Genomic DNA, 68977 nt, shown 5'->3' on the forward strand with positions numbered 1-68977 from the left:
CCTACCATTATGAAATTTAAGGCAAAGCTAACCAAATTGATTTGAAAGCCTTAAAACATTGAACTATATTCATTAATTCAGAGCATTAAAAGTAGATGATTCAATTGAATTGGGGAGAGGGTGAGGGGTTGGGTGGTCAGTGGTGACTTCATAGCATTGCCAAATACAACTGCCTGTACTACATTGCTTTTCTTTGTGTAGGCTATGTTTTTCTCCTTTAACAAGAGCCCCTACCTATATATAAGCAGTACCTATTCTTTGATACACATGCCAAGACAGTCTCCAATAAAGAGATAGCTGGGTATTATTCTCCTTTCTGCATCCATGGCAAACTCAGTGGTTCTTGCTTCATGGATGGTTTTAGGGCTTGTCATGGCAACCTCAACTACTCAAGTTGAAGCTGCCAGGGCATTTTTTGTATTTGGTGATTCTCTGGTTGACAATGGCAACAACAATTACCTAGCAACCACTGCTAGAGCAGATTCACCTCCATATGGCATTGATACTCCTAGTCGTCGCCCCACAGGCCGCTTCTCAAATGGCAAAAACATTCCTGATTTTATCAGTTGGGATTTCTGTTTTTCTTTCCATGTTTATTTTGTTTGTTGTGCTTTCAATGTTGTCTATGTCATGCTAATTGAATTGACTTAATGTGTGTGTGTGTGTGTATCAGGTGATGCACTTGGCTCAGAGCCAACATTGCCATACTTTAGTCCAGAACTGAGGGGAGATAGGCTACTTGTTGGTGCCAATTTTGCTTCTGCTGGTATTGGAATCCTCAATGACACTGGCATCCAATTTGTAAGTCCTGAAATTTCTTTCTCAATCATATAAAATCTACATAGTTCCATGGAAACGGACACAGTCCAAGCCCCATTTTGCCTAATTCTTTCCTTTTTTTTTCAAATGATACATTGGCAGATAAACATTATAAGAATGTTCAGGCAATTACAATACTTTGAAGAATACCAGACCCGGTTGGCTGACCTTGTAGGATATGACGAAGCACAGCGTATTGTGAGCGATGCTCTTGTCCTAATCACTGTGGGTGGCAATGATTTTGTGAACAACTACTTCTTGGTGCCCTTCTCTGCAAGATCTCGCCAATTCAATCTACCAGATTATGTTAGATATCTCATCTCTGAGTACAGAAAAATTCTAATGGTAAATTTCTTCCCCTTGGTTTTAAATTTGTGTCACATTGACTTACATGCATAAAAAAATGCATTTCAAAACTGTCACAATTTATATTGCAGAGACTACATGATCTGGGAGCTCGGAGGGTTCTGGTGACCGGGACCGGCCCGTTGGGTTGTGTTCCAGCGGAATTAGCCTTGAGGAGCCTTAGTGGTCAGTGTGACCCTGTGCTGCAACGAGCTGCAGCCTTGTATAATCCACAGCTGGTTGAAATGATAAATGAACTCAATAACGAGTATGGTGCAAATATCTTCATTGCTGCTAATACACAGCAACAAACCAATGATTTCGTTAGTAACCCTGGAGCCTATGGTAAGTAAATCCATAATTCAACATTTGATCACTCTTTATTTTTGTCACATCAAAAGGAAACCAACAATTAAGAGTAATGAATGAGGCATTAATTAGATATGAGATTGAGGAGAATTGATAGAAGGCAGAGAGACACTGCAGAATGGAGGCCAAGGATGAACAACAAAAAAGTATGATATTTTGTTGACCTAATTAAGAAAAGTACCCAAAGTTTATTTATTAGGGCAACCTACCCCACGTACAATCACTGTGAAATTATAATGAAAGCTACCAAAGATTTTGGATTTTGCTCCAAAATTTTCCCTCTCAAAAAGAAAAACACTTAATGAGGTTGGAGTAAGATCATGACTTGACTCTATTTCTCTTTAAGAGACCCTTTGCAATCCTTTATTTTTGGTACTCATTTTAGGTATATCATAATTAATTCTCAACAAATATCATGAATCCTGTAATTTCATAAACAAGCAGAATGATTCTTCTGGTGAAGATGATAAAAACCAGCAATGGAGATGAACTAAAAATCATATCAAATCAATGTTTTTAACATGATATGTTGAATGCTATACTTTTTCTGTGCAGGATTTACTACGTCAAAGATAGCTTGTTGTGGCCAAGGACCCTACAATGGTCTGGGATTATGCACTGTGTTATCAAATTTGTGCTCGAATAGAGACGAGTATGCTTTCTGGGATCCATTCCATCCATCAGAAAGGGCTAATGGGATTATTGTTGACATGATCTTGAGTGGTTCAACAAATTACATGAGCCCCATGAATCTCAGCACCCTCTTGGCTTTGGACTCCAACACCAGGACTTAGTTGCATTCTAACAAGGACAAGAACACCTTGTGTTATACCATTGTTGTTTCCTTGCCATGCATTTGATTACAATGTTGTTCCTGTGATTGGAATTAATTTCTTGATAATTTGTAATGTAATGTTTCAAACTGTTTTATTATTAATCAGTAGTTTCCTATTATTCATTTTTCATTATCTCTACACATTCAAAACCTCGAATCATATTATTTAAAAAAAAAGAAAATGAAAAAAAAATGATATTGTATCTTTAAAATCTGAAATTCCAATCATTGTTCTTTGCATTTGTCAACCATTCAAATCATATTAGTTAATAAACCTCACATGCAAGCTCACTGGAGTAAGGTAGGAAATTAATGTAAGTTGCTGTTCAGCATTTATTACAACAAAATTTTGTTATAAATGACTTATGAATTGTCTGAATAACAATAAGCTGGCATTTTTGTTTTTGGCCAATAGTAACTAACTAGCTTAAGAGTCAATATCGAAATTATTTTATTTACCAAACCAACTTATCATTTTCAAGTTTGATTTTATTTTAAATTTCAGATTTTCCCAAAATCTATTGAAAACTTTTTTTATGAATGCGATATATAGATGATGTGGAGATCCATATCCAATTTATGATATATTACCCATTTTAATTTAAAATTTTTACGGTTTTATTTTATAAAAAACATCTAATAAATATAAATTTTAATCTTTATATATGTCATAATAAATTTTTATAATATTTTGATATAAGAATGGAACATTACATGCAGAGAACTATATTACAAAACTTCAAACTTACTAGAAAATGAAAAATAAATAGACCTTATCGACCGACGCGGCATCTCATTACTTTGGTTACTAACATTAAGGATGAACATAGGCTAATCCGTAGGATGTTAATTGGCATTTCATATTTAATAATGTTTTTGGTCAATGTTCAAATCACATGCTATTTTCTTATATGCCGGGTTGGTAAAGCCACAAGAGACGTAAGGGATCCATCTTTGGCCCATTGTGAAATTAAATTCTTGCCATCTACCCTCTATCTGTTATGATCTTTTGCTTTTTGTTTGGTTTCTCATCTAATGGGTCAATCTTGATACTTTCATTTTCATAGTAAATATCACACCTTACTTGGTTAAGGAGAAAATTTTTTTTTGTCTGCAAAATGGATGCAAAGAAATATGTTCCAAACTCGAAAATTAATTAAATTAGTTACAATTATTTTTAGTTCAAGTTACGATAAATCCCATGGTGCCTTGTGTTCTTTATTTCAATAAAGATAGGGATAAAACTATAGCGTTTTGTTGTGCTTTTGCAATACCCAAGTTAATGTTCATTCTTTTATTTTTTTTTTATTTGAAGAAAAGAGTTCAAATTCAAAATTTAAAGAGGAACTCGAAATAAATGCATTTTTCACTAAATCAATTCATGAGTGCATTTAGTTCAAGCTTTAGTGATGCATTAAACTTCTAGATCCTCATACCTAAGCTCTTCCATTTGAACTCATGGAGGCCCACTCTTGACTCTTGACCAATCCTTCACTAGAGAAAATATTTTGGAATCAACACTAAATAGATGGCCTCTTGAATAGCCTCTTTACTTGCAATTTTAATTTGTTAGGTAAAAGCTCAATAATGACTATCTACTTCAACCTCTAACACCGTAGAATGTATTTTCCACCTCATCTGTTGGTGAATAGACTTGAAAATTCCACGTCCTGATCCATTGTGATTGGCTGTCATCAATGTTCATCATTGATGCCCATGCATATATATATATATGTATATATGTAGGAGAAAATGCCATAGGTTTTGATTTAGCAATTTAATTAAAAAGGTTTAATTAATTTTAAGGGCATCAGCTACCATTTACTTTTTTCTAAACATGTGCAAATATTAATTAATTTGCCTGGTAAAATTAACACATGTACAAAATCTCTCTTGATTGATTGGATGTCATTATTTATTGCGTTTTGATCTTTGCAATGACTGTGGGCGGTCCAACGGAAATAATTCTTTGGGGGTTTGGGGTATTAAGTTCAATTCAACTGCAAAAGCCATTTACACGTATCACATGGAAGCAAAGCTAAAAGTATTAAGGGCGTTACTACGAGATCTGTTAAAAGAGTGTTAAATTTTTAATTTTGTCATAATTTAATTTTTGATAATCTCAAATATAAAAAATGTTTTGCTTTTTCCTTCTCCATTGAATGAGTATATCCATATGGGAAAGAGTACTTAATTAATTGAACCAGAAGGTTCATTTGCTTTTGTCATGATCCTAACCATGAAAGCGAAAAATTATTCTGAACAACCAAAATTGTTTTGAAGTATGATTATTGGTCTACCTTGGTTACCTGCACCAACATATTGTATCTTATCAATTCAATTTTCTAGGCTAAACCAATCTGGTTTTGATTCCTAAGTAGAAGTTCGGAAACAAACAACTTCTGGTGTTGATATGATTGAATGATGATAAGAGAGAGAAATGTATTCATTGAGTTTGATGTTATGGCATATTATAGTTGGACTGTTGGAGTCATAAATGACTTACAGGGAACTTTACTGTCACCCAAATGCTTGATGATGGAACAGGCAATTGTCACGTGCAAAAGCAGTCACAAAGAGTCAGAAAGAAAAGAAAAGAAAAATTTTTCTATAATAGCTATAAGATAACTTTCTTAATATGAAAGTAATTCACGTACTGATCATGTCTGTTGCAGATTATTTTCTTTGCTAATCAAAGTTGACATTAATATTGAATTGGCAATCGCAGAATGCAGATTGATCTAGCATGGTGGCAAGTTTTTATCACCATGTTCTGGTATGGTTGCAAAGATATCAATGTCTATCCTAGGAACGATATTAGTATCTTAAACCATACGATAGTCTTTCATGACAATGCCCAATGGCACCCAGTGTTGAAGAAGATACTAGGACTTGTGGTGTTGTCTCGAGATTCAGCAACTTCATACAGCCAGGTAAGTGAAAATTAGGGGTTGCCGGGGTTTAAAGGGTAGGTGTTATGTTTGGCCAAAAATAGAAATTCTTGGATAGTTTTAGGCCTTTGTATTTGCTCTAGAAGCTGTTTTTATCCAAGCTGAAGCTTGAGAATTCTTTGTATTTGGTGATTCACTTTATGGTGGAAACAACAACTACCTTGTGACAACTGCTTGTGCGGGTTCTCCCCCTTATGGGTTTGATTACCCAACTGACAGATCAACAGGCAGTTTCTCTAATGGCCTTATCATCCCAGACTCATTAGTTAGGTTCCAACTTGAGTTATTAACTTTCCAACGTTGTTTGGTTGTCTTTGAACATGTATAAGTATTTAAGTCATTTCTGTACTTGTCTGATCAGGCCAGCAAATTGGTTTATCACAACACCAATTGCCATACATGAGTCCAGGGCTCAGAGGACAAAAGCTGCTTAATGGTGCCAACTTTGCTTAGCAGGGTTGGAATCCTTAATGACACTGGAATTCAATTAGTAAGTTTGCCGCCCTTGTTACTGAGGGTCCATTTGCCACAGCTAATAAATAGGAAGAATCTTTGGTGCTTTTTCTCCTACTGCATACATATTCTTATAAGCAGCAATAATTAATATTCATCGGCAAAATTTGAATTTCTATCCAAATTGCCTTTGGCTTGATATCTTTCAATTCTCATTTTAACTTTTCTTTTGTTTCATATAAATTTCCCTGTAATCCTGCAAAAACTTTGACTATATGAACTACTGTATAGAAGCTTGTATTCTAATTTGAGCTGTAACATAGAATTTCCAATTTGGAGGTAAATATAATAAGAATGTTCAGACAATTTGATTACTTTGAAAAATAAAGCAAAGATTGAGTGCCCTCATTGGAGCTGAGCAAACGTGCAGACTTGTAAACTAGGCACTTTGAAGGATTTAGAGCAGAAAACAAGAGAAACTAATCTGTTACTTGAAGTAAATTGGCTCATATGATCATGAGCTTCATTTCATTAATTTATAGGCTTCAAAAATACAAAAGTAGTTGGCCTAACAGCATGGGTCACCATGCACAGACCTATCATTTTACCTAGACTAATCTGCTGTCAGAAAGTTCCAGCAGAAATGCCATACTTAGTTGCTTCAACCACTAACACACTAACATGCTTCAACCACTAACACACTAACACTCCTCCTTGGTATTTCTGCTGGAAACACCAAGACTTTTCCTTAATGTTTCAAACCTTGCCTTTGGTAAGGCTTTGGTCAGAGTATCTGTAATTTGATCTTCTGACTTGCAATGCACCAGTTTCACTTCATTCTCAGCTTCAACTTCTCTAATAAAGTGATACTTGATCTTAATATGCTTAGTTCTTCCATGAAATACATGGTTCTTGACCATTGCAACTGCTGACTGATTATCATAAAAAATTTCTGTTGGATCATCTTACTTTTGACTCAAATCCAACAGAATTTTCCTTAGCCAAATTGCTTGATTAACAGCAGCTGCAACAGCTATATACTCTGCTTCTGCTGTTGATTGAGCCATTGTTCCTTGTTTCTTTGAATTCCAGCTGAACACATTTAATCCAATGAAAAACACATAGCATGAAGTGCTTTTCATGTCTTCATGAGAGCCAGCCCAGTCACTGTCTGTGAATCCTACCAATCTTGAACTGTCATTCTTCTTGAACCAAATTCCAAGTTCATTGGTTCCTTTGACATATCTCAACACTCTTTTTGCAGCCTTAAAATGCAACTCACTAGGATTTTGCATGAACCTAGAGAGTAAATTTACAGCATACATGATGTCTGGCCTTGTTGCTGTCAAATACAATAAGCAACCAACCAAGCTTCTATAAATAGAGCCATCAACTTTGTTAGCTCCATTTTCCTTAACAAGTTTCTCATTTTGAGCCAAAGGAGTGATGACTGGTTTGTAATTTTCCATCCCAAACTTATTCAGGATTTCATTTGCATATTTTCTTTGACAAATGAAGATTCCTTGTTGGTCTTGATGAATCTCCATTCCAAGAAAATAAGACATTTCTCCCATGTCTGTCATCTCAAAAATTTCTTGCATTTGGAGCTTAAAATCTTCCATAAGAGTTGATTTACTACCTGTCACCAGAAGATCATCAACATATAAAGAAACAATCAACAGATCATTACTGTTAAAAACTTTAATGTACAATGTTGCTTCACTGAGGCTTTTCTTGAATCTTAACTTCAGTAAATGATCATCAATTCTGGAATTCCACACTCTGGGAGCTTGTTTTAATCCATACAAAGCCTTCTTGAGTAGATAGACTTTGCCTTCATGTCCCTTGGCAACAAAACCATCAGGTTGTTCAATGTAGACCATTCAAGAAGGTAGATTTGACATCAAGTTGGTATATTTTCCAACTTTGCTGAGTTGCTAAGGCTAATAGCAGCCTTATAGTGTCCAACCTTGCAACTAGAGCAAATGTCTCTGAAAAATCAACACCAAGCTGTTGGGAGTAGCCTTTAGCTACCAATCTAGCTTTAAGTTTGTTGATGGAACCATCAGCATTCAACTTTGTTCTGAAAATCCATTTGACACCAATGATGTTTTTGTTACTTGGTCTGTCAACCAGCATCCATGTTTGATTTTTTTCAATCATTTGAATCTCCTCTTTCATGGCATTTCTCCACTCTGAAAATTTGACAGCTTCTTCAAAGCTTGCAGGTTCAAGAATGGCAACATTTAATCTTTGATAAATATCTGTGAGTGGTCTGATTCCTCTCACTGGTTCATGATCAATGATTTCATTTTCAAACATATAATCTTCTTGATTTTGGAAGCTTATCATGTTTGCAGCAATTTGCTTGACTGATTCTCCCTTTGATTTTTTCCAATTTCAGGCAGCTTGCTCATTAAATCTCACATTTTTACTTACAATCATCTTGCCTGTAAGTGGGTTGTAAGTCTTATAGCCTTTGGTGATGTTGCTATAGCCCAGAAAAATACATATTTCTGCTTTTTGATCAAGCTTGTCCCTTTTGATATCAGGAACGAACACATAACAGATGCTGCCAAAAATTCTGAGGTGGTGCACTGATGGTTTGCTTCCATTCCAGGCTTCAAAAAGAGTGTTTCCCTTCAAAGCTTTTATGGGCAGCCTGTTGAGCAAGTAGACAGAGGTATTGACTGCCTCTGCCCAAAATTTCTTTGGAAGATTCTTCTCAAACAGTATGCATCTTGCCATCTCCATGATTGTTCTATTCTTCCTTTCACTGACTCCATTTTGTTGTGGAGTGTAAGTTGTTGTCAGTTGGTGTTCAATTCCTGCAACTTCACAAAACTCATTAAATCTGTCAGATGTGTATTCAGTACCATTGTCTGACCTTATGATCTTGATTTTGCAGCCACTTTGATTCTCAATCCAAGCCTTGAACTTCCAAAATACATTTGCAACTTCAGACTTTTGTTTCATGAAGTAAATCCAACACATTCTAGTAAAATCATTTATAAAAGCAATGAAATATCTACTGCCATTCAAGGACAAGGTTCTCATAGGACCACAAACATCAGTATGAACAAGTTGTAATTTTTCAGTTGCCTTCCATGCATTGTTAATTGCAAATGGCAACTTACTTTGTTTTCCTAGTTGACAGACTTCACACACTCCAGCACTGACTTCAACAGTAGGCATGTTTAATACAAGATCATTTTTATGCATGAAATTCAATGCATTGTAGTTGAAATGTCCCATCCTTTTATGCCATAAAGAAGATTCATCATGTGAAGTAACATATGCAGAGGAGTTTGCTTCATGCCAATTCAAGGAAAAACATTTTCCTTTCATATTAACAGTAAAGAATTCATGGCCAGTGGGATCATGAATTATGCATGCCTTGTCTTTGAAGACTAAAAAGTAGTTATTTTCTAGCAACTGTCTTACACTCAACAGGTTTTGATCTATTTTGGGCATAAATAACACATCTGAAATGAGTTTGGTACCTGTTGGTGTCTCAACTGCCACTACTCCTTTTCCTTTGACTTCTATGAAATTACCATTACCTATTCTGACTTTAGAGGTGCAGGTCTTGTCTAGTTCTTTGAATATGTTGATATCAGATGCCATATGGTGTGTGCAGCCACTGTCAATGAGCCATGCACTGGAGGAGGTTCTGGTTCCATAGCAAGTTGTAACAAAAACTTGCTCTTCTAGCTGTTGTTGATTGTCAGTAACTCTGGCTTGTTAATCTGGCTGCTGCTGTTTTTTGTTTTTACATACCTTCTCCATGTGACCAAGCTGCTTACAGTACCTACATTGTATGTTAGGTCTGTACCAACAATATTTCTCCAAGTGAGTAGTCTTTTTACAGTGAGAGCATGTTGGAAATTTTCTTTTCTTTTCACTGTTTCTAGAACCTTGGTTTCTTTGATCTCCTTGTTTTCTGCCTTTGCTTTCTGTTTGCATCTTGTCTTTCTCCTTGGCTGTAAAAGCACCTCCTGTTGAATCCTCTTGTCTGATAGCCCTTATTTGCTCTTGAGCTTGTAGAGCATTGAACAATTTTGCTGGAGTTATCTTGGTCAGGTCCTTAGAGTCTTCAAAGGATGAGATTTTTGACTCAAACCTCTCTGGTAAGCTGACAAGAACCTTCTCTATAATTCTTTTATCTGACAGCTCCTCACCAAGTAATCTAATCTTGTTTACTATCTTCATGAGTCTGTCATTGTACTCCTTTAAATTTTCAGACTCCTTCATCTTTAAGACTTCAAACTCTCTTCTAAGATTCAACACTTGCATTTGTCTTGTCTTGTCACTGCCTTGAAACTCTTCCTTGAGCACATCCCAAGCTTGTTTTGCAGTTTCACAAGTCATGATTCTAATGAATATGTCATCAGAAACTGAAGACTCAATACAGCTTTTAGCCTTGTACCTCTTTGCCTTTTCTTCACTATAATTTTTCATTTGAGTTACTGTTGGATTTGCAGGAAGTTGTGGTGGTTCCTTCTCATTTTCCACCACTTCCCACAAATCAAAAACACTCAAATAAGTCTTCATTTTGACAGCCCATATCTGGTAGTTTTCACCAGAAAAAATAGGAGGTGGAGGTAAGGAGCAATTGCTTGAGGCTATTTAAGGTTGACAAAGGCTGGCTGGAAAGTGTTTGATGGCTTTTCACTCAATTTTTGGGACTCACAGATCCTCTAAGAACTTAAGGAATGCTCTGATACCAATTGAAGGATTTAGAGCAGAAAACAAGAGAAACTAATTTGTTACTTGAAGTAAATTGGCTCATATGATCATGAGCTTCATTTCATTAATTTATAGGCTTCAAAAATACAAAAGTAGTTGGCCTAACAGCATGGGTCACCATGCACAGACCCATCATTTTACCTAGACTAATCTGCTGTCAGAAAGTTCCAGCAGAAATGCCATACTTAGTTGCTTCAACCACTAACACACTAACACACTTGTTCTCATCACTGTTGGTGGCAATGATTTTGTGAACAATTACTACTTGGTGCCTACTCAGCAAGGTCTCTTCAATATAATTTGCCAGATTATGTGAAGTTTCTCAACTCAGATTATCGGAAACTTTTTATTGTGATTCCATTTCCCATCTTTACTTTCCAACAGTTTTTTCCCCTCAAATATGCAAGTGATGCAATGTCAGATGACTGCGAGCACGCCATGTTCTTGTGACAGGCACTAGACCATTAGGTTGTGTTCCAGCAGAATTAGCCATGAGGGAACAAATGGTTGATGTTCAGCTGAACTGCAATGAGCTGCGTCTTTGAATAACCCACAACTAGTTCAGATGGTAAATGGACTAAACAGAAAGGTTGCCAGTGATGTCTTCATCCCTGAAAATATACAACAAATGTGCAGGATTTTGTTAGTGACCCTCAAGCATATATTATGTCAGCTTTCCTACCATTCCATGCAACTATGTAATGATTTCTAGCTGGTAATGATCATGAAGCAGTTGCATTTTGGATTTTGACATGCATATGTTATGATTTGGCAGGGTTTACTACATTACAAATGGCATGCTGTGGGCAAGGACCGTATAACGGTATGTACAATGCTCTCCAACTTGTGCCCAACAGAGAGATATACGCATTCTGGTATGCATTTCCATCCCCCAGAGAAGGCAAACAAATTGATTGCAACAAATCATGATCGGCTCTACCAAATTCATGTATCCAATGAACCACAGCATCATTATAGCTTTAGATTCCACATCCTGATTGACATTTTTCGTTGACAACTTTCCAACTGATCTAATGCCAATGGATTTTGTTTAATTTCTGTGTCAATTTCTATTTGGTCTTGATATTTCAATGTGAAGTTCAAATTTTATCCGTAACTTTTGAAGAGTAAGCAATGCCAGACAGATTATTCATAAAACAAGTGACTCAAACGGAGAGGCATCTCATTCGAAATTTCAGAGAGTTGAACTAAGAAACAATTGCAGGAAAGCGAATGTACAAGATTACAGCGATATGCATCCACAAAATTGAGGATATTGATCAGAGAATTACTTCTAGATTCTAACTCTTGAGAAGATAATTTATGTACTTAAAACAACAATGTTTCCTTGGATATAAATGTTTGATAAAGCTATCCAAAACAGCAGAGCCATTTAAGCGTTCTAGCCTTCATTTGAGAAGGAAAAAGAAAGGACAAAAAAAACTGAAAGTTATCTCAGTGCCTTTTAAACAAAGCTTTATTTTAAGAAAGAATATGACTTCCTGCTATTTGTATATCTGTAATATGCCACTGGCACTGGTTAAAATGATGACCTTCAATGATATGCTTAATACACCAATTACATGGTTTATTTCCATTATTGATCTACACAAAAAGTCTGAAGTATCATATAAATTCATATCTTCCCTAGCCCGCTGTGACTGAGATCCAGTAGCCAGGACAGACAGATCATTATCATGAAAAATGCAACACTATCAATAAATTTCCTGATAAAGGTGCAATTCCATTTTCACATCTCTTGGCGGTGATTTAAAAGGAAGAGCAAAAGTTGGTATGAGTATACAACTACCAAAACAGCTTGCTTTTTGCTTTGTAGCTTCTCTTTAATTCAATGGTTGCTGAAATTCCAGCTCTATAAAGCAACCCCATTATTTTCATATTCCCACAGAATTCTTCTTTTGTTTCTTGTGATAATGCTAATGGCTTCTTCATCAACATTTTCTGATTTTTTGATGGTCTTGGTTTTCATATTGGCCTTGGGGAGTATTGTTCCCATAGCTGAGGCTCGAGGTCGAGCATTCTTTGTTTTTGGTGATTCACTTGTTGACAGTGGCAACAACAACTACCTTGCAACAACTGCTCGTGCAGATTCACCCCCTTATGGAATTGATTATCCAACTCGAAGACCCACCGGGCGTTTCTCTAATGGCCTTAACATCCCAGACCTGATTGGTTAAGTTTCTAATAATAGTCATAGTCATGTTATTGTCCTTGTTCTTTTTTAATTTTGTTATATTCTTGTCTACAGAAAATGAGGCAATAAAATGTATTTATTTAAGTCAATTGAATTAATGCTTGCCAGGTGAGCAAATTGGCTTATCAGAATCTCCATTGCCATATTTGAGCCCAGAGTTTAATGGGAGAAAGCTGCTTGTTGGTGCCAACTTTGCTTCAGCTGGCGTGGGAATCCTTAATGACACTGGAGTTCAATTTGTAAGTTAGCAGCTAATCAGCCTCATTTCTTTCCACCATAAAAGTTTATTTAAGAGATAATAACATGAATGGCTATGGACTGTAGTGAAACATTTAATGTAGAATCTGAATTTTAAAAATCTATAATGTGATATTTGAAATATAAATCTCTTAATAAATGTTGCATTTGGAGGGTTGTTAGTCAATTATGTGTCATCATTTGAAGTTAACAATGTTAGATATAAATATCATATTAATTAGCAGATCATTCATTATTTAAAAATTATATTAGAGATTTTTAAAGTTTAAATATCAGGTTAAACATTTTATTACAGTTTAAAGGTCATTTGTGATATTAATCTTTTATTTAAAAGTAGAAGATCATGCTATGCTTGCTTGAATAGATAGCCGTTTTTTAACAAGAAATGCTGCTATAAGCCAATACGACAATATGTCAATAACCCAAAATGTGTCACAATTACAGGTAAATATATTGAGAATGTATAGACAGTTGGAGTTGTTTCAAGAATATAAGCGAAGACTGTCTGCTCTCATTGGATCGAGGCAAGCTCATCAACTTGTAAACCAAGCACTCGTCCTCATTACTGTTGGTGGTAACGATTTTGTCAACAACTACTACTTGGTGTCCTACTCTGCAAGATCTCGCCAATACAACTTGCCTGATTATGTTAAGTTTCTCATTTCGAAATATCGAAGCCTCTTGATGGTAGTTTCTTTTTCCTTTTTTATTTTCGGTACAAATTGTCTTGCCCTGATCTGCATCTTTACCATGCACTGGCAGTCACATGAAAGTTGGCAACATTTTAAAGATGGTGGATATTATAACTTCCTTGTGTGAATAAGGGACAAAATTGAGGCTGAAACCTTAACTCAATTGGTTAATGTAGCAATCCTTAAGAGATGACATTTAGAAGTTTATGGTTCGAATTCTAACATCTGCAATCCCTTCCTTTATCCCCAGGCTGTAGCTTCTTTGTAAAAAAAAAATTGAGGTTGCACAAAGCACATGTTTCATGTTTGGCTTTGCAAGCAAGCAAACATCACTCATTTTCTGCTTGGACTTTTTTCTTTTTTATACTTAAACTTGTTAGGATTTGAATCCTAATTACTTGAACTAAGAATCGAACACTACCCATAACCACACGGTTGTGGGCTGCTTTAACTTTATTATTAGCTCTTTTTGGTTCTTCACTTATTTAACTACAAACCCTGAGTATTCTTCATCATTATTATTGCAGAAGCTATACAAGCAGGGAGCACGCAGGGTTCTAGTGACAGGCACTGGACCAATGGGCTGTGTTCCAGCAGAACTGGCTATGCGGGGCACCAATGGCGGATGCTCAGAAGAACTGCAACGCGCTGCATCCTTTTACAACCCACAACTTGTTCAGATGTTAAATGGACTCAACAGGAAAATTGGCAGAGATGTCTTCGTTAGTGCAAACACTCAAAAAATGCACAATGATTTCATTAGCGACCCTCGAGCCTTTGGTACTTCCCTGCCTTCCAAAATCTAAAACGCTACAAAATTATGTCTTTTCTAACTTGGATCTTTGTCATGTTTTGAACAGGATTTACAACATCACAGATAGCCTGTTGTGGGCAAGGACCTTACAATGGACTTGGTCTATGCACTCGATTGTCCAATTTGTGTCCCAACAGAGCTCTCTATGCATTTTGGGATCCATTCCATCCATCAGAGAAGGCTAACAGATTGATTGTGGAACAGATAATGACTGGCTCTAATGAGTACATGAACCCCATGAATCTCAGCACCATCATGGCCTTGGATTCTAGGATCTGACATGAACTTTTTTTTTAACTCTTTTGGTTCTTCTGCAATAACCTGTTTCTTCAACTGTTTGCTTTGTCGTGAATGTAATGGAATTCAGTGGATTCTAATGTTGGAATTGGACATGCCTTTGTAATGAATTGATGAGTAGTTGGCATCAATGCCTTTAACCTTTATCATAATTCATATCTAAAATAAAAATATAAAAAAAGTTTCTACTTTTTGCTTGGTTTAATGGAAATAATACAGCTTCTTTCCCTTTAAACCCGTTTTCATTGCTAAAAGCAAGACTGAACTACCAACCAAATTGTAGTTAAAATTATGGGATAATGGCGGTATTTTGATTCAAAGAAAAAAAAAAATTCAATCTTAAACACACAAAATTATTCAACATTTAAAATAAGAATCACATCATGAAAATCTTTTTTTTTTTGTTGCCAACGCATCATCAAACTTTAATATTTTGATTGAAGTTTATTAAGGTTTTATCTATCTACCAAACGCTAAAATTGATCCAAAATGGGTCCAAAGATTTATGAATAAAATGAAATGAAGATAATTGATTATATTTATTATAAAAGATTTTAATAAAAAAGAATTATAATTAAATTGATAAAAATAAAAAAATATGAATGATCTTCTTTTTACCTATTCATCTCTTAAAATTAGCATTCAAGTAAGCAAAAAACTAGCAGTGAGGTAATCAAATTAAGCTATGTATCTTCTTTTTACCTATTTACATGTTATTGCTTTAAGTTGAGTAAAATTTTCATGACTTCTTATAGCTAACCTTTTCTATGTTTGAAAGAAGCAGAAGGTTGAAAAATTGTGCTTGGAAAAGGTGCATCGAGTTCATTGAGCATGAATAAGGTTGATGGAGCTGAAGATATGGTTGACAACAGCAACAACTTCACTGTGCTAGTTGCTGATGATGATCCTCTCATCCAAAAACTCCATGAAATGCACCTCAAAAAATTTGGACTAAAGGTTCAAGTCGTTGAAAATGGAAAAAAGGCTGTTGATCTTTGCCATTTTGGAGCTACTTTCAATCTCATTCTAATTGACAAGGAAATGCCTGTCATGGATGGTGCTGAGGTGTGTATATAGTTTTCAAAAATCAATTTGCTTGGACTCTAACAAAAGTTACAAGCACATAATGAGATAAAAATTTCAAAGTTGGGGTTTACTCTTTATGATAATACAAGTAATGAGTCCTTCTGATCCTTGCTTTGTTGAATCGAAAGGGCTTAAACATTTCGAAAAAAATATTAATACCAGAGATTTGAATCTAAAATTTATTAACGGATAAGTTTAATTGAACATTTTTTGGTATATGTTACAGGCAACCAAGGAGTTGCAAGCTATGGGAGTGAATAGCTTGATCGTTGGTGTAACTTCCCGTGATTCACCATATGAGAAGCAAGCTTTCATGGAGGCAGGATTGGATTATTGCTTTGAAAAGCCATTGACTGCTGATAAGATCAACTTTCTTCTCCAAGAGCTCAATAAGAACAACTGATCATGATCAGTTTGGTTGAAGTTATTTGACCATGGATTATGTTACTTCTTAAGCCAAAAAAAACTTAAACTTTATGGCCTAAATATGACTACAAATAAAAATGCAAACCTCAATATGCTTTATATAAGCATACGTATATGTGTAGGTTTGCTCATTTAGCCTTTGGTTACTATAGTTTATGTGCTAGTTTCGTTTTCCTAAACTAAATTAATGGATAATGCCCTTTATTTTAGTAATTAATTCGGATATATTTGTCTAAATGATTGGCAAAATTTCCATGATTAATAATTAAAATAATTAAAAGAAATACTAGCCAAAAACTCCTTTTTTTTTTTTTTTCTTTTTAACCTCTTTGGGTGTTTTTTTCCTAAGATTTTTACTTGAATCATCAACCTTTATCCATCATGAATTAAGAATTAATGCAATAACCCAATTTGGAAAGTATTTTTTCTTTAATTTTATTATTTTAGATAAATTAGAAGACTAAATTTTAACCATTGTCTGAGGCATAAATTTGTGCACACTGATTGTAGTTTGGGGATAGGGAATATGGATATCAATAGATTTGAAATATATATTTTTTACAAAAGAATAAGCAATTTGAGAATAAAAAAATTATAGATGCTGAAATTAAAATCTTAAAAATAACTACATAAATTAATTAAATTAAATAATGAATTTGAAATTATTTTTTTTGCCAAAATAAATATACCATCTTAAATAAATTAGATGAAAATAAAATTTTATTTGAGTGTAAAATAAAAAATAAAAAATTATTTAGATACAATTAAAAAATAAAAATTTATTTAAATAAGATAACAAAGTTCAACTTTTTTTGTTACTCTAGTTTTATTTAATTATTTGGCTAAAGTTTCAAAATCAAACGCTTCTTCATAATAATACAAAATGGTTTCACACTCACACACTCAAAGTATCACGTTCCTTCAAGCATATATGCCTTATAAAAAAAAAAAAAATTGCCCTAAGCACCTCGAGGCAAATACGACAAATCATCTCGTATCTTTTAGTTGGATTTAATTATGTTTTTTATGCTGTTTTTACCCTCATATTTGTAATAATCTTTCTTGATTCTTTACCAGAAGATGTCATCCCACTCAAAAGGTTCCATAAGTAAAGCTTTTTTAAAAGTTTTTTAACTTAAAAATTAATGACCCATATGCTCATATTTGTTTCATGTGATGCTCTTCAAGTCATTTTTTCAAGCAATTTATATAATAGACGGTGATAAATTTTTTAAAGAATTTTTTTTTATTGCATATATATGTTTATATTTTTTTAATTTTTATAGTCATGATTTATTAGTTTTATAATTGAGAGTAGTATTTGAGTTCAAAATAAATTCAAAATAGTTTTATTTTTATTGTCATGATTTTCTTTTAATACAAGATTTCTCAGTTTCATACCAATTGAGTTTTTTATAATATTAAAAGATTTAAAAATCTATTAATAAGTTAATTTATTAATTAAAATTTTATTTATTTATATTTTATAATAGAATTACATATTTACATGCAAAGTACCTAAATAAAAGCATAGATATGGAGGAATTTTTGAATTGACGGAAATAATTATTGTTGTTCAGTATATTTTTAAATTATCATTGTAAATATTTTTTTATTATTAATAAAATTTATCTAATTTATAATTGTTTGATAATAAACAAAAAAGAATAAAATTTACATTTAATTATTTTATTTGAAAATTTTAATTTACATTAGTGTTAAAAAGTAAATAAATATATTTGATAAATGAAAATTTTAAAAAATTTACATTAAATTTTTTATTTTTATAATGCAATTGCTAAGATAATCTCCCAAACAGGTCGTCAAATCAAACTAGATACGTGTCAGTAACAAACCGAATCTTCTTTTTTGTTTTCCCCTATCACCAAACGGCCTAATCTCTTCCTTACACGTACAAATCGACGGCTCAGATTTCCCATCTATTCACTATATAAACTCCCCATCAACAGTTCTTAGTGAAATGGGGGAAACAGCCTGAACAAAAAAAAACACTGTAAGAAACTGTGGCGTTTGATCGAGCCGTTTGATCTGATAAATTTCGAAACTTTTTTTTTTTTTTTTTGCGGTTTGATGATTGGATTTTGTTGAGGGAGATCGGAGATGTTGTCGATGCAAAACGGAGTGGGGATCTCTAGGGCTGCTCCGTACGGTACCGGAGTCGTCGATAGATCTAATGATACCTCCAACGGGGAGGCGGTGGCTGCTGGCAAAGCCGCCGTTTATGCGGTAAAGCCGGAGCCGGCTTCTTCGCTCGGTATTGTGCTTCATAAAGGACATGATTCACATGAAGGTTCGTTTCTTCATTGTTTTTCATATCAATGTTCTTTCTAAATTATTGTTGTTTCTTAATTGTTGGATCTTCAATACTCTCTTGTCCAAAGAAAAAAAATTTAATGCTCGAAAATTTTAGACCATTACAGTTGATTTAAAAAAAAAAAACTTTTTTTTTGAAATTTGATCATAAAAAGTTTTTATTGGATTTTAAAAGCTGTATTTTCAGTTAGATCTGCCTTTTTTTTTTTTTTTAAATCATTTTGATACAAATTTTAGACTTTGATTCTTTTATTTATCATCTTTTTTTTTGTATAATTCTTCAAAATTGAAATAAATTACAGATTTTATACCTTTTTGAAGAATTTATTATATATATTTTTTACTGTTCTAAATTGGTTGAATCTTTTATCAGTCTAAATTTTTAGTTGGCTGATGTGGCTGTTGATTTAATGTTGATGCAGTTGATGAAGATATGCACTTGGCTCTAGCTCATCAAATGTATAAATCCGGAAACTACAAAGAAGCATTGGATCATAGCAATGCTGTTTATGATCAAAACCCGCTTCGTACTGATAATCTGCTTCTTTTGGGTGCTATCTATTATCAGGTTAAAAAAAAATTACCTTTTTCATCTTTTATATGGGGACATGATTTTGTAGTTTTCTAATCTTTTTGTGTATGTGTACAGTTGCAAGATTATGATATGTGCATTACCAAAAATGAAGAAGCACTTCAAATTGATCCTCGTTTCGCTGAGTGTTATGGGAACATGGCAAATGCTTGGAAGGTACTTATTTAATCTCTACATTGATTTTTTGAAACTAAATTAAAAATGAATCTTAAAAAAGAAGGTTTTTTGAAGAACTGAAACTGATGGAGGCGTGCTATTTTCCCTAATTTGTAGGAAAAAGGCGATATTGATGTTGCCATTCGTTACTATATGATTGCAATTGAGGTTTGTTTATAGTTATAAAACTTTCTCTTTTGTTAGTAATGGTTTTTGTTCCTCCCTTGCTAGTGGAATCCATTGTTAGTTTGTTGATCTTTGTTTGAAATTGCATTGCTGCAGCTTCGACCAAACTTTGCTGATGCATGGTCAAATTTAGCTAGTGCTTACATGCGAAAAGGAAGATTTAATGAGGCTGCACAGTGTTGCCGTCAGGCGCTGCAATTAAATCCTCTTTTGGTATATTTTGATCTGGTTATATCTTATTATAATCCACTTAAATGTTCTAAACTTCTAAGTCAACAGGAATTTCTGCATTTCAATTTCTGTTTTTTGTTTGTTCCTTTGTTTTCTTAACAACTGAGACACATCATTTAAGGTTTCAGTTAAACTTTTAGGCCTATGTGTAAGATTTTCTGACTTAATCTTTTAATTGCTTTGCAGGTTGATGCTCATAGTAACCTTGGAAATCTAATGAAGGCACAAGGGCTGGTGCAAGAAGTAAGTGTCAATAAATGAAATGTTTATACAGTTTGATAGCTCATCTAGATAACTAGTAGCCAGGGATGTGAATTCTTGGGCTGAACTAAGGTAACTGATGTAATTGGTCACCATTGGTGACTACCATGTTGAACATCTGCAATTAGGATTTTGGTTGGACCTCATTCTATCCATGTTGTGTTGGAAGTGGTCTAATCTTTTGCCTACTGTGAGTTTATGCTCATTGCTGGGTTAACCTGGCCTAGACTCTTATCATCTTGCCTGAACAGAATGAGAGGGGAAAACATCCTTCCCATATTTAAATTTTCGTAGTGTCTTTATCCGGTAAGTTACTGATATAAGTAATTCATGTGTGGAACTGTGTCTATCACAGTTCAATACAGATATCAAGTTGTTATCTACAGGCCAGGGCTCAGATGATGGTTGCTCTTGTTGTAACTTCCATCTGCAAAGACTCGAAATTGTCAGAATCTAACGTTTTGTGCAGGCTTACAGTTGCTACCTTGAGGCTTTACGGATACAGCCAACGTTTGCCATTGCATGGTCAAATCTTGCGGGTCTTTTCATGGATTCGGGTGACTTAAATAGAGCACTTCAGTATTACAAGGTATGCAGAATCTTGTTTCCATCATTGTTTCTTTTGTTGTTTTTGTCTTGTTCAAATGCTGTAATTTTCATTGTCTTGCTTGCAAAAGATATGGCATGACAAATTTTTTTATGTGTTGGTTCTTTTTTAATAATTTTGTATGAGATAATCTACCATTTTCGCCCTACTTGATTTTAGTCGTAAGAACTGTTTTATCATGTAGTTATACTGATTTATAAATTTTAAATCACAGGAAGCTGTTAAACTCAAGCCCACATTTCCTGATGCCTATTTAAATCTTGGGAATATATACAAGGTAAGCCATCTTGCTTTGTGCCCATAAGTTGGGTTGGTGCAAGTGCATGGACCGATCTTCTTGTATTGGACAAAAACAAGATATCTCTTTTGCCTTTTCCAGGCTTTGGGGATGCCTCAGGAGGCTATTGTTTGTTATCAGCGTGCTGTTCAGACTCGGCCAAACAATCCAATAGCTTTGGGTAAGAGCTACCACATCACATGGATCCCGTATATCTTCTCTTTTATTAAGGTTGAAATTTTAAGATTAGTTGCATTTGACTTGATTGGAGGTATATATATATATATATATATATATATATATATATATATATTTCAGCTTTTGCTTTAGTCAAAGGCAGCAAGACTTGTTAGGTTTTTTCTTTGTCACTTTATTTGTTTTGTGCAGTAATTTTACTTTGCATTTTTAATTTCTTAATATCTCTTTCTTATATATTAACCTCAAAGTCACTATGTCTAGTCCTTGCTGTTTTTGGAAGTTGGGGTCCCAGCCTACATGATAAAGTGTGATGTAACTGCTGAGTATTTTTGTGCATAGAGTTATTGTTGAAGTTAGTCATGTTAATTTATGTTAATTTGTTTTGGCCAACGTTAATTTATGTTATTGAAGTACCAGGTTGTATGACTCTATGGTGCAGGGAATCTGGCTAGTACGTACTATGAACGAGGTCAACTGGATCTGGCAATCCTCCATTATAAGCAAGCTATTGCCTCTGACCGAAGATTTTTGGAGGCTTACAACAATTTGGTTGGTTTTCTCAATTTGTGTCAGAGTATAAACATTATAGTTAGTATCTATGCTTTTGCTTTTAAAGTTGTTGCTAGCTTGAATTTGCTTTTAACTATTGACTTGAAGGGAAATGCATTGAAAGATGTGGGCCGTGTTGATGAGGCAATTCAATGCTATAACGTAGGTTCTTTTCTGGTCATCTGGGCTTTATTTTCACTCATTTACTGTTATTGATCTTTTGATGGTGGGTGCAGCAATGTCTCACATTGCAACCTAATCATCCACAAGCTCTTACGAACCTTGGGAACATATATATGGAATGGTACACTATCCACAAATTCTTGACATCTGAATGATCAAAATTCAGTTCACGATGAGTTTCTAGAGAATGGTATTTTTACAAGGTGTTTTGAAACTCACAGGAACATGGTTGCTGCTGCCACTTCGTACTATAAGGCTACATTGGCTGTCACAACAGGGCTGTCTGCTCCATTCAACAACCTTGCTGTAATCTATAAGCAACAGGTTATTCTTTGGTGTTTGATTTTCTGTGTTTCCTTTGATACTAAATGGATGTTAGTAAGTGCGCTTCTTTCTTTCCCTCCGGTATTTAATGAGTATCATAATTCTACTATAGGGAAATTACGTGGAAGCTATTTCTTGTTACAATGAGGTTTTGCGGATTGATCCTTTGGCAGCTGATGGGCTTGTAAATAGGGGTAACACTTACAAGGAGATTGGTAGAGTGAGTGAAGCAATTCAAGATTATATTTGTGCTATTAATATCCGGCCAAATATGGCTGAAGCCCATGCAAATCTGGCTTCTGCTTATAAGGATAGGTAATTTCATTCATTCCCACCATATCCTTTTATTGTTCACATTCCTTGGTAATAGAAACCATTTTTGTTAGGACATTTTGTTAGGGTCACTAGCATCTTTTTACGGGGCACTTAGAAAGCGGGGACTTTTCCTTTGGTATTTTCTTTTTTGCTTTGAGCTTGAGTAAAATCTTTGAGCTCTTTGTCCCTTGCCTTTCGCTAATGATTCCTTTTGAGTTTTGGTTCTTACTCTCTGTTTTGTGAAGATATTTTTCAGACTCGTTTTTGTATTCCCTGCATTGAGGGTCAATAGCGGTGTAATTTGCTTCGATATGAGTATCTCATCTTCCTTGTATAGTTTGATTGCGCTTTTTGAATATTTTAGAAAGTCCTAAGATCTGTTTCTTTGTCTCGTCTTTTGTGATTAACCTTTATAGCTCAAAAAAGAAAAAAAACCAATGGGAGGTTGATGTTTCATCCAAAATATGGAAAAACCAATATGATGCATCCAACTTTTGTCAGTGTAAAGTTTATTTATGACATCTATTTAACATCTGCTCTATTGGGGTGAGGAAACTGCCTTTTGATCTTCTAACAATTTGGTAATATTGAGTTGGGTTTACTTGTAATGCAGTGGACATGTGGAGGCTGCTGTTAAAAGCTATAAGCAGGCATTGCTTCTTCGACAAGAGTTTCCTGAAGCAACTTGTAACCTTCTACATACATTACAGGTATCATGGCTGGAATTTTAATGCACTATGGAATTAGTTTAAGCTAGCTCAAAAAGTAAAATTAGTATCTAGTTAAAAGCTACTTTTACAACCATTAGATATCATTTTATATAGTTGTAGGAAGCATTTTGAATTGAGATAAACTCATCTAATTTTATTTTATATTTCCAGTGTGTGTGCAGCTGGGAGGATCGTGATAAAATGTTTACTGAAGTTGAAGGCATTATCCGAAGGCAGATTAATGTGAGTATTGACATGCTTGTACTTTTTCCGTTTCCTTGTAATATATGTTATTTTTTATTATATCTTTTTTTAAAGACCAGCAACTTCTTCCATAGTATTTCCTTCTTCAATTCACTTAACCTCAATAATTCCTTTATCCCAGATGTCAGTTCTTCCTAGTGTGCAACCTTTCCATGCCATTGCATATCCCATTGATCCGATGCTTGCACTTGATATAAGGTATAAATTTCTTTTCATGGCACCATATGTAATTTACTGTGGTGAACTAGAGTTTTTTCTTAGTATTTCTTCCCTTCTCTTGCAGTTGTAAATATGCTGCTCATTGCTCCATGATTGCATCTCGTTTTGCTCTCCCTTCTTTCAACCATCCTGCTCCAATTCCTATTAAGCGCAATGGTGGAAATGAGAGGCTAAGAGTCGGTTATGTGAGCAGTGACTTCGGCAATCACCCCTTGTCACACCTCATGGGATCAGTGTTTGGCATGCACAACAGGGAGAATGTTGAGGTTGTTTTTTTTTGTTAATCTCATTATGTTAGAACTCTCTGGATGATTAAACATAAAAACATGGTGTTTGCAGGTATATTGCTATGCCTTGAGTCAAAATGATGGCACTGAATGGAGACAGCGTATCCAGTCAGAAGCTGAGCATTTTATAGATGTCTCAGCCATGTCATCAGATGTGATTGCCAAAATGATTAATGAGGATGGAATACAAATCCTTATCAACCTGAATGGTTATACTAAGGTATATCATGTTTAATTTACTCCTCCTTTGAGGAACCTAATTTTAATTTTCAGAGGTTTGCTATATTGAGTTATTTTTTGATATCATAGAGAAAAATCTATTTGAGTTCCATTCTTTTAATTTTTTGGCTTTTGTGGTGCCTATTTTATGTAATGTATGGTGCTGAAAAGTCTGTTCTATATTACACTTCTGAATTGTCAACATTATGACTATGAAATTTTAATATGAAATGCCCTGCTCGATAATACAGGGGGCGAGGAATGAAATTTTTGCCATGCAGTCTGCACCTATACAGGTTTCATACATGGGATTTCCTGGGACTACTGGGGCAAATTACATTGATTACTTGGTCACTGATGAGGTAGAAATCGAGGCCTTACATAACCCTTCAATGATTCATATTTTCTTTGTCTAACATGCTATTTTGTTTTCTTTCAGTTTGTTTCACCTTTGCGCTATTCACGTATTTATTCTGAGAAGCTTGTCCATCTCCCTCATTGCTACTTTGTTAATGATTATAAGCAGGTGAGTTTTTTTTTTTTTTAACAGTGCAATAAAATAGAATCTATTTGTTGTCAGTAAACTCTTATAATGTGCTGTCATTTAGACAATAAAGGCCTGATACTATGGCTATTAATGTTTGCAGAAAAATCGTGATGTGTTGGATCCAACTTGTCAGCTCAAGCGATCTGATTATGGTCTTCCAGAAGATAAATTTATTTTTGCATGCTTCAACCAATTGTATAAAATGGATCCTGAAATCTTTAATACTTGGTAGTATGACGATGATCCCGATTTTTGGTAATTTCCCATATTTTGTCATTTCACTTGTATACTTATTTTATCATTCAGGTGTAATATTCTTAAGCGTGTACCAAGTAGTGCACTTTGGCTCCTCAGATTCCCAGCTGCTGGAGAAATGAGACTGCGAGCATGTAGGTTCTACTAGTTCATATTTCTTATAAGAATGCAACCTTCATGATATTGGGGTTTTTATTGGTTTTGATGGTCTTTATTTCAGATGCTATCGCACAAGGGGTACAGCCTGAACAAATTATTTTCACAGATGTTGCAATGAAACATGAACATATAAGGCGCAGTGCTTTAGCTGATCTATTTCTCGACACGTAACTATTCTCTTCCTTCTCTCTTTCTTTAGCAGCATTATTTTGATTTGGATTTCAGTAATGATGGTTGCATTATTCTTCTTTCTAGGCCTTTATGCAATGCACATACCACTGGAACAGATGTATTATGGGCTGGTTTACCGATTGTGACTCTGCCTCTTGAGAAAATGGCTACAAGGGTTGCTGGATCACTTTGTCTAGCCACTGGTTTGGGGGAGGAGATGATTGTGAACAGGTAAGTGTTTTTAACATTGTCCTTGGAGAATATGGATTTGTACAAGATAATGTTATGAATAATGCTTAAACTATAGTCAAAATTTTAATGTGATACCTAAATTCTACTGTGATATTTGAATTATAAATTTATTAATTAATGTAATATTTGGAGTTTTTTGTCTGTTACTTTTTATCATTTAGAGTTAATCATATTAGAGATGAGTACCATATTAATTAATAAATTCATAATTAAGGTATCATGTTAGAAATTTTTAAAATTCATATATCATATGAAAATGAAATTCAGGACTTTTCATAACATTAACTTATTTGTATAAAATCATATTAAATTCATTTTTGTACGATCTGAGTTGGACATATCCTCTTGGACATATCCTCTTGTATCTAATTATCATTCTATGCCTTTATTTGCCATTTATGTTATTGTAATTTCTTCCTGCTTTACAGTATGAAGGAATATGAGGAAAGGGCCGTCTCTTTGGCATTAAACAGACCGAAACTCCTGGCTCTCACAAATAAACTCAAGGCAGCTCGTTTAACTTGCCCTCTTTTCGACACAGCACGATGGGTAAAGCTTAATTGACGCATCTGTTATTATTTTTGTATTATCTATTGATAAATAAATAAACTGTTTACTTGTAAACCGTGGCAGGTGCGGAATCTGGAGAGGTCATACTTCAAAATGTGGAGTCTTTATTGCTCAGGGCAGCAGCCCCAGCATTTCAAAGTCACTGAAAATGACTTTGATTTCCCTTATGATAGATAGGACCAAACGGGGATTGTAGATAAGATTCAGAGGATATAAGAAAAAAAAAATTTCCTTAGTAAAAAGATTGTTGAGGGTTTATTCAAAATAGAGATGTGTTTCTGATATTTTTATGCAGATGCATAAAAATCTCTGTATTGCCCTAAATTTAAACAAGTGGCAAAGACTAAAGAGTTCTGGCAGAAGAAATGAAATTACTACTACAATTTTTATTTACCTGATCATTCATGTCTCTTGGAAATTTGCAGAAAGATTGTGTCTTGTCCTGATTCTTCAGCACAGAATGAGTTTCAGAGCAAGATTTATCCACGATGCGAAAGAAAGAAAAGGAAAGAAAAACGAATAGAGGTTAAGAATTGTTGGGTGAAAATGACTTCAAATTCTTTAATCCTGAATTGCAATTTGCCAGACAGCAAGAGTATTTTAGTAAACTGTTATATCACCATCAATAACTGACCGTGTGATTCTTTAATTAACTCCCGTCATTATTTAACAAATGAACCTCACCATTTTATCCAATCATCCATAACAAAATACAAAATAATTGTTTGAACCGTTGACCAGAATTGTTGACAGCCTAACAAAATACAAATTACAATAAGAACTTGAATCTCCATTTGTTCAAACTTTCAACACAAAGACAAAAGACACTAGTTCGTTTTTCAGTGTCACTCCCTTCATGATTTAACTTACTAAACACAAGCATAGACAGACTAATTGCTATAGGAAAAAGGGAAACATAAACAATGTGGGGAGTACAAGATTGAAAAATGGAGAATGCATAAAAATTATTCAAAACAAAGAAGATAAAGGAGTACACTTTATTCAAGGAATTTCTTGATCAGTTGTTATCCCATCAGAACTGAGTCTGAAGATATTTCACCACTTCCTTGTCCAGTTTGAAGGCTTTACTAAGAACATCAGGGTTGATAGGTGGTTTAGAGCCAAAGACTGCATTTGCAATAGTGATAACACCTGGATTTTGGCTGCTGAGACCAGCTAAGGCAATGGCATTAGTTTTCCCGACATTGAACTGGAAGTGAATGAGACCAACAGGGAAAACAAACACATCTCCTGTCTTCAGGACCTTGGTGATGAAGCGATTGTCCGGATTGGAGGTCACAAAGCCAACATAAAGTGTACCCTTTGCCACAACTAGGATCTCTGTGCCACGAGGGTGAGTGTGAGGAGGGTTTAGGCCACCATTAGGTGCATAGTCAATTCGAGCCAGCGATATATCAAGAGTGTTAAGTCCTGGTATTTGGTCAACATTGACAGGAGTGACTTTTGATCCCACTGCATTTGATGTGTTTCCTGCTTTTTCGAGCCCTGAAAAGAAGAAGTCATCTGCAGTGGCAAGCTTTGGATCCTTGCACAACTTACCATTTACAAACACTGGATGAAAAGAAAATGATGATGGTTAATACAAATACAAGCAAAAGTTAGTGTACATGGTAAGGTTATCATGACGAACTAAATGCATACCAGCATTCTTGGTGCCATTGACGGCTACACAGAAGTCCTGGAGAGGGCTAGGGTCTGAGGCTGAGGCAAATGTAGAAGCCAAAGCCAAGAGGGAAAAAGTTACAAGGAAATTGTTCACTCCTTTCATTTTGGATCACTTTGCTATATACTTCTAGTACTTCTTTGCTATTTGCTTGGAGGAGAGGTGAGAAATTTTACTTGGCAGACAAGGACTATATATAGATGAAGATCCAGTACAGTAGTACTAATTATCTCATATATTCCAGTTTTGTTTATGCTATATTCCCCAAGAATATTTTTCATCTAGAGGTAGATTACAGGATTGAACCCATATATGAACTTTTCATTTGGATAATACAAAGTATACATAAATTATAGGATCACACTAGATATTGGGATTCCACCGCGTAGCACTTAGCTCATGTTCGATTGGTGATTGTTTTGATACTATTTGTGAAGATTTGCATCAAACCTGTGAAATATTATTCGTTTTAATCCGAAAGTTTTAAGGTTTTATTTTATAAAAAGCACTTTACAAATTTGAGCTTAAACTTCTACGTATATATATCATGGCAAAATTTCAGAGAGGGATGGGGCGTTACAAAAATGAAGCATGACAGCTCTGTTCCAACGGAAAGCAGTAGGTCAGCAGAAGACAAACAGGAACAAGTTAATCCGAAAAAACAAAATTAAACCAGCAAGACAAAGACCATCAAAATAGACAAATGAAGGCTACAGCAAGAATAAATAACAGAAGAGGTCGGAATTTAGCCCCAGTTCTGACAAAAAACTCTTACTATAGGCTTATCAGCAACTTTCAATTAGTAATTTAAATTCTCTTATATCAGGACAGAAAAGCTTCATCTTGAGACACCTATCATTCCTTTGATATTCTTTGTTCAGAACGCTACACGTAATGTAAGTCGAAAAATAATATTTATCAAAGGAAATTTTTTTTTCACTCAAGATTTAATCTATAAATGTTTGGTGAATGGCAGAATCACTTAGAACATTAAACAGTCTTGCTCTGAAACTAAAAGTAATGCTTCTTCTCAAACCACTTGATGACATTCAATCAGCATACACAATATTAGTCTTTTATCATTAGGGTCAGTTGGTGCATCCTATAGTTGATGAAACTAATCAGGTAAGCAAATTGTTGAAAAATGTGGCACCAACTAGCCGGCTAACTTGTATAATGTAATCAAGAGAAAATAATGAAGAGTAGTTGAAAAAATTGGGAGGTGATGATGACATTGAACCATAAGCCAGTCAGAAAACGTATAATAGAAAATAATGTAACAGATTGCAAACATCCAACACTAATGTCCATAGCCGACCAAGTATTCCAAAATTTCTATTTTTATAACACAAATCATGCTAGTAGTCTTCCATTATTCTAGACTTATCATAGTTTTTGTTTTGAGGAAGGATCACCAATTGAATCTGAGCTTAACTTAATTGGTTTATATAGTCACCTTTAAGAAATACCATTCAACAGGTAGGGATCAAATCCCAGCCCCTGCAATCAGTTTGCCTATTATCAGGCTGTAGCCTCTTTTCTACCAAAAAAAAAGAAAAAAGGATTACTAGTTATTGTTTTATACAAATTTGGTTTTGATATTTATTAGGTATCCTACGAAATAAATTTTCAGTCATTTATGGCAGTTTCTATTTCACACAGGTTCCTGTGGCTATTGGTCATATTTGTATTACTATTTTACTAGTAAATTATAATTCAAAATGAAGTTCCTATGTATATTTGAGGAAAAAAACTGGCATTCTCCATATAATTCGAAGACATAATGCTCGCTTGTTCATGATATCAATATTTTGGGTTATAAATCATCGTGATGGAGTTAACTTTGATCAGACTTCAATATTGTTCAGAGCAGAATGTACCATAAAAGTTTGCAGAAGGTTCGCTCAGTTGCTTGGTAGACAATCTACTGAAACAATATATCCAAGAAATGGTTGCTTATCATTTGCAATAGTTATATGGTGACAATCCTAGTAGCAGTTGTTCTGACTAATCCATTGGCCTCAAGGAAGGCCCTGAACTTGACGCTGGGCAAAAAAAACCAAGAGATTGAAGGGTCAAGGCCCATAATTCTTTCAGGTACCTATGAAAATCAGTTGATTGTCTGAAATATGTTCCATGCACTATTTGTAATCCTAGGATTTTTCAGATTCAATTTTATGAAACTAGGATTAATTAAATGTCTCTCTAAATCTTCTTTGAAGCATTGGGTCTTTGACTCTTATGAACAAATTTAGTGTATTCTGGATTCTGGCAAATAAGTTTGGAACTTTCCAAAACTTGCATGAAACATAAAATCAACCAATTATGGAAATCCTCTAATGTTTTGCATAAATTCACATGGCTAATTCCAAGGCCTTAATTAAAGTATCTTCCAGAGGATGCTTTCAATGAGATCTTTATAAAAGTTGAGATTGGGCCTTAATTTGGAACAAGCTGTAATAACTTAAAAAAAATCCAAAATCAACATACAAGGAGGATTAGATCAGCAAAGATACAAAAGCAGCATAAAGTTTTTATGCATTGATTCTGTGTTAACTTTATGGAAAAGAAGTGCTAAAAACAAGTTTATATCTGACGGCCTGCAGTTGGCACAAATTATGAGTAAATCATAATTTGCCAGTCACAAGTTGCCATTTCCTTGAAATTAACATTTATTAAAAAAAAATTTTGAGGCTGCAGGTTACTATTTAGTAAGTTTATAGATATATAGAAAGTGCATAACATATCATCAAATATAAACTCAAAAACAGTTTTGCATAGTCTTCTTCATATATCTTTTTCTTTTTCAAATTCATTATTTTCAATAGTGAAATAATTTAATTTATATCTGGAGTTGCTGCATACAGCCGGCAATTTTGTCAGCCAAAACTCCATTCATTCTTGTAGTTAGCATGGTCTAAGAAGCGTTAATGAGACAAAAACTAAAGCTAGTTTAAGGCTTCTGATTTTATCTCCAATCAATATATTATATGGTCTCAGTTGATAAAGTCTGTTCTCACATGTTCCTTGATGCTCAATCATATATGAGAACATTCTTAATTTCTTACAAGTGCAATTAACCATGCTACAGTGAAAATTTCCTGGTCTTTTGATCGCTTCAGTTAGCGAAAAATGAACGGGGGTACTTTGAATTGAATTGACCTCCGAGAACTGTTCCTTGATATTCAAAATTTTTTTTAGAGTAATGACTTGAATTTTGCCTGGTTAGGCTTTCACACGTGACAGAAAAGTAAACTTGAAGGCTTCTGTTACCTCAAAGACTTTGAATCAAATTTTTGTAAGTGATAACACGGTTTTATTCAATACTAGTTTTTTCATACATAAAATGATCTCAGATCACAAGGAGAGAGGAGACTGGACTATGGAGAGGTCCATTATCAACCAGCCTGTTTATCGTACGATGGTACCATACTAAGTGGAATAATATGATTTGGCTTTTAAGTTACTTGTTAACCTGATCCGAATCGGGACTGAAGATAGGTAACCGCTGTCTTGTCCAACTGGAAGGCCTTCGTGAGAACATTTGGATTGATTGTTGGGTTTGAGCCAAAGACTGAATCAGCAATAGTGACAGCCCCTGCATTTTGGCTGCTGAGACCAGCAAAGGCAACAGCCTTAGTTTCCCCTATATTGAACTGGAAGTGAATCAAACCGATCGGGAAAACAAAAACATCTCCAGGGTTTAGGACTTTAGTGAAGAGACGGTTTTCTGGGTTGGATGTAACAAAGCCAACGTAAAGTGTGCCCTCTACAACAACTAGGATCTCAGTTCCTCGAGGGTGAGTGTGAGGAGTGTTTAGGCCACCATAAGGCGCATAGTCGATTCGAACCAGAGATATGTCAAGAGTGTTAAGTCCTGGTATTTGGTCAACATTGACAGCAGTGACATTTGATCCAACTAGATTTGATGTGTTTCCTGGCTTGTTGAGGCCTGAATAGAAGAAGTCATCTGCTACTGTAAGCTTCGGGTCCTTGCAGAAGTTCCCGTTTACAAACACTGCAGGAAAGAAATGTTAGTTGATATATATCACATCATGCAACAGTAGCGCACCTTCAGCAATGTTATTATATTAAAATATTGCTCCCCTAAGCTGAATGTCCTTCAGCTCAGGCATTATTAGCATCATGATCATGAACAATAAAGTAAAGTTGACGCAGACGAATGCCTACCGCCATCCTTGGTGTCATTGATAGCCACACAAAAGTCGTGGAGAGGACTGGTGTCAAAGGCTGAGGCTAATGAGCAAGCAAAAGCCAAGAGGGCAAAAGCAGCAAGGATAGAGTGCATTCCTTTCATTATAGGACGTACAGGCAATGTTTTATCTGACTTTGCTAGTTGTTTGCTATTGTTTTGAAGAAGAGTGGGAAGCTTTGCAGGACAGACAGCTATTTATAGATGGAAACCAATGACCTGGGTCCCTATTTTCCATAACTAACAGGTAAAGACTTTTCAAGAGCAATCATTTTCAAATACTTTCAGTAAATTTATCCTGGTTTATTACTCATTCTATGTAGCCATATGCTTAAATTGCTGAAAAATGGCCATGAAAGTTGTCATGTCTCTGTCTATGGTGTTTTTGCAGTGTAGGTTGGAATTGAAAGTCAGACAATGAGATTGAAAAGAATCCAATCTTCTGTTGTTTGTCTCCGAATTCTACACTCTTTACTTTATGGTAAAGGTGTAATTGGTTAAGTTTAAATCAATATAGTATTAAGTACGAACTTAAGCTCGATTTTAAATTTAAGTCTTGAAATTTAACTTGAATTTGATTAAATTTTATTTTTTTTAGCTTGAATTTGATACGAAATAAAAATTGAGCTATTCAAACTCACTTGATTAAACTCGATTAGCATGTAAAAATAAGCTTTATTTTTATATTCAACAAAAGTTTAATTAAAATATATTAAAATATAAAATATAAAAGCTCGATTACGCTCGTGAACTACTCAAGCTGGGTGTCATGGTCAGGCTTTGGTCCTACCATGACTGACCCTGGACCAAGCAGCGGTCGAGACCGAGTTGACGGGAAAGCGGTTCTAAGGAATGCGGGCGTGCATTCGGAGCTTGGGAACATGATGCTAACATGTTGTAGGGGCAATGGGAGCCCTGAGCCGTAAGATACGCGGGAAAGTTCGGGACAGTGATCGGACACCCCCAAGCCAAGTAGCCTGGTGGGTGCCATCTGTGGAAGCAGTGTGCGGGCGTTCTGAGCATGGGAATAGGTTAGGGACATTGCGTGTGGATGGTCCATGCCCTAAACCTTGAGATATGCAGGTAAGTATAAGGCATTACACCGATGCCCTAGGACCAGCTAGTCAGACAGGTGTTGTCGGTCGAAGCCATGTGCGGGCACCTTCGAGTGGGTTGGTGGAGCAACGAGCAGAATCAAAGAGCATTGGTGACCAAGAGGAAGGTTACGAGGCCCTGAGTTAGCCGAAGAAAGGCCCTGAGGGGGCTGGGCAGAAAAGTGTCCCTGTTTCAAACATTCTTACGATCACTAGTAGCATATTGAGAAAATCTCTAACGCTCTTTATAGGGGGACGACTGGTGTCAGCTCTCCACCACCCCCTTGGCTAGCGGGCAGACGGGGGCCTGGCTAGTCTGAAGTGAGCTACTCCTAGGCACTCGTGGTGTCTAGGTGGGCGGACATCGTAGGGTCACGAGCGTAGCACGATGTTTCCTCGGGTAAGGTAAACCCGGGGGCGATTGGGGCCGGCGGGCCTCGTATCGCGCCTTTGCGTTGAACCATGGGGTTGGACGGTAGAGACCGTTAGGCCCCTCGGTTTCCCCTCCTCGAGCCGAAAGGATCAGGTGATGGTGTTTACGTAGGAGGGATACTATCGAGCCAAAGGGATGCACAGGCTAGCTAGCGGGCACGCTGCTAGACCTCTGTGGCTAGTCGGACTGGTGGGCTACAGCTAGGGCAGTCCACCCAAGGACCCTTGCGGGACTGGACCACGCGATGGTATTCATGTAGGAGGGATGCCATCGAGCCGAGAGGATGCGCGGGCTAGCAGGCAGGCACGCTGCTAGGCCCCAGTGGCTAGTCGGGCAGCTGGTGTGCTGCAGCTGAGGCAGTCCACCTGAGTTCCCTTGTGGGACTAGCATGATGTTGGGTGTCAATCATGCGTGCGAGTGGCCAATACTGATGCTAGAGGGTGTAAGCCCTAAGAACCGAGTCCCGTGGGACGAGTTGAGCCTAGAGGCTCCGAGCTGGCTGCTGACTAGCGTGAAGGGGATGCTTGCGTAAACTTGATACGGGAGCTTGCGTAAACTTGATACGGGAGCTTGCGTAAACTTGATACGGGAGCTTGCGTATCATATGTGCGGGTGTGGTGTTGGGTTCTCACCATGCCAAGATGTAATAACATCAAGAGAACTGGGGCTATGTGCCCCTACGAGATTCGAGGGTCGGGGCTCAAAGCATTAAGCCTTGCAGCCAGAGCTAGGTGCTCGTGGTCACTGGGAGAATCGTGGGTCGATGCGCGATGAGAGATAGGTTCCTCTTTATAGAGTTCAGAATAAGCCACCCTATGGGGATAAAAGCCAAAAAAAGCTTGTAGGCATGCGGCTTGAAGGGTCAGATTTGGTTGGTCCGCGAAGAAAAATGGACATGGTGAAGGCTGACCTTGACTATGAGTAGTCTTGGTGCCGCACAGTCGCGTGATTTCAGTAGGAGGAACGCGTGGACAGTGACATTTGGTATCAGAGCCTAGGTTGGCTCAGTGGCGAGATAGACACGACCCATGTGTGGGCCTTGTGGCGTAAAACTGAGGTGGTGCTAAGCTCAAATGGAGCTATCGAGACGCAAATATGGGTTATGTGCCGATAGAGGCTCGAAAATGAGCCAGCGATGCGTGCTGCGGGAAATATTGGGCTAATGTAAAATGGCTCTCGAGTAGACTCTTGGATGCCAAGCAAAAGGGCACTAGAGTCTAACTTCACCTTGGAAAAGGTGTTGGCATATGTTGCGGCATGTGATGCCTTTATGGTGGAAGGAACCGTAGTGAGACCGAGATGCGAAAAGGGGCTTACACCATGAAATGGTGTTGCGTAAGGCCACGTGGGTCGAGCGAACCTTATCCTGAAGGGGCAAGAGGTATCGAGTTTCAAGATTAATTACTAATGTGTGCACTTGCTGTATGGTGCAGGTGCCCCAGTGGGGGCGCAAGTCGAAGTATTCGGGTCCAAGCATGGAATTCTTGCACAAAGGAGTGTGGAGTGGCCAAAGATTGAAGCCACAAGTGGGATGGTCAGTGGACCATGTGCTGTGATGGTCAGTGGACCAGGAGTTCTCGTGGTCAGAGGATCACGGGGGCGTATGAATCGGTAAACCGAGTCTGTGTTGGCCGATGAGAAAGGCTTCACATGAGCTGTGGTGGTCGGTGGGCCACAACAGGGTGTAATCGGGCGAGACTAGAAAAAAAGGAAATGGCCAATTGACAAGGCCTTAGGCGTGTAGGTCAGTGGACCTTGAGGATTGAGCGGGTGAATCCCCGAGTCGAGCTAAGCAGTGAACCAGGTGTTTTGTTAGATCAGTGGATCTTTGAGTGTAAGTGGATTTTGGGATGCCCTAGGAACTGGGCCAGAGTCAAAACAATCGAGCAAGAGAACCATCGAAGAGATATGGTTGCACATAATATGGCGCTGAGTTTCGAGTAAAAGTGGAGGAGATCTATCAATTCCCCGTGAGACTGAGCCAAGATAGTGGAGCTTGGGTAATGGAGCATAGTGTTTAAGTCGGGGGCAAAGACCGAGTTAGCGCGCTTTAAGGTGCCGTCTTGGGGGCGGTTGGCCAGAGGGCCACACCTAGAGAGGTGACATTGGAGGGGCCGAGGGGACCCAAGTTGGGAGATGACCTAGGTGCTTGAATGCCACTGTGTTAGGGTCCTCATGTAGGGTGCCGTATGAGTGCGGTTGACCTAAGCACCACGTCCAGAGGGGCGCATCAGTGGGTTGATGCTGCAAGCGTGCAGTTGGTGTGAGGGGTCACGTCCGGTGGGACGCACCAATGAGTGGCAAAACGGGTGGTCATTCATTCTACTAAAGGTCATTGATCGACGAGGGCGCCTCAAGGTCGCAACATGACATGATCAAGAAATGAAGCCATGGTATGGCCCATATGGAACAACCAAGATTAAACGGATCGAGCAGGAATCGAGCTGAGCTGTAGGAGTGCGACAATGTGACCCATCTACATCAACAATGGACGAGTACTGTGGATGGTGCCTCGTGTGACGGGACCTCGACCCAATTCTTGAGGGCACAAGTGAGAGACATATGAGTAAATGTCAACTGTGTGCAACAAGATAGTTGGGTGTGGTCTAGGCGTCGATAAGGGCATCAACATAGTAAGTGGGGGAGAGTGTCATGGTCAGGCCTTGGTCCTACCATGACTGACCCTAGACCAAGCAGCGGTCGAGACCGAGCTAGCGGGAAAGTGGTTTTAAGGAATGCAGGCGTGCATTCGGAGCTTGGGAACATGATGCTAACATGTTGTAAGGGCAATGGGAGCCTTGAGCCACAAGATATGCGGGGAAGTTCGAGACAGTGATCGGACACCCCCAAGCCAAGTAGCCTGGCGGGTGCCATCTGTGGAAGCAGTGTGCGGGCGTTCTGAGCATGGGAATAGGTTAGGGACATTGCGTGTGGATGGTCCATGCCCTAAACCCTGAGATATGCAGGTAAGTATAAGGCATTACGCCGGTGCCCTAGGACCAGCTAGCCAGACAGGTGTTGTCGGTCGAAGCCATGTGCGGGCACCTTCGAGTGGGTTGGTGGAGCAACGAGCAGAATCAAGGAGCATTGGTGACCAAAAAGAAGGTTACGGGGCCATGAGTTAGCCGGAGAAAGGCCCTGAAGGGGTTGGGCAGAAAAGTGTCCCCGTTTCAAACATTCTTACGGTCACTGGTAGCATATTGAGAAAATCTCTAACGCTCTTTATAGGGGGACGACTGGTGTCAGCTCTCCACCACCCCCTTGGCTAGCGAGCAGACGGGGGCCTGGCTAGTCTGAAGTGAGCTACTCCTAGGCACTCGTGGTGTCTAGGTGGGCAGACATCGTAGGGTCACGAGCGTGGCACGATGTTTCCTCGGGTAAGGTAAACCCGAGGGCGGTTGGGGCCGACGGGCCTCGTATCGCACCTTTGCATTGAACCATGGGGTTGGACGGTAGAGACCGTTAGGCCCCTCGGTTTCCCCTCCTCGAGCCGGAAGGATCAGGTGATGGTGTTTACGTAGGAGGGATACCATCGAGCCAAAGGGATGCACGGGCTACCTAGTGGGCACGCTGCTAGACCCCTGTGGCCAGTCGGGCTGGTGGGCTACAGCTAGGGCAGTCCACCCAAGGACCCTTGCGGGACTGGACCACGCGATGATATTCATGTAGGAGGGATGCCATCGAGCCGAGAGGATGCGCGGGCTAGCAGGCAGGCACGCTACTAGGCCCCAGTGGCTAGTCGGGCAGCTGGTGTGCTGCAGCTGAGGCAGTCCACCTGAGTCCCCTTGCGGGACTAGCATGATGTTGGGTGTCAATCATGCGTGCGGGCGGTCAATGCTGATGCTAGAGGGTGTAAGCCTTAAGAACCGAGTCCCGTGGGACGAGTTGAGCCTAGGGGCTCTGAACTGGCTGCTGACCAGCGTGAAGGGGATGCTTGCGTAAACTTGATACGGGAGCTTGTGTAAACTTGATACCGGAGCTTGCGTATCATACGTGCGAGCGTGGTGTTGGGTTCTCACCATGCCAAGATGTAATAACATCAAGAGAACTGGGGCTATGTGCCCCTACGAGATTCGAGGGTCGGGGCTCGAAGCATTAAGCCTTGCGGCCAGAGCTAGGTGCTCGTGGTCACTGGGAGAACCGTGGGCCGATGCGCGATGAGAGATAGGTTCCTCTTTATAGAGTTCAGAATAAGCAACCCTACAGGGACAAAAGCCAGAAAAGGCTTGTGGGCATGCGGCTTGAAGGGTCAGATTTGGTTGGTCCGCGAAGAAAAATGGACATGGTGATGGCTGACCTTGACACTGAGTAGTCTTGGTGCTGCACGGTCGCGTGATTTTAGTAAGAGGAACGCATGGACAGTGACACTGGATATAAAAATACTTGAACTTGACTCGATTGATAAGTCGAATTATTCGAATTTAACTCGATAATAACTGAGTCAAATTTGAGTTTTATTCAAGTTAAATTCGAATAATTTACGAGTATTAATATATAATTTATACTCCTATCTTATGGGCTCTTACCTCTTATCCAATGCAATACCTCAAAAATATCTATCATCTGACTTTTCACCACCCAAGTTGAATGTTATAACTTATTAGACAGTATAATAAGTTAAAATTGCATATGATTTTCTACCTTATCATGCTATGAATGGTGGCCAGACATTTTGTTTCCCTTGGTGGTCTATTTTTTCTCTTTAATTCAATTAAGATAATAAATGTTCATTTATACTTTTATTATTTTGGTGCAACAGGCCAGCAGAGTTTACAATATAGAACTCAATGAAGTGATATACGAATAGCTTGATTCATGCAGCACAAATGCAATAAATTAATGTTAGGCTTAGAGCTTGTGATTTTATCTCTGAAGATATCTCAGTTTGAAAGGTCTATTCTGACATATTCATAGTTACTTAAGCTATGACGTTTATGCTTATCACATTGAAAACACAAAATTTCTTGTAAGATCAATTAACCTTGTTCTACCCAGAGCACTTTTTACTATTTGACCACTTAGCATATCTGGGGTGGTGTAGAACTGGTGCTGGAAGAAATGGTCTGAGAATTTTGAATAATCTGTTGGAACTCTTCTGAATTGAACACACCTTGAGTATTGAATATTATACACAGGCTTACTCTATGAACATTGAACTTAAAGCTTTCTATGTTCATTGAACTAACCAGCAAAGCAGATTGCTCAAAGAAAATAGCCAAATTACTTGCACAACTTGATCAAGGAAAATTAAGGAAGAGTTGTTAAAAGATTAACATTAAGCCACAAACAATCCACATTAAGCAAAAGAAATCACATGGTAAGGGGATTGGAGCGTTTAAGACTGATGTTCACAACCTACTTAACTTTAAGAAATTTCTTTCACGTGGCAAGTAAACGGTACATCAGAGTTTTGCTATTTTTAAGGGTTGTCGGTGAGATTAGTTTGGGTAATATTGAAAACAGCTATTGAGATGAGATTAATTACCATAGTGGTGAAATTGATTACTGTTATAGTAAAATTAAAATCGAGAAGAAAAAATGACTGTTAAAAACTTTACTCTAAAACTGAGATTAGTTTCTTGTCTTTGTGCCGTTTATCGGAGGGTAAAAAAAAAAAAAGAAAGAAGATGATGCAGGGGTACAAAGGGGAAGAAGGGCTGCGCTGGATAGAATGTTTTCTCACTGGTGCCTTAAGGTCCAGTGACGATTGGCACCTCCAGCACGGTCAGAGAAACTTCAATCGCACCGAAGCATGAGATCCAAACCTACTACAGAGGCAGTTGAAGCTTCAAATCGTGCCGCCTCGTTGATAATCGATGATCCAAATTGAGCCTAAGACCATTTCCCCTCTTAGTTTAAAATGATCACTAGTAATTGCTCAAGACAAGTTTGGTCTACTTTACACAGGTTTATTCATATTCGGTTCTATGGAGATAGGGTGTAAATGAATCGAAAATGAATGAACTTTGTTATGTTAGTAATCAATTTGTTTAATTAACGAAACTGAATGCTTTCTTTGTTACAATGCTCTCTTTTCCTTTATTATACTTATTATTCACTATTTTAATTGTAAAAATGATATTCATGAATTGCTGCCGCAGACCGGCTAATGAACCTCTCCAGGAATTTAATTAATTAATTCAAAGAAATAGCATGCATGACTTGAGAAGTAGTCATGCAAGAAAGCCTTGGGAAGATTCAAGAATTGTGGTTTTGCATCTCTGGATAAGTTTCATTGTCTTAGTTGACACAGTTCAATCTGAGATGCTTGCACGCTCAAACACATTAATATAGTTAACAACACGTTAATAAATTACATTAATGTAGATCAATCTCAGATACATGGAAATATTTCTTTTGATTTTTGTTTTAAAGTCAATATAGTTAAATAAACAAAGAAAATATTTGGTATGTAAAGATTGACCAGTTCCATTGCAATTTGTTGATGCAAACATGGGAAGATTAAATACGAAAAGCATAAAGGTGCAGAGTAGCTGGACAATGAATCATTCAGATTTTTTAAAAACAATTAATCACTGCAGACTTGGTAATCTTTCATCTGTTTTTTTTTTTTGTTTTCTCGAAAGAATAATTCAATAATGAAAATGAATAAACCTGTTCAGTGAGTGCTATCTATAAATAGCATGCTTTCATGCCAGATCTTTCACTCCTCACCAGGCAAAAAACTTAGAACAATTTAATCAAGAAAGCTTCCATACAACAATGAAAGGTGTTCATTTCCATGTAGCATTTGTCCTGTTGGCTCTGGCTGTCACATTTGCCTCTGCCTCTAATCCCAGCCCTCTTCAGGACTTCTGTGTAGCAATTAATAATACCAACGATGGTGGTATGTACTTTAATTCTCTATCCGACTTCTTTGGAATGTATTCATGTCAACACCTAAACTATTTGAGAAGTGTTATCTCATTTTCTGTATGGAATTGTATCAAATTGTTAATATTTTTCTTTCCGTTTTTGCAGTTTTTGTTAATGGCAAGTTTTGCAAGGACGCAAAGCTCGCCACCGCAAATGACTTCTCTTTTCCGGGCTCAACATTCCAGGAAATACAGCAAATCAACTAGGATCAAAAGTCACTCTAGTCACTGTTGAACAAATACTAGGGCTTAACACTCTTGGCAGATCTCTTACTCGACTTGACTTTGCACCCAACGGTGGCCTAAACCACCCCCCCCCCCCCCCCCCCCACACACACACACACTCATCCTAGAGCCACAGAAATCCTAGTCGTTTTGGAGGGCACCCTCTACGTTGGCTTTGTCACATCCAACCTGGATAATCGTCTTATCACCAAAGTCCTATACCCTGGAGTTGTTTTCGTTTTCCCAATAGGCCTCATTCACTTCCAGTTCAACATAGGGAACACGAATGCTGTTGCCATTTCTGGTCTTAGCAGCCAAAACCCAGGGCTTATCCCCATTGCAAACGCAGTCTTTGGCTCAAACCCTCCCATCAATCCTGATGTTCTTGCCAAGGCCTTCCAGTTGGACAAGACTGTGGTTACCTATCTTCAGTCCCGATTCTAGTGAGATACCAGCTAGAGGAAAATTTATACACCCATGAAATTTATTTAGCAGCTTGTTCGTAATAATGTTCGACTTGTTTCTCTCATTGAATTTAGTATAATTCTTGGGTTGAAATGTATAAAATAAAGAAGCCGCTTATGTTCTTTGGTTTATGCAATCATCTCTGTATTTTATTTTGATCGATATAATGTGGAAAATTGCATTTTGTTTTTAGTTTGGACCCACCCCTTCTTCATCTAGGGAAATGAATGCATCAGATGATAGTTTTTTTTCTTTTCTTCCTTTTTAGGGTATTGGACTTTGACATGGCATTCACTCATTGGTTTGTCAGTTACAACAGCTGTAACACGGTCAGGATTCAAGGATCATCCGTACAACCATCAAAAGTTCTATATAAACCGTCAACAGTTTTTCTGCCTTTTTCCTGTTCCCCCTGCATTTCAACCAATGAACACAATCTCTCTAACCAAGATTGAAAACTGAAGAATCCAGAAAGGCAGAACTCATGGGTGAAATGAACCAAGAAGCAGACTTTTGAAGTTTCCAATCAAGAAGAAGATGATGTTCAACTCCAAGAATCCATCAACCTCTCCTACTACACCTTGACAGCTTCAAGAACAACTACCAAAACCACCATCCATGCACAACCTGTGCCTCAAATGTCATCGTTTTCTACCCAATGAAACGTCCTTCTCCTGAACCAATCTCAGAACCCAAGTCCAAAAAGCCTTCACTGGACAACCTCCAGTACTTCCTCAAAAGTTTATATTTCATACAGGTTCCTATTGGTCATATTTATATTACTATTTTACTAGTAAAATATAATTTAAAACGAGGTTCTTATTTATATTTGAGGAAAAAAACTGGCATTCTCCATATAATTCAAAGACATAATGCTCGCTTGTTTATGATATCAATAATTCTGGTAATAAATTATCGTGATGGGGTTAACTTTGATCAGACTTCGATATTGTTCAGAGCAGAATGTACCATAAAAGTTGCATAAGGTTCGGTCAGTTGCTTGATAGACATCTACTGAAACCATATATCCGGGAAATGGTTTGCTTATCATTTGCAATAGTTATATGGTGACAATCCCAGCAGCAGTTGTTCTGACTAATCCATTGACCTCAAGGAAGGCCCTGAACTTGAAGCTGGGTAAAAAAATACTTGCTACTGAAATGCCAAGAGATTCTCATGAAGGCTCAAGATCCATAATATTTTCAGGTACCGATGAAGATCATTTGATTGACTGAAATATATTCCATGCATCATTTGTAATCTCAGGATTCAATTTTCTGAAACTATGATTAAATGTCTCTCTAAATCCTCTTTGAAGCACTGTGTCTTCGGCTACTTGTGAACAAATTTAGTGTGTTCTGGATTCTGGCAAATTAAGTTTTGAACTTTCCTAAATAATTTGTGGAACAATAAAATCATCCAATTTTGGAAATCCTCTGATATGTTGCATAAATTCACATGGCTAATTCCAAAACCTTAATTAAAGTATCTCCCAAGGGGTGCTTTCAATGAGATCTATATAAAAGTTGAGATTTGGTCTGAATTTGGAGCAAGCTGTAATAAAGTAAAAAAATTCAAAATCAGCATACAAGGAGGGTTAGATCAGCAGAGATAGACAAGCAATATAAAGTTTTTATGCATTGGTTCTGTGTTACCTTCAAGGAAACAAGTGCTAAAACCAAGTTTATATCTGATAACCTGCGGTCACAAGTTTATATCTGCACAAATTATGAGTAAATCATAATTTGCTACTGACAAGTTGCCACTTCTTTCAAATTAATATTTATTAAAAAAATTTAAAGGTTGTCGGTTCCTATTTAGTAAGTTTATAGATATATAGAAAGCGCATAAAATATCATCAAATATAAACTCAAAAACAGTTTTGCATAGTCTTCTTCATATATCTTTTTCTTTTTTAAATTCATTATTTTCAATAGAGAAATAATTTAATTTATATCTGGAGTAGCTTCAAATACCTAGCAGTTTTGTCTGCTAAAACTTAATTTATTCTTGTAGTTAGCATGATCTAAGATGTGTTAATGAGACAAAAACTAATGCTAGATTTAAGGCTTCTGATTTTATCTCCAATCAATATGTTATATGGTCTCAGTTGACAAAGTCTGTTCTGACATGTTCCTTGATACTTAATCATATATGACAACTGTGCTTATCACATTCACAACATTATTAATTTCTTGCAACTTCAAGTAACCATGCTACATTGAAATTTTCCTGGTCTTTTGATCACTTCAGTTAGCGAAAACTGAACGGGGCTGCTTTAATTGACCTCTGAGAACTATTCCTTGATATTCATAGCCGACTTAATATTCAAAATTTTTTTACAGTAATGACTTGAATTTTGCCTAGTTAGGCTTTCACATGTGACAGAAGATTAAACTTGAAGGCTTCTGTTACCTCAAAGACATTGAATCAAATTTTTGTGAGTGATAACAAACGGGGATTGTAGATAGGATTTAGAGGATATAGGAAAAAAAAAATCCTTGGTAAAAAGATTGTTGAGGGTTTTTTCAAAATAGAGATGTGTTTCTGATATTTTTATGCAGATGCATGAAAATCTCTGTAGTGCCCTAAATTTAAACAAGTGGCAAAGACTAAAGAGTTCTGGTAGAAGAAATGAAATTACTACTACAATTTTTATTCACCTGATCATTCATGTCTCTGGGAAATTTGCAGAAAGATTGCGTCTTTTCCTGATTCTTCAGTTCAGCTCAGAATGAGTTTCAGAGCAAGATTTATCCACGATGCAGAAGAAAGAAAAAGGAAAGAAAAACGAATAGAGGTTGAGAATTGTTGGGTGAAAATGACTTCAAATTCTTTAATCCGGAATTGCAATTTGCTAGACAGCAAGAGTATTTTAGTAAATTGTTATATCACCATCAATAACTGACCGTGTGATTCTTTAATTAACTCATGTCATTATTTAACAAATGAACATCACCATTTTATCCAATCATCCATAACAAAATACAAAATAATTGTTTTGAACCATTGACCAGAATTGTTGACAGCCTAACAAAATACAAATTGCAATAAGAACTTGAATCTCCATTTGTTCAAACTTTAAACACAAAGACAAAAGACACTAGTTCGTTTTTTAGTGTCACTCCCTTCATGATTTAACTTACTAAACATAAGCATAGACAGACTAATTAATATAGGAAAAAGGGAGACATTAACAAAGTGGAGGTACAAGATTGAAAAATAGAGAATGCATGAAAATTATTCAAAACAAAGAAGACAAGGGGTACACTTTATTCAAGGAATTTCTTGATCAGTTGTTATCCCATCAGAACTGAGTCTGAAGATATTTCACCACTTTCTTGTCCAGTTCGAAGGCTTTACTAAGAACATCAGGATTGATAGGTGGTTTAGAGCCAAAGACTGCATTTGCAATTGGGATAACACCTGGATTTTGGCAGCTGAGACCAGCTAAGGCAATGGCATTAGTTTTCCCGACATTGAACTGGAAGTGAATGAGACCAACAGGGAAAACCAACACATCTCCTGTCTTCAGGACCTTGATGATGAAGCGATTGTCCGGATTGGATGTCACAAAGCCAACATAAAGTGTACCCTCTGCCACAACTAGGATCTCTGTGCCACGAGGGTGAGTGTGAGGAGGGTTTAGGCCACCATTAGGTGCGTGGTCAATTCGAGCCAGGGATACCAAGAGTGTTAAGTCCTGGTATTTGGTCAACATTTACAGGAGTGACTTTTGATCCCACTGCATTTGATGTGTTTGCTGCTTCATCGAGCCCGGAAAAGAAGAAGTCATCTGCAGTGGCAAGCTTTGGATCCTTGCACAACTTACCATTTAGAAACACTGGATGAAAAGAAAACGATGATGGTTAATACAACCAGAAGCAAAAGTTAGTGTACATGGTAAGGTTATCGTGATGAACTAAATGCATACCAGCATTCTTGGTGCCATTGACGTTTACACAGAAGTCCTGGGGAGGGCTAGGGTCTGAGGCTGAGGCAAATGTAGAAGCCAAAGCCAGGAGGGAGAAAGTTACAAAGAAATTGTTCACTCCTTTCATTTTGGATCACTTTGCTATATACTTCTAGTACTTCTTTGCTATTTGCTTGGAGGAGAGGTGAGAAATTTTACTTGGCAAACAAGGACTATATATCGATGAAGATCCAGTACAGTGGTCCTCATTATCCCATATATTCCAGTTTTGTTTATGCTATATTCGCCAAGAATATTTTTCATCTAGAGGTAGGTTACAGTATTGAACCCATATATGAACTTTTCATTTGGATAATTGAGATTTGATATTTTCGAAGTTTCCAACTTATGAGATTCTAACTGCTTTGATTCAAAGATTTCAGATTTTGTCCCATAACAAGAATCTTACAAGTTTGAATTTAAATATTTATATATATATATATATATATCATAGTAGAACTTTAGAACTGATACGAAATTGGGACGTTACAAACTCTTCTTAATACAAAACACATAAATCCATCGAATCACAGTAAACGTTGTGTAAACCCAACACAAAACATACACAAATTACAAGATTACACAAGATGTTGAGATTTCATCGTGTTGGAATACTATTTATGAAGACTCGCATCCAACTTGCGAAGTGTTAGCTGTTTTAATAAGAAAATCTTCCGGTTTTATCCGATAAAAAACACTTTACAATTTGTTGAGAATACTCCATAGGATTAGAGAAGATTGAGAATATCTTATGAGTATTGATTGTTGAGTGAGATTGATTTGATTTGATTTGTATATTTGTAATTCTCTACAACTATTGGATCTTGTTTCTCATCCGTGGACGTAGGTCAGTTGGATCAAACCATATTAAATTATTGTCTCTTATGTGATTGATTGATTGTTCGATTATGCTTTCATTGGTGTGATTGGATTGAGGTTTTTTGGCCAAACAAGTGGTATTAGAGCTGTGGTAATCTCTAACACTAATAAGGTAAGCAAATTGTTGAAAAATGTGGCAACAACTAGCCGGCAAACTTGTATAGTGTAATCAAGAGAAAATAATGAAGAGTAGTTGAAAAAATTGGGAGGTGATGACGACATTGAACCATAAGCCAGTCAGAAAACATATAATCGAAAATAATGTAACAGATTGCAAACATCCAACACCAATGTCCATGGCCGACCGAATATTCCAAAATTTCTATTTTAATAACGCAAATCATGCTAGTAGTCTTCCATTGTTCTAGACTTATCATAGTTTTTGTTTTGACGAAGGATCACCAATTGAGCTTAACCTAATTGGTTTATACAGTCACCGCTACGAAATACTATTCAACAGGTAGGAATCAAATCCCAGCCCCTGCAATCGGTTTGCTTATCATCGGCCGCAGCCTGTCTACTACAAAAAAAAAAGAAAAAAGGAGTACTAGTTATTGTTTTATACAAATTTGGTTTTGATATTTATTAGGTATCCTATGAAACAAACCTTCAGTCATTTATGGCAGTTTCTATTTCACACAGTTTCCTATGGCTATTGGTCATATTTCTATTACTATTTTACTAGTAAACTATAATTCAAAATGAAGTTCCTATGTATATTTGAGGAAAAAAACTGGCATTTTCCATATAATTCGAAGACATAATGCTCGCTTTTTCATGATATCAATATTTCGGGTTATAAATTATCGTGATGGAGTTAACTTTGATCAGACTTCAATATTCTTCAGAGCAGAATGTACCATAAAAGTTGCGTAAGGTTCGGTCAGTTGCTTGATAGACATCTGCTTAAACCATATATCCAGGAAATGGTTTGCTTATCATTTGCAATAGTTATATGGTGACAATCCCAGTAGCCGTTGTTCTGACTAATCCATTGGCGTCAAGGAAGGCCCTGAACTTGAAGCTGGATAAAAAATACTTGCTACTGAAATGCCAAGAGATTGAAGGGTCATGGCCCATAATTCTTTCAGGTACCTATGAAGATCAGTTGATTGTCTGAAATATATTCCATGCACTATTTGTAATCCTAGGATTTTCCAGATTCAATTTTATGAAACTAGGATTAATTAAATGTCTCTCTAAATCTTCTTTGAAGCATTGGGTCTTTGACTCTTATGAACAAATTTAGTGTATTCTGGATTCTGGCAAACAAGTTTGGAACTTTCCTAAACTTGCATGAAACATAAAATCAACTAATTATGGAAATCCTCTGATATTTTGCATAAATTCACATGGCTGATTCCGAGTCCTTAATTAAAGTATCTTCCAAAGGGTGCTTTCAATGAGATCTTTCTAAAAGTTGAGATTGGGCCCTAATTTGGAACAAGCTGTAATAACATAAAAAAAATCCAACACAAGGAGGATTAGATCAGCAGAGATGCAAAAGCAACATAAAGTTTTTATGCATTGATTCTGTGTTAACTTTATGGAAAAGAAGTGCTAAAAACAAGTTTATATCTGACAACCTGCAGTTGGCAAAAATTATGAGTAAATCATAATTTGCCAGTCACAAGTTGCCATTTCCTTGAAATTAACATTTATTAAAAAAAAATTTTTGACGTTGCAGGTTACCATTTAGTAAGTTTATAGAAATATAGAAAGTGCACAAAATATCATCAAATATAAACTCAAAAACAGTTTTGCATAGTCTTCTTCATATATCTTTTTCTTTTTTAAATTCATTATTTTCAATAGTGAAATAATTTAATTTATATCTGGAGTTGTTGCAAACAGCCGGGAATTTTATCGGCTAAAACTCAATTCATTCTTGTAGTTAGCATGGTCTAAGAAGTGTTAATAAGACAAAAACTAATGCTAGATTTAAGGCTTCTGATTTTGTCTCCAATCAATATATTATATGGTCTCAGTTGATAAAGTCTGTTCCCACATGTTCCTTGATCCTCAATCATATATCAGGACATTCTTAATTTCTTACAAGTGCAATTAAACAAGCATGCTATACTGAAAATTTCCTGGTCTTTTGATCGCTTCAGTTAGCGAAAAATGAACGGGGCTACTTTGAATTGAATTGACCTCTGAGAACTGTTCCTTGATATTCATAGCCGACTTGATATTCAAAAAATTTTTTAGAGTAATGACTTGAATTTTGCCTGGTTAGGCTTTCACACATGACAGAAAAGTAAACTTGAAGGCTTCTGTTACCTCAAAGACTTTGAATCAAATTTTTGTGAGTGATAACACGGTTTTATTCAATACTAGTTTGTTCATACATAAAATGATCTCAGATCACAAGGAGAGAGGAGACTCGACTATGGAGAGGTCCATTATCTACCAGCTTGTTTATTGTACGATAGTACCATAATAAGTAGAATAATATGATTTGGCTTTTAAGTTACTTGTTAACCTGATCCGAATCGGGATTGAAGATAGGTAACTGCTGTCTTGTCCAACTGGAAGGCCTTCACGAGAACATTCGGATTGATTGTTGGGTTTGAGCCAAAGACTGAATCAGCAATAGTGACAGCCCCTGCATTTTGGCTGCTGAGACCAGCAAAGGCAACAGCCTTAGTTTCCCCTATATTGAACTGGAAGTGAATCAAACCGATCGGGAAAACAAAAACATCTCCAGGGTTTAGGACTTTAGTGAAGAGACGGTTTTCTGGGTTGGATGTAACAAAGCCAACGTAAAGTGTGCCCTCTACAACAACTAGGATCTCAGTTCCTCGAGGGTGAGTGTGAGGAGGGTTTAGGCCACCATAAGGCGCATAGTCGATTCGAACCAGAGATATGTCAAGAGTGTTAAGTCCTGGTATTTGGTCAACATTGACAGTAGTGACATTTGATCCAACTAGATTTGATGTGTTTCCTGGCTTGTTGAGGCCTGAATAGAAGAAGTCATCTGCTACAGCAAGCTTCGGGTCCTTGCAGAAGTTCCCGTTTACAAACACTGCAGGAAAGAAATGTTAGTTGATATATATCATCTCATGCAACAGTAGCATACCTTTCGGCAATGTTATTATATTAAAATATTGCTCCTAAGCTGAATGTCCTTCAGCTCAGGCATTATTAGCATCATGTTCATGAACAATAAAGTAAAGTTGACGCAGACGAATGCCTACCGCCATCCTTGGTGTCATTGATAGCCACACAAAAGTCGTGGAGAGGACTGGTGTCAAAGGCCGAGGCTAATGAGCAAGCAAAAGCCAAGAGGGCATAAGCAGCAAGGATAGAGTGCATTCCTTTCATTATAGGATATACCGGCAATGTTTTATCTGACTTTGCTAGTTGTTTGCTATTGTTTTGAAGAAGAGTGGGAAACTTTGCAGGACAGACAGCTATTTATAGATGGAAACCAATGACCTGGGTCCCTATTTTCCATAACTAACAGGTAAAGACTTTTCAAGAGCAATCATTTTCAAGTACTCTCAGCAAATTTATCCTGGTTTATTACTAATTCTATGTAGGCATATGCTTAAAATGCTGAAAAATGGCCGTGAAAGTTGTCATGCCTCTGTCTATGGTGTTTTTGCAGTGTCGGTTGGATTTGAAAGTCAGACAATGAGATTGAAAAGAATCCAATCTTCTGTTGTTTGTCTCCGAATTCTACACTCTTTACTTTATGGTAGGGGTGTAATCGAGCAAATTTAAATCGATACAATATTAAGCTCGAGCTTGGGCTTGATTTCAAATTCGAGGCTTGAAACTTAACTCGAACTGAATCGAATTTTATTTTTTTAATTTGAACTCACTGGAGATAAAAATTGAGTTACTCGAACTCGCTTGATTAAACTCGATTAACATGTAAAAATAAGTTCGATTTTTATATTTGACAAAAGCTTGATTATTTGTATTTAAGCTATATTTTATCAATTAAAATAATTAAAAAATAAAAACTTGATTAGGCTTGTGAATTACTCGAGCCGGATATAAGAATGCTTGAACTCGGTTCGATTGATAAATCAAGCTACTCGAGCTTAATTTGATAATAACTGAACCGAATTTAAATTTTATTCGAGTCGAACCCGACTAATTTGTGAGTACGAATATATTATTTATACTCCTACTTTATGGGCTCTTACCTTTTATCCAATGCAATGCCTTAAAAATATCTATCATCCTGACTTTTCACCACACAAGTTGAATGTTATAACTTATTTGTCAGTACAATAAGTTAAAATTGCATATAATTTTCTACCTTATCTTGCTATGAATGATGGCAAGACTTTTTGTTTCCCTTGGTGGTCTATTTTTTCTCTTTAATTCAATTAAGGTAATAAATGTTCATTTATACTTTTATTATTTTGGTGCAACAGGCCAACAAATTTTACAATATAGAACCAATCAAGTGATATACGAATAGCTTGATTCATGGAGCACAAATGCAATAAATTAATATTAGGCTTAGTGCTTGTGATTTTATCTGGTCTATTCTGACATGTTCATAGTTACTTAAGCTGTGACGTTTATGCTTATCACATTGAAAACACAAAATTTCTTTTAAGATCAATTAACCTTGCTCTACCCACAACACTTTTTACTATTAGGCCACTTAGCATATCTGGAGTGGTGTAGAACTGGTGCTGGAAGAAATGGTCTGAGAATTTTGAATAATCTGTTGGAACTCTTCTGATTGAACACACCTTGAGTATTGAATATTATACACAGGCTTACTCTATGAACATTGAACTTGATGCTTTCTATGTTCATTGAACTAACCAGCAAAGCAGATTGCTCAAAGAAAATAGCCAAATTACTTGCACAACTTGATCCATGAAAATTAAGGAAGAGTTGTTAAAAGATTAACGTTAAGCCACAAACAATCCACATTAAGCAAAAGAAATCACATGGTAAGGGGATTGCAGCATTTAAGACTGATGTTCACAACCTACCTAACTTTAAGAAATTTCTTTCACGTGGCAAATAAGTAAACGGTGCATCAGAGTTTTGCTATTTTTAAGGGTTGTCGGTGAGATTAGTTCGGATAATATTGAAAACAGCAATTGAGATGAGATTAATTATTATAGTGGTGAAATTGATTACTGTTATAGTAAAATTAAAATCGAGAATAAAAAATGACTGTTATAGTTTCTTGTCTTTGTACCGTTGATCGGAGGGTAAAAAGGAAAAAAAAGAAGATGATGCAGGGGTACAAAGGGGAAGAAGGGCTGCGGTGGAGAGAATGTTTCTAACTGGTGCCTTAAGGTCCAGTGACGATTGGCACCTCCAGCACGGCCAGAGAAACTTCAATCGTACCGAAGCATGAGATCAAAACCTACTACAGAGGCAGTTGAAGCTTCAAATCGTGCCGCCTCGCTGATAATCGATGATCCAAATTGAGCCTAAGACCATTTCCCCTCTTCGTTTAAAATGATCACCAGTAATTGTTCAAGACAAGTTTAGTCTACTTTACACAGGTTTATTCATATTCTGTTCTATGGAGATAGGGTGTAAATGAATCGAAAATGAATGAACTTTGTTATGTTAGTAATCAATTTGTTTAATTAACGAAACTGAATGCTCTCTTTGTTACAATGCTTTCTTTTCCTTTATTATACTTATTGTTCACTATTTTAATTGTAAAAATGTTATTCATGAATTGCTGCTGCAGACCGGCCAATGAACCTCTCCAGGAATTTAATTAATTAATTCAAAGAAATAGCATGCATGACTTGAGCAGTAGTCATGCAAGAAAGCCTTGGGAAGATTCAAGAATTGTGGTTTTGTATCTCTGGATAAGTTTCATTGTCTTAGTTGACACAGTTCACTCTGAGATGCTTGCACGCTCAAACACATTAATATAGTTAACAACACGTTAATAAATTACATTAATGTAGATCAATCTCAGATGCATGGAAATATTTCTTTTGATTTTTGTTTTAAAGTCAATATAGTTAAATAAACAAAGAAAATATTTGGTATGTAATGATTGACCAGTTCCATTGCAATTTGCTGATGCAAACATGGGAAGATTAAATACGAAGAGGATAAAGGCGCAGAGTAGCTGGAGAATGAATCATTCAGATTTTTTTAAAACAATAATCACTGCAGACTTGGTAATCTTTCTTCTGTTTTTTTTTTTTTTTTTTCTCAAAAGAATAATTCAATAATGAAAATGAATAGACCTGTTGAGTGAGTGCTATCTATAAATAGCATGCTTTCATGCCAGATCTTTCACTCCTCACCAGGCAAAAAACTTAGAACAATCTAATCAAGAAAGCTTCCATATAACAATGAAAGGTGTTCATTTCCATGTAGCATTTGTCCTGTTGGCTCTGGCTGTCATATTTGCCTTTGCCTCTGATCCCAGCCCTCTTCAGGACTTCTGTGTAGCAATTAATAATACCAACGATGGTGGTATGTTCTTTAATTCTCTCTCCGATTTCTTTGGAATGTATTCATGTCTACACCTAAACTATTTGAGAAGTGTTATCTCATTTTCTGTATGGAATTGTATCAAAGTGTTAATATTTTTCTTTCCGTTTTAGCAGTTTTTGTTAATGGCAAGTTTTGCAAGGACCCAAAGCTCGCCACCGCAAATGACTTCTTTTTTCCGGGGCTCAACATTCCAGGAAATACAGCAAATCAACTAGGATCAAAAGTCACTCCAGTCACTGTTGAACAAATACTAGGACTTAACACTCTTGGCATATCTCTCGCTCGACTTGACTTTGCACCCTATGGTGGCCTAAATCCCCCTCACACTCATCCTAGAGCCACGGAAATCCTAGTCGTTTTGGAGGGCACGCTCTACGTTGGCTTTGTTACATCCAACCCGGATAATCGTCTCATCACCAAAGTCCTATACCCTGGAGATGTTTTCGTTTTCCCAATCGGCCTCATTCACTTCCAGTTCAACATAGGGAACACCAATGCTGTTGCCTTTTCTGGTCTTAGCAGCCAAAACCCAGGGCTTATCCCCATTGCAAACGCAGTCTTTGGCTCAAACCCTCCCATCAATCCTGATGTTCTTGCCAAGGCCTTCCAGTTGGACAAAACTGTGGTTACCTATCTTCAATCCCGACTCTAGTGAGATAACAACTGGAGGAAAATTTACATCCATGAAATTTATGTAGCAGCTTGTTCGGAATAATGTTTGACTTGTTTGTCTCATTGAATTTCGTATAATTCTTGGGTTGGAATATATAAAATAAAGAAGTCGCTTATGTTCTTTGGTTTATGCAAACATCTCTGTATTTTATTTTGATCGATATAATGTGGAAAATTGCATTTTGTTTTTAGTTTGGACCCACCCCTTCTTCATCTAGGGAAATGAATGCATCGGATGATTGGTTTTTTTTTTTTCGTTTTTTCGTTTTTTGGGTATTGGACTTTAACATGGCATTCCCTCATTGCCTTGTTAGTTACAACAGCTGTCACATGGTCAAGATTCAAGGATCATCCGTACACCCATCCAAAGTTACTGTATAAACCGTCAACAGTTTCTCTGCCTTTTTCCTCTTCCCTCTTCCCTCTTCCCCTGCATTTCAACCAATAAGCACAATCTCTATAGCAAAGATTGAAAACTGAAGAATCCACAAAGGCAGAACTCATGGGTGAAATGAACCAAGAAACAGACTTTGAAGTTCCAAACCAAGAAGAAGACGATGTTCAACTCCAAGAATCCGTCAACCTCTCCCTACTACACCGTGACAGCTTCAAGAACAACTGCCAAAACCGCCATCCATGCACAACCTTTGCCTCAAATGTCATCGTTTTCCACCCAATGAAACGTCCTTCTCCTGAAACAATCTCAGAACTCAAGTCCAAAAAGCCTTCACTGGACAACCTCCAGTACTCCCTCAAAAGTTTCTATTTCATACAGGTTCATATTTATGTTACTATTTTACTAGTAAAATATAATTCAAAACGGGGTTCCTATGTATATTTGAGGGAAAAAACTGGCATTCTCCATATACTTCAAAGACATAATGCTCGCTTGTTCATGATATCAATAATTCTGGTTATAAATTATCGTGATGGAGTTAACTTTGATCTGACTTCGATATTGTTCAGAGCAGAATGTACCATAAAAGTAGCATAAGGTTCGGTCAGTTGCTTGATAGACATCTACTGAAACCATATATCCAGGAAATGGTATGCTTATCATTTGCAATAGTTATATGGTGACAATCCCAGCAGCAGTTGTTCTGACTAATCCATTGACCTCAAGGAAGGCCCTGAACTTGAAGCTTGGTAAAAAAAATACTTGCTACTGCAATGCCAAGAGATTCTCATGAAGGGTCAAGGCCCATAATATTTTCGGGTACCTATGAAGATCAGTTGATTGACTGGAATATATTCCATGCATTATTTGTAATCTCAGGATTCAATTTTCTGAAACTATGATGAAATGTCCCTCTAAATCTTCTTTGAAGCACTGTGTCTTCGACTACTTGTGAACAAATTTAGTGTGTTCGGTATTCTGGCAAATTAAGTTTGGGACTTTCCTAAATAATTTGTGGAACAATAAAATCAACCAATTTTGGAAATCCTCTGTTATTTTGCATAAATTCACATGGCTAATTCCAAAAACCTTAATTAAAGCATCTCCCAAGGGGTGCTTTCAATGAGATCTATATAAAAGTTGAGATTTGGTCTTAATTTGGAGCAAGCTGTAATAAAATTAAAAAAAAAAAATCAAAGTCAGCATACAAGGAGGATTTGATCAGCGGAGATAGACAAGCAATATAAAGTTTTTATGCATTGGTTCTGTGTTACCTTCACGGAAACAAGTGCTAAAACCAAGTTTATATCTGATAACCTGCAGTCACAAGTTTATATCTGCACAAATTATGTGTAAATCATAATTTGCTACTGACAAGTTGCCACTTCTTTCAAATTAATATTTATTAAAAAAATTTAAAGGTTGTAGGTTACTATTTAGTAAGTTTATAGATATATAGAAAATGCATAAAATATCATCAAATATAAACTCAAAAACAGTTTTGCATAGTATTCTTCATGTATCTTTTTCTGTTTTAAATTCATTATTTTCAATAGAGAAATAATTTAATTTATATCTGGAGTAGCTTCAAATACCCAGCAGTTTTGTCTGCTAAAACTCAATTTATTCTTGCAGTTAGCATGATCTAAGAAGTGTTAATGCGACAAAAACTAATGCTAGATTTGAGGCTTCTGATTTTATCTCCAATCAATATATTATATGGTCTCAGTTGACAAAGGCTGTTCTGACATGTTCCTTGATACTCAATCATAGATGACATCTGTGCTTATCACATTCACAACATTATTAATTTCTTGCAACTTCAATTAACCATCCTGCACTGAAATTTTCCTGGTCTTTTGATCACTTCAGTTAGCGAAAAATGAACGGGGCTGCTTTAATTGACCTCTGAGAACTATTCCTTGATATTCATAGCCGACTTAATATTCAAAAATTTTTTACAGTAATGACTTGAATTTTGCCTAGTTAGGCTTTCACATTTGACAGAAGATTAAACTTGAAGGCTTCTGTTACCTCAAAGACTTTGAATCCAATTTTTGTGAGCGATAATTTAGTACTAGTTTGTTCATACATAAAATGATCACAAGGAGAGAGGAGACTGGATTATGGAGAATAATAGGACTTTATTGAGGAAAATGCATTACAACATTATTCAAAAAAAAGAAGAAATTTTTGGGGTTTTGATTTGGCTTTTAAGTATAATTGTTAATCTGATGAGAATCGAGAATGAATATAGGTAACCACAGTCATGTCCAAATGGAAGGCCTTTGCGAGAACATCCAGATTATTTGATGGGTTTGAGCCAAAGACAGCATTAGCAATAGTGATAACCCCTGGATTGTGGCCGCTGAGACCAACAAAGGCGACAGCCTTAGTTTCCCCTATATTGACCTGGAAGTGAATCAAACCAATTGGAAAAACAGAAACATGACCAGGTTAATTATGTCTTTTGCAGTACTTACAACTTGAGTCATTTTGTTGACTTTAGCACAAATCCAAGGTTGCTAATTATGGCAGCTATAAGATACAATTAAAAATAAAGTTAACAATGGTCTTGTTGAAAACCTTTGCCATTTGGCAGTGTTTAAGTATAATATGCTAGAAACTGGGCAGGTTCCATATGCCACTTCTCAATCAAATATAAAATTAGTCTGCATATTTAACAGTAATTCTTACATTACCATTCTGGCATGGCTTTATAATTAAGTTGGAAACATTGGCTTTCATATTTTCTTGGTTGAGCGGAATGGGGTTCCTGGGCTTCCCCCAGTGCATCCCTTCCCCGGACCAGGACAAGCATGGCTTCATATTTGACCCAATCATTAAACATTTTCAGGCATGTAAAAATGAGTATCAAACATTTACACTACTAGATTTAACTGTACCGGTTTTATCATCTTTCTGATTCTTGCCGTCCAAGTTTAATGACAGTATAGCCATACGTGCTTGAAAATTGTTTGTGATTTTCATCTGATCAGGGCTAAAATTATTAATTTCTTAGTTAAAATGTTAAAGACACTGCCATTTATCACCACTTTTCTTCAGTGATTAATGTTGAAACTTTTTCTCTTTTCATCTTCATTGCCTTCTTTTATTATTCTTATTATTCACTATTTTAATTGTAAAAATGATTTCCAGGAATTACTGCTGCGGGCCGGCTAATGAACCTCTCCAGGAAATCAATTAATTAATTAAAAAAAAAAGCATGTACAAGTTGAGAAGCCGTCATGCAAGAAAAGCCTTGGAAAGATTCAAGAACTGTGGTTTTGTATCTCAAGATAAGTTACGTTGTCTTAGTTTGACACAGTTCAATCTGAGATACTCAAACACATTTCTTTTGATTTTTGTTTTAAAGTAAATGTAGTTAAATAAATAAAGAAAACATTTGGTATGTAAAGATTGACCAGTTCCATTGCAATTTACTCATGCAAACATGAGACGATTAAATACGGAGAGCATGGAGGCGCAGAGTAGCTGAAGAATGAATCATTTAGATATTTTAAAACAATAATCACTGTAGACTTTGTAAATCTTTCATCTGTTTTTTTTTTTTTTTTTTCCTCAAAAGAATAATTAAATGAAAATGAATAGACCTGTTCAGTGAGTGCTATCTATAAATAGCGTGCTTTCATGCTACGTCTCTCACTCCTCACCAAGCAACAAAACTTAGAACAATTTAATCAAGAAAGCTACCGTACAACAATGAACGGTGTTCATTTCCTTGTAGCATTTGTCCTGTTCGCTCTGGCTTTCACATTTGCCTCTGCCTCTGATCCCAGCCCTCTTCAGGACTTCTGTGTAGCAATTAATAATACCAACAATGGTGGTATGTTCTTTAATTCTCTCTCTTTCTTCTTTGGAATGTATTCATGTCAACACCTAAAATATTTGAGAAGTGTTATCTCATTTTCGGCATGGAATTGTATCAAAGTGTTAATATTTTTCTTTCCGTTTTAGCAGTTTTTGTTAATGGCAAGTTTTGCAAGGACCCAAAGCTCGCCACCGCAAATGACTTCTTTTTTCCGGGGCTCAACATTCCAGGAAATACAGCAAATCAACTAGGATCAAAAGTCACTCCAGTCACTGTTGAACAAATACTAGGACTTAACACTCTTGGCATATCTCTCGCTCGACTTGACTTTGCACCCTATGGTGGCCTAAATCCCCCTCACACTCATCCTAGAGCCACGGAAATCCTAGTCGTTTTGGAGGGCACGCTCTACGTTGGCTTTGTTACATCCAACCCGGATAATCGTCTCATCACCAAAGTCCTATACCCTGGAGATGTTTTCGTTTTCCCAATCGGCCTCATTCACTTCCAGTTTAACATAGGGAACACCAATGCTGTTGCCTTTTCTGGTCTTAGCAGCCAAAACCCAGGGCTTATCCCCATTGCAAACGCAGTCTTTGGCTCAAACCCTCCCATCAATCCTGATGTTCTTGCCAAGGCCTTCCAGTTGGACAAAACTGTGGTTACCTATCTTCAGTCCCGATTCTAGTGAGATAACAACTAGAGGAAAATTTATACACCCATGAAATTTATGTAACAGCTTGTTCGGAATAATGTTTGACTTATTTGTCTCATTGAATTTAGTATAATTCTTGTGTTGGAATATATAAAATAAAGAGGTTGCTTATGTTCTTTGGGTTATGCAAACCTCTCTGTATTTTATTTTGATCATATATTTTGGAGTAGTGCAATTTGTTTTTAGTTTGAATCCACCCTTTCTTCATCTAGGGAAATGAATGCATCACATGATTGGTTTTTATTTTTCATTTTTCCCTTCTTGGGGTTTTGGATTTTGACGTGGCATTCCCTCGTTGGTTTGTCAGTTACAGCTACTGTCACACAATCAATATTCAAAAATTATTCTTACACCTCTCAAAAATATAAACCTTCAACAGTTTCTCCTCTTTTTTCATCTTCCTTCTTCCCCTGCATTTTAACCAAGGCAAGAAACACAATCTCTCTAACCATAATTGTAAACTGAAGAATCCACAAAGGCAGAACCCATGAGTAAAATGAACCAAGAACCAGACCTCGAAGTTCCAAACCAAGAAGAAGATAACCAAAAGGAAGTGCTTCTTCTTGTGCAATGCCTCCAACGGCCCATGTTTAAAGCAGGTTACGATCTGATCCCATTTTATCTCTTTTCAAGTCCTTCTCAAGGTCTTTAAGCTCCAACGACATGGGCGTGGAATTGATCAAGGAAGAGAGTAGCGGTGCCAAGGTTGGTTTTTTCTTCAAAGTTGAAAATTGGTCCATGTATTATATCAATTTTTAAAGATTTAGTCCCATTCCAATGAATTTTATCATCATATTTTTCCCACTGGATTAAAAACAATCATTAACGGTGTGAATATTCGTGGCATGATATGTGGTTTAGTGAAGATAAAAATTTTGGCGGCCTGAATGCATATGTTGGAAAAAAAAAAAAGCCCCTAATCCAATCACATCAACGAAAGCAAAATCAAATAATTAATTAATCACACAAGAAACAATAATTTAACGTAGTTTTGTCCAACTGACCTACATCAACGGATGAAAAACAAGATCCACTAATTGTAGAGAATTATAAATATACATCAAAATAAATCATCAACCACTCAATACCCATAGACCCTTTCAATCTATTCTACTCCTATAAAGTATTCTTATCCCAAACAAACACATAACAATGTGCACCCTTTCAACACAATGAAATACATACCCATATGCACCCATACATCACATATTTGTGAACCCTCTCAGTCTGCTCTAATCCACTCACAAACAAATATACACATCCATAAGATGTAAAACTCCAGTACTCTTATGGGGTGTTTATCTTACAAAATCTTAATTGTAAGTAAAGCATTCTTTACTTGGCCGAAAACCGGGCTTTTCCAAAGAATTACTGCTGCTTTTCCACTCCCTTTTTAGTAACAAAATGAACCAAAAATAAGACCAAACTTACAGTTATTAGCATAAACAAAGATGGATTTGTGAATGAGAAATAAAAGTCCCCTATATTCATAGGAAGAAATGGCATAATCTCAAATTGATCAAGGGGGCTGTTGGGGACTAGATCCTGAATCGCATATTTATAGGACTCACTGTATATATTTTCTTCATACTTAACCATGTAGAGACTTCACCTATTTATAAATACAAGCTTGCCTATTAAAAATCTATTTCCTCTTAGAATTCTTCTTTTACAAGTCTTCTTATCCATCAAGTAATATATGGCAAATCCCAAACAAATCTCTAACAAATCTCAAACAGATATCTTATGAAATTTGAGTCATTATTTCTAACAATCTACACCTTGACTCAAATTTCATCAATTATCTGTCTTCATACTAAACATGCTTGGCTCCATCTACAATGGAAGTCTTATAATCATTTTCTTTTGCGTGCCTTAATGTATCGCGTAAACTGATTCTCAATCCTGAAAACTTGAACTCGAATTCTTTTTTTGAATCGAGCTCCTCTGGACCACTTGTTAGAATCACCATAGCTCTAATACCATTTGTTGAGCAAAAAAAAGCTCAAATCCAATCACATCAGCGAAAACAAAATCAAATAATTAATTAATCACACAAGAGACAATAATTTAACATGGTTCAGTCTAATTGACCTACATCCATAGATGAGAAACAAGATCGACTAGTTGTAAAGAATTAAAAACATACATCAAAACAAATAATCAACCACTCAATACCCATAGACCCTTTCAATCTCTCCTAGTCCTATAGAATATTCTCAACCCAAACAAACACATTTATGTGGACCCTCTCAGTCTCCTCTAATCTACTCACAAACAAACATACACATCCATAAGACGTAAAACCCAGTAATCCTATGGGGTGTCTATCCTACAAAACCCTACAACTCTCTTACATCTTTTTCTCATACCTAACCCTGTAGAGACTTCACCTATTTATAACCATACAAACTTGCCTATTAAGAATCCCTTTCCTCTTAAAATTCTTATCCTGCAAGTCAAACTTTTTATTAAAAATCTTATTTCTCTTAGAATTTTTATTTTACAAGTTTTCTTATCCATCAAAGCAATATCTGGTAAATCTCAAACAAATCTCTAACAAATCCCAAACGAATATCTTTTGGGATTTGAATCATTATTCCTAACAACAATAATATCTAAATTTACCTTCACATTGCATTTTAAGTTACTTAAGCAACAATATCTACAATACTAAATAAATGAAGAACATGATCCTTGTTGAGACGGTTCCCTCCATAAATTAAAAACTAAAATTGTAGCAGCAACTGGACGCAAGCTTTATGTGCAATTTTCATTCAAACAGGAAATGTCTGATTTTGTTCTACTAATTTGTATTATTTAATCCAGTTCTGTAAAAACTTGTGAAGTATTATTATCTGATTTTTTACTAATTGAAGCTAAGAGCTTTTTTTTTTCTTTTACAAAACAAGTCCTAGTCCGAAGATAAAGAAAAAAAGTATAAATGCTAAGATTTTGAAATAGGTTACTATATGAATCAAGTAGACTAAGTCTTGAGTTCAACAACAATATTTTTGAAACTATAAGAATTTTTGACGATTGCTAAAACATCTTAGCGTCGGTTCAAATTCAACGTAAAAACATTCTGTTGTAACTTTTTCGGTTTTGGTTTTTTCTTTTTTTTTTTTCAAAGACATAACACACTTGTTTCTCCGTATAGTTTTATTTAACCTTTCTTCTTGTTATTCAATAGTCATGTTTATCGAATTTTCTTTGATATAAAAAATTTTTAGCAAAGAAAAGTCACCAATCAAGATCAGGTGAAGAGCCTGTTTGGAATCTGTTTATTCATAAAATTAACATAGATTATTGAAGTTTTCCCACCTAATTGACTTAAATCAAGTGGTAAGAGTAGATTAATTAAGGGTTGGTTCGTGGCATTGCACCCATCTTAACTAAATCCAGGCATAAAAACAAGAATTAAGGAAATTACTACTGTTTTTATCACAAATTAAAGAGAATTATTATTGTGCTAAAACAATATTGAGCTGATTCAGTGCTTCTGCCTCTATTCCTACAACACGGGATTGGAATATATTTTAATGCTTAAAAGTTACTCTGTTTTATAAAAGCAGCATAATTGATGCAGTTAGGTATAATTTCTGTATATTTGAGTGAGATTTTTGTCCAGCCTTGTACGTTGCATACACATACGAGCATACATCTTCACGCAAGAGTAAGAGAGAGAGATTGAAAATTTAACTATATATTCTGATTTTCATGCACAGAATGATCATAAGGAGAGAGGAGACTGGACAATGGAGAGGTCCATTATCAACCAGCCTGTTTATCATATGATACTAAGTAGAGTAATATGACTTTGTTGAGGAAAATTCATCAAAACATTATTCAAAACAAACAAGAAATTTCTGGGGTTTTGATTTGGCTTTGAAGTTACTCGTTAATCTGACCAGAATCGGGACTGAAGATACTTAATCACAGTCTTGTCCAACTGGAAGGCCTTTGCGAGAACATCCGGATTGATTGGTGGGTTTGAGCCAAAGACAGCATTAGCAATAGTGATAACCCCTGGATTTTGGCTGCTGAGACCAGCAAAGGCAACAGCCTTAGTTTTCCCTATATTGAACTGGAAGTGAATCAAACCAATTGGAAAAACAAAAACATCTCCTGGGTATAGGACTTTAGTGAAGAGACGGTTGTCTGGGTTGGATGTAACAAAGCCAACATAAAGTGTGCCCTCTACAACAAGTAGGATCTCAGTTCCTCGAGGGTGAGTGTGAGGAGGGTTTAGGCCACCATAAGGCGCATAGTCGATTCGAACCAGAGATATGTCAAGAGTGTTAAGTCCTGGTATTTGGTCAACATTGACAGTAGTGACATTTGATCCAACCAGATTTGATGTGTTTCCTGGCTTGTTGAGGCCTGAAAAGAAGAAGTCATCTGCTACTGCAAGCTTCGGGTCCTTGCAGAACTTCCCATTTACAAACACTGCAGGAAGGAAATGTTAGTTAATATATATCATCTCATGCAAAAGTAGAGTACCTTTAAGCAATTTTGTTATATTAAAATATTGCTCCCAAGCTGAATGCCCTTCAGCTCAGGCATTATTAGCATCATGATCATGAACATTAAAATAAATCAACATATATAGACCGAACGCCTACCGCCATCCTTGTTATCCTTGATAGCCACACAGAAGTCCTGGAGAGGACTAGGGTCAAAGGCCGAGGCTAATGAGCAAGCAAAAGCCAAGAGGGCAAAAGCAACAAGGATAGAGTGAATTCGTTTCATTGTAGGATATACCGGTAATGTTTTATCTGACTTTGCTAGTTGTTTGCTATTGTTTTGAAGAAGAGTGGAAAACTTTGCAGGACAGATAGATACTTATAGATGGAAACCAATGACATGGGTCCGTCTTTGGAATAACTAGCAGGTGAACGACTTTTCAAGGGCAATTATTTTCAAATAATTTCAGTAAATTTATCGTGGTTTATTTTACTCATTCTATGCAGCCATATGCCTAAATTACTAAATATTGGTAATGAAAGTTATTATGTTTCTTAGGAGTGAGAAAAAATTAAAAAAAATTAAAAATTGATTAGAAATTGTGGTGTTTAGATTAGATTGGATTAGTTTTTTTTTTCTCCGGTTTAAATTAAATTTAAATATTAAATGTATATATTACATTCGAATTGAATTTTGGATCATGATATTAAAATTAAAAAAAATTAAATTATTTATTCTTATTAATTTTTATATATTTTTTAAATTTTTATTAAATAAAAATAATTATTTTATCTATAAACTTGTTTAAATATATTAAAAATCTTATTAAAATAATATATAAAAATAAAAAAAATAAACTTAAAAATCGCTAAATCAAATCAAACCAAATCGATAAAATTTAATTCGAATTAAATTGATTTAAGAGAAAATCAGTTTGGATTCAGATTAAATTTTATAAATTTATAATATTATATATTATCAAAAAAAAAAAAAAAACTAACTAAAACTGAAATTGAACTGTTATCACCCTTTCTGTTTTTGTCTATGGTGTTTTTCCAGTGCAGGTTGGATCAGAAAGTCGGACAACGAGATCGAAGACAGTCTAATCTTCTGTTGTTTGTCTGCAGAATTCTACACTCTTTACTGTACACTTATCCAATGTAATGCCTCTAAAACATCTATCATCAATCTGACTTTTCACCATCCAAGTTGAATGTCATAACCTATTTGACAGTACAATATCTTAAAATTGCATATGATGTTTCCAGCTTATCATGCTATGAATGATGGCAAGACTTTTTGTTTCTCTTCGTAGCCTATTTTTTCTCGTTATTTCAATTAAGGTAATAAATATTCATTTATACTTTTATTATTTTTTCTCTTGAGTATGGAATATTATATACAGGCTTACTCTATGAACATTGAACTTGGTTCTTTCTATGTTATTTGAACTAACCAGCAGAGCAGATTGCTCAAAGAAAATAACCAAATTGCTTACACAAGTTGATCAAGGAAAATTAAGGAAGAGTTGTTAAAAGATTGGTAGGTGACAATGACATCAAGCCACAATCAATCCACTTTAAGCACAACAAATCTCATGGTCAAGGGATTGCAACATCTAAGACTGATGTTAACAGCCTACTTAACTTTCGGAAAATTCTTTCACGTGGCAAGAAGGTAAACGGTTCATAAGACTTCTGCTACTTCAAAGACCATTTCCCCTCTTTGTTTAAAATAATCACCAGTAATTGTTTAAGACAAGTTTGGTATACTTTATACAGGTTCGTTCATATTTTTTTTATGAAATAGGAGTATAAATGAACCGCAAATAAATGAATTTTATTATATATATGATCAATTTATTTGATTAACAAATTTATTATTTGTGATTATTTGTTAAATTTAATAAACGAATAAAAATTAAATTTGTTCACGTATTATCAAATGCCCTCTTTATTTATACTTACCAGAGTTTCATATTTTTCATAGCTTAAGTCCTTGGATAGAGCTATTGACAAGAATGAAAAAAAAAAAAAAAAAAAAAAAAACCTAGTTTAATCATTATTATATGCCAAAAGAAGTGGGAAATCAAGGAATCTCATCAGTTATGACTCATGAGGCCTTTGCACTTAAATTAAAAAAAAGGGGGTTGAAGAACTACTACTTTGAACAGGCGGAAGGACTCAAAACTAACTGCTTTGAGTAAATTATTCGATACAATACCTGCTGCAGCAACAGCATCTAAAAAGATTAGTGTTTGAAATAGGCTTATCCAAGACTGTCCAAATTTTTAAGTCCTTATTCTAGAAATTGATTTGGTAATGTCATAAAATTAACCCCGTTATTTGCTGAAAATTTCAGTCCTCTGGAAAATCCATGCAAATATAAAATTCTAGATTGTTTAACAACTCTGTCATCTAACAAGAAGGTTACAGGGGAAGGTTCAACTGCTTACCAAATCTCCTTTATTTATTTATTTTTATGATACTAGATTTAGATCTGCGCTACATTGTGGGACAATTTTTTATTTTTTTAAATTATGTTTTAAATATGGAAGAAGTAAAATTTTTATATCAAATTTTAATGGATAATAAAATATTGATAAATATAAATATATTTGTTTTTTAATATAAATTATAACGTAATTATATATAAATGTAATTTTTATTAAATTAAGGAATTAAATAATATTTTTATTAATATAATATATATTAAATAAATAATAAAGCATATTCTTTTATATATCCTGAAGAGGGTCAAGGCAAAGCACCTCAAACCCGATCCCGACTTAATCCAAATTATTCAAAGAGGCAACATTTAACCACAATCTTTATTAAAAAAAAAATACTATGGAGACGTGCACCCAACTTATGAAATATTATCCATTTGATTCATAGTTTTATAGTTTTATCCTATAAAAGTAACCTCACAAGTTTATCATAGCAAATCCTTATAATCTCTCAATATAGGATTTGGATGTTATATCATAATAGATCATCAAACACTTAGCTTTCTTGAGATTTTAGAAGTGGTTTCTACATTTAGCTCATGTCTGACTGGTGACCACTTTGATACCATTTTTAAAGATTCGTACCTAACTTGCAATGTATTATTTATTTTAACTAAAAAATCTGACAGTTTTGTCTCATAAAACATATCTCACAAGTATAGATTTCAGTGTCTACTTATATATAATAGTATATCCCATATGAGATTAGGGTATCACATTCACATTGATTAGATCTTGGCAAATTGAAACCTATCGAATATAGGTTATTTTATCATCCCTAGATTTGTTACAAAATTTATCTAATAAATAAAATTTTAAAAAACAAATAAAATGACAAAAAAAAAAAAAGGATTGATATGTGAATTTATTAAATATTTTAAGGTATTATATAAGATTTTTTTAGTAATATATAATTATATAATTATATAAATAATAAAAAAATATTTTTATATATACTAAGGTCCAGACGTAATACTTAAAAAACTCAATCAAATTATCCTAATTAAAAGAAAGTGCACCAATTGGATCAAATTGAATCGAAACCAATCGAATATGAATTATTTTGTTATCTCTAAATCAATTGGCTTTTTTATTACAAAATATATCTAATAAAAAGTAAAAGCAAAAAAGTTTAAGAAAAAGAAAAAAGGAAACTAGAAAATGTAAAAGCTTAAAAAAAAAGAAAATGAAAAAAAAAGAAGTGCCATGTGAACACTTGAGAGGAGAATAAACATTTTAAATCTATCTCCAACTCGACTCTATTTTTTTTTTTTAAATCTCAATGTAATCTCATTTATCATTTTTTAAAGACACACTTATATTAGATTGATGTGAATCAAAACTAATCGAATATAGATTGTTTCATCAACCCTGCGTTCATTGATTTTTTTTTTTTTTACAAATTTGTTTAATAAAAAAATAAATACAAATAAATAAAAAAGTTTAATAAAATAAATTTAATAAACATAAAATAAAAAACAAAAAAATTAGAGAATGGAGGAAGGGAAGGGTGCCACATGAACACTCCCAACTTTATTTATTCTTTACAAAATTGATATTATAACTGGAGTTAGACCCATGCTTCATTACAGAATAATTTTTTATTCTTGTAAATCATATATTAAGTATGAGAGAAGTAAAATTTTTATGCCAAAGTTTAATGGATGATAAAATACGATAAATATAAGTATATTTATTTTTAATATAAATTATAACTAAATTATATAAATGTAGTTTTTTTTATTAAATTCATATATTAAATAATATCTTTATTAATATAATATATAAAAATATAAATAATAAATAACAAAATATATTCTGTAATATATCTCAAAGAAGGTTGGGTAAAGCACCTCAAACCCAATCTTGACTAACCCAAATTGTTTAAAGAGAAAAACTTAACCCAATTTTTATTTGAAAAAAAAAAAAAACACACATTGATTGAATCATGGTGAATCAAAACCCATTGGAAATAGGTTATATTGTCATTCCTACATCAATTGACTCTTTTTTTATAAAATTTATATAATAAGCCAAATTGGATGGCACATAAATTTATTAAATTAAGATATTAAATAATATTTTTAATAAAATACATATAGAAATATAGAATTAAATAAATAATAAAATATATATTTTATATATATCAAAGATGAGGTATAACACCAAAAGCCTTGTTTTGACCCAAGCTCAATTTTAAAAAATTCAACTTAATTATCTCGAATGAAAAAAAAAATGCATCAACTGAATTGGGACGAATTGAAACCCATTGGATATAAATTACTTTATCATTTCTATCTTAATTAATTTTTTTATTACAAAATTTATCTAATAAAAAAGTAAAAAAATTTTAACAAATGAAATTAAAAAAAATAAAGAAAATGAAAAAACAAATAGAGGTGTCATGTAGACACTCAAGATGAGATGGAATATCTTAAATCTGTTTCCAACCAGATTTCATTTTGTCATGCCTTGAGATCAAAATACAACACAACTATATTACCTTGAAGTAAAACTCAAAAGTAATATGAAGCCTTTTTTCTTAACCATTTTAAAATTTTTCAATAAAATAATCTACCAACTAAAATCCATATCTTTAATCTAACTAATGATAAATCTTTATTTATCCAAATGTAAACTAATAAAAATACAAAACTATTTCATAAAATCTCACTAACTAACAATGTCTCAAATACCCAAGTAATCTTTTCAATTTGATCCTCTAACTTCTCTCAAGACTAAGCAAATTTATCATTTTAATCATTTGTAAATAAAAAGTAAAAGGAGAATGAGCAAACCATAGCTTAGCAAATATAGACTTACACACCTTATCGGATCAAATATTGTTTTCATACATACATATAAATTATTCAAAACATTTGTCAAATCATAATGTCAAAACATTTCAAAAACTATCATTATGTCAAACATTTTGTAGATCATAAATCAATAGCAAAATATGTCAATTCATAAATCATTACAAAATATGATGTCATTCAAATATTATAATCAAACCAAATCATGGATCAATCTTTAAAAATCACTGTAAATCATTATTATCATTCATTTGTCGTTAGCTATGGTCACTACCATAACCATTGACATTGGTTGTATTGATAATTTTATCCTCATGATCATCGCTAACTATTATAACTTACTACTCATAGCCTTAAGCTAACTACTAGAACCCATTAACAAGGCCATATGATCATAGCTATATTGACTACTATAACCTATTAGCCAGGGTTATAGAACTAATTCTAATGTCAATGATCTTACTTCCCAGAGATGTTAAAAAATGTAGCTATCATAAAATTGTTATTTAAGCATAATTTTTTTTTTCATTTTATTTATAAGTATGATCCATTATTTATATAGCCAATCACCAAAATAATCATATGCTTGATCTTATTTTCATATATCGAAAATAAAGAAATTAAATATTTATTTATTTAGAAACATATATATACATATATATAGGTTTGAAAATAAGCAAAATGTGTGAGATTCTACTTACCTTCTTTTGATTTCACCACTTAGTTTTTCCCCAAAAATAATTAATGGTCTATTCAAGATCATTTCAACACATTAGAAATGAATCAACTCATTTTGAGAACATTTATACTAAAAACAACTAAGCTATTCAAGAATTAACTCAACTAACTAATTCTGATAGTCTACACTACTTTCACTAAAATGACTATATCTCAAGATGTACAACTTAGAATTAAGATCTTTTTAATGCGTTAGAAACTAAACTTGATAAGCTTTCTAACCATGATGGCCCGCCTCGTAATTCTTTGTAGATTAATTATAATAAATTTTGCAATCCATGCCATATATTGCTGCTAAATAGTATGTATACCTTGTAATAAAAATTATATATTTATTCATAGGAGACTCCAAATTTAAT

At 35.5% G+C, this 68977-nt stretch overlaps 10 protein-coding genes and 2 pseudogenes across 12 annotated transcripts; 7 read left to right on the forward strand and 5 right to left on the reverse strand.

The window, feature by feature from the left end:
- Positions 1 to 228: 228 nt before the first annotated feature.
- LOC111294401 (GDSL esterase/lipase At5g18430-like) lies at positions 229 to 2501 on the forward strand. The gene is made up of 5 exons (XM_022887694.2): positions 229 to 565; positions 674 to 801; positions 922 to 1164; positions 1257 to 1509; positions 2089 to 2501. The coding sequence occupies exons 1-5, from the start codon at positions 325 to 327 to the stop codon at positions 2325 to 2327; spliced, it is 1104 nt and encodes a 367-aa protein (XP_022743429.1). The 5' UTR covers positions 229 to 324; the 3' UTR covers positions 2328 to 2501.
- Positions 2502 to 4792: 2291 nt separating this feature from the next.
- Positions 4793 to 11576, forward strand: LOC111294640 (GDSL esterase/lipase At5g18430-like; annotated as a pseudogene).
- An 879-nt stretch (positions 11577 to 12455) lies between these two features.
- LOC111294500 (GDSL esterase/lipase At5g18430-like) lies at positions 12456 to 14909 on the forward strand. Its single transcript, XM_022887817.2, has 5 exons — positions 12456 to 12714; positions 12845 to 12975; positions 13439 to 13681; positions 14214 to 14466; positions 14547 to 14909. The coding sequence occupies exons 1-5, from the start codon at positions 12456 to 12458 to the stop codon at positions 14777 to 14779; spliced, it is 1119 nt and encodes a 372-aa protein (XP_022743552.2). The 3' UTR covers positions 14780 to 14909.
- Positions 14910 to 15601: 692 nt separating this feature from the next.
- On the forward strand, positions 15602 to 16365 carry LOC111295716 (two-component response regulator ARR22-like). Its single transcript, XM_022889356.2, has 2 exons — positions 15602 to 15862; positions 16110 to 16365. Exons 1-2 carry the CDS (start codon positions 15629 to 15631, stop codon positions 16284 to 16286), a joined length of 411 nt encoding a protein of 136 aa, XP_022745091.2. The 5' UTR covers positions 15602 to 15628; the 3' UTR covers positions 16287 to 16365.
- Positions 16366 to 18287: 1922 nt separating this feature from the next.
- Positions 18288 to 26568, forward strand: LOC111293566 (putative UDP-N-acetylglucosamine--peptide N-acetylglucosaminyltransferase SEC). 3 transcript variants are annotated; one of them, XM_022886304.2, is made up of 27 exons: positions 18288 to 18620; positions 19066 to 19211; positions 19293 to 19391; positions 19509 to 19559; positions 19674 to 19790; positions 19995 to 20051; positions 20539 to 20658; positions 20891 to 20953; positions 21056 to 21134; positions 21591 to 21700; positions 21809 to 21862; positions 21937 to 22004; positions 22105 to 22207; positions 22320 to 22522; positions 23136 to 23232; positions 23404 to 23475; positions 23618 to 23694; positions 23780 to 23981; positions 24055 to 24222; positions 24473 to 24583; positions 24661 to 24747; positions 24869 to 24996; positions 25075 to 25157; positions 25244 to 25349; positions 25438 to 25584; positions 26034 to 26154; positions 26239 to 26568. In XM_022886304.2, exons 1-27 carry the CDS (start codon positions 18431 to 18433, stop codon positions 26350 to 26352), a joined length of 2973 nt encoding a protein of 990 aa, XP_022742039.2. In that variant the 5' UTR covers positions 18288 to 18430; the 3' UTR covers positions 26353 to 26568. The 3 variants fall into 3 exon arrangements, with proteins under 3 accessions (XP_022742039.2, XP_089599253.1, XP_022742040.2); XM_089743127.1 differs by having other exon boundaries at positions 21940 to 22004; XM_022886305.2 differs by lacking the exon at positions 21809 to 21862.
- A 587-nt stretch (positions 26569 to 27155) lies between these two features.
- On the reverse strand, positions 27156 to 28087 carry LOC111293568 (germin-like protein subfamily 1 member 14). The gene is made up of 2 exons (XM_022886307.2): positions 27838 to 28087; positions 27156 to 27747 (listed from the first exon to the last, which is right to left on the reverse strand). Exons 1-2 carry the CDS (start codon positions 27962 to 27964, stop codon positions 27209 to 27211), a joined length of 666 nt encoding a protein of 221 aa, XP_022742042.1. The 5' UTR covers positions 27965 to 28087; the 3' UTR covers positions 27156 to 27208.
- Positions 28088 to 31130: 3043 nt separating this feature from the next.
- On the reverse strand, positions 31131 to 32249 carry LOC111295115 (germin-like protein subfamily 1 member 18). Its single transcript, XM_022888487.2, has 2 exons — positions 32051 to 32249; positions 31131 to 31877 (listed from the first exon to the last, which is right to left on the reverse strand). The coding sequence occupies exons 1-2, from the start codon at positions 32175 to 32177 to the stop codon at positions 31330 to 31332; spliced, it is 675 nt and encodes a 224-aa protein (XP_022744222.2). The 5' UTR covers positions 32178 to 32249; the 3' UTR covers positions 31131 to 31329.
- Positions 32250 to 44471: 12222 nt separating this feature from the next.
- Positions 44472 to 45226, reverse strand: LOC111295029 (germin-like protein subfamily 1 member 14; annotated as a pseudogene).
- A 3025-nt stretch (positions 45227 to 48251) lies between these two features.
- On the reverse strand, positions 48252 to 49403 carry LOC111294555 (germin-like protein subfamily 1 member 14). The gene is made up of 2 exons (XM_022887926.2): positions 49217 to 49403; positions 48252 to 49044 (listed from the first exon to the last, which is right to left on the reverse strand). The coding sequence occupies exons 1-2, from the start codon at positions 49341 to 49343 to the stop codon at positions 48497 to 48499; spliced, it is 675 nt and encodes a 224-aa protein (XP_022743661.2). The 5' UTR covers positions 49344 to 49403; the 3' UTR covers positions 48252 to 48496.
- A 2413-nt stretch (positions 49404 to 51816) lies between these two features.
- LOC111294641 (germin-like protein subfamily 1 member 7) lies at positions 51817 to 53901 on the forward strand. Its single transcript, XM_089743129.1, has 2 exons — positions 51817 to 52451; positions 52586 to 53901. Exons 1-2 carry the CDS (start codon positions 52328 to 52330, stop codon positions 53122 to 53124), a joined length of 663 nt encoding a protein of 220 aa, XP_089599255.1. The 5' UTR covers positions 51817 to 52327; the 3' UTR covers positions 53125 to 53901.
- A 3094-nt stretch (positions 53902 to 56995) lies between these two features.
- On the forward strand, positions 56996 to 58504 carry LOC111294003 (germin-like protein subfamily 1 member 13). The gene is made up of 2 exons (XM_089743128.1): positions 56996 to 57388; positions 57523 to 58504. Exons 1-2 carry the CDS (start codon positions 57193 to 57195, stop codon positions 58059 to 58061), a joined length of 735 nt encoding a protein of 244 aa, XP_089599254.1. The 5' UTR covers positions 56996 to 57192; the 3' UTR covers positions 58062 to 58504.
- A 3247-nt stretch (positions 58505 to 61751) lies between these two features.
- LOC111294002 (germin-like protein subfamily 1 member 13) lies at positions 61752 to 62913 on the reverse strand. The gene is made up of 2 exons (XM_022887120.2): positions 62714 to 62913; positions 61752 to 62537 (listed from the first exon to the last, which is right to left on the reverse strand). The coding sequence occupies exons 1-2, from the start codon at positions 62838 to 62840 to the stop codon at positions 61990 to 61992; spliced, it is 675 nt and encodes a 224-aa protein (XP_022742855.1). The 5' UTR covers positions 62841 to 62913; the 3' UTR covers positions 61752 to 61989.
- Positions 62914 to 68977: the final 6064 nt, after the last annotated feature.

Source organism: Durio zibethinus, chromosome 14 (genome assembly GCF_047325235.1).
Source record: "Durio zibethinus cultivar Kanyao isolate XHJ-2024 chromosome 14, ASM4732523v1, whole genome shotgun sequence".
NCBI lineage: Eukaryota > Viridiplantae > Streptophyta > Magnoliopsida > Malvales > Malvaceae > Durio > Durio zibethinus.

Excerpts from the sequence above, each read along its gene's own strand:
- LOC111294401 (XM_022887694.2), top strand. The coding sequence starts at position 325 with ATGGCAAACTCAGTGGTTCTTGCTTCATGGATGGTTTTAGGGCTTGTC. Across the intron at positions 802-921 it reads ATGACACTGGCATCCAATTT|ATAAACATTATAAGAATGTT; the intron begins GTAAGTCCTGAA and ends ATACATTGGCAG. Across the intron at positions 1,510-2,088 it reads TAGTAACCCTGGAGCCTATG|GATTTACTACGTCAAAGATA; the intron begins GTAAGTAAATCC and ends TTTTCTGTGCAG.
- LOC111294500 (XM_022887817.2), top strand. The coding sequence starts at position 12,456 with ATGCTAATGGCTTCTTCATCAACATTTTCTGATTTTTTGATGGTCTTG. Across the intron at positions 12,715-12,844 it reads TAACATCCCAGACCTGATTG|GTGAGCAAATTGGCTTATCA; the intron begins GTTAAGTTTCTA and ends AATGCTTGCCAG. Across the intron at positions 13,682-14,213 it reads AATATCGAAGCCTCTTGATG|AAGCTATACAAGCAGGGAGC; the intron begins GTAGTTTCTTTT and ends TTATTATTGCAG.
- LOC111295716 (XM_022889356.2), top strand. The coding sequence starts at position 15,629 with ATGAATAAGGTTGATGGAGCTGAAGATATGGTTGACAACAGCAACAAC. Across the intron at positions 15,863-16,109 it reads CTGTCATGGATGGTGCTGAG|GCAACCAAGGAGTTGCAAGC; the intron begins GTGTGTATATAG and ends TATATGTTACAG.
- LOC111293566 (XM_022886304.2), top strand. The coding sequence starts at position 18,431 with ATGTTGTCGATGCAAAACGGAGTGGGGATCTCTAGGGCTGCTCCGTAC. Across the intron at positions 23,695-23,779 it reads ATGCTTGCACTTGATATAAG|TTGTAAATATGCTGCTCATT; the intron begins GTATAAATTTCT and ends CTTCTCTTGCAG. Across the intron at positions 25,350-25,437 it reads GCTGATCTATTTCTCGACAC|GCCTTTATGCAATGCACATA; the intron begins GTAACTATTCTC and ends TCTTCTTTCTAG.
- LOC111293568 (XM_022886307.2), bottom strand. The coding sequence starts at position 27,964 with ATGAAAGGAGTGAACAATTTCCTTGTAACTTTTTCCCTCTTGGCTTTG. Across the intron at positions 27,748-27,837 it reads CAATGGCACCAAGAATGCTG|TGTTTGTAAATGGTAAGTTG; the intron begins GTATGCATTTAG and ends CTTTTCATCCAG.
- LOC111295115 (XM_022888487.2), bottom strand. The coding sequence starts at position 32,177 with ATGAAAGGAATGCACTCTATCCTTGCTGCTTTTGCCCTCTTGGCTTTT. Across the intron at positions 31,878-32,050 it reads CAATGACACCAAGGATGGCG|TGTTTGTAAACGGGAACTTC; the intron begins GTAGGCATTCGT and ends TCTTTCCTGCAG.
- LOC111294555 (XM_022887926.2), bottom strand. The coding sequence starts at position 49,343 with ATGAAAGGAATGCACTCTATCCTTGCTGCTTATGCCCTCTTGGCTTTT. Across the intron at positions 49,045-49,216 it reads CAATGACACCAAGGATGGCG|TGTTTGTAAACGGGAACTTC; the intron begins GTAGGCATTCGT and ends TCTTTCCTGCAG.
- LOC111294641 (XM_089743129.1), top strand. The coding sequence starts at position 52,328 with ATGAAAGGTGTTCATTTCCATGTAGCATTTGTCCTGTTGGCTCTGGCT. Across the intron at positions 52,452-52,585 it reads TAATAATACCAACGATGGTG|TTTTTGTTAATGGCAAGTTT; the intron begins GTATGTTCTTTA and ends CCGTTTTAGCAG.
- LOC111294003 (XM_089743128.1), top strand. The coding sequence starts at position 57,193 with ATGCTACGTCTCTCACTCCTCACCAAGCAACAAAACTTAGAACAATTT. Across the intron at positions 57,389-57,522 it reads TAATAATACCAACAATGGTG|TTTTTGTTAATGGCAAGTTT; the intron begins GTATGTTCTTTA and ends CCGTTTTAGCAG.
- LOC111294002 (XM_022887120.2), bottom strand. The coding sequence starts at position 62,840 with ATGAAACGAATTCACTCTATCCTTGTTGCTTTTGCCCTCTTGGCTTTT. Across the intron at positions 62,538-62,713 it reads CAAGGATAACAAGGATGGCG|TGTTTGTAAATGGGAAGTTC; the intron begins GTAGGCGTTCGG and ends TCCTTCCTGCAG.